The sequence below is a fragment of the Mobula birostris genome, chromosome 29 (genome assembly GCF_030028105.1).
Source record: "Mobula birostris isolate sMobBir1 chromosome 29, sMobBir1.hap1, whole genome shotgun sequence".
Classification (NCBI taxonomy): Eukaryota; Metazoa; Chordata; class Chondrichthyes; order Myliobatiformes; family Myliobatidae; genus Mobula; species Mobula birostris.
In genome coordinates this window covers 36,469,623-36,540,450 of record NC_092398.1, presented here as the reverse complement: position 1 = coordinate 36,540,450, position 70,828 = coordinate 36,469,623, and the positions used below count along the sequence as shown (strand labels likewise).

General features: G+C 52.3%; 3 protein-coding genes across 4 annotated transcripts in view; 1 reads left to right on the top strand and 2 right to left on the bottom strand.

Moving 5' to 3' along the window:
* Window positions 1–5,897, bottom strand: part of LOC140189944 (uncharacterized) — a 53,700-nt gene extending 47,803 nt beyond the window's left edge. The window contains exons 1-3 of the mRNA XM_072246316.1: window positions 5,779–5,897; window positions 3,192–3,252; window positions 2,715–2,765 (exon numbers count right to left, since the gene is read on the bottom strand). Of these exons, the coding sequence (XP_072102417.1) occupies window positions 2,715–2,765; window positions 3,192–3,252; window positions 5,779–5,814 (148 nt within the window). The 5' untranslated portion in view covers window positions 5,815–5,897. The remainder of the gene's footprint in view (window positions 1–2,714; window positions 2,766–3,191; window positions 3,253–5,778) is intronic.
* An 18,202-nt stretch (window positions 5,898–24,099) lies between these two features.
* sphk2 (sphingosine kinase 2) lies at window positions 24,100–43,155 on the top strand. The gene is made up of 5 exons (XM_072246312.1): window positions 24,100–24,861; window positions 25,149–25,298; window positions 38,108–38,202; window positions 39,026–39,141; window positions 41,080–43,155. The coding sequence occupies exons 1-5, from the start codon at window positions 24,315–24,317 to the stop codon at window positions 42,398–42,400; spliced, it is 2,229 nt and encodes a 742-aa protein (XP_072102413.1). The 5' UTR covers window positions 24,100–24,314; the 3' UTR covers window positions 42,401–43,155.
* A 6,556-nt stretch (window positions 43,156–49,711) lies between these two features.
* LOC140189950 (putative RNA-binding protein Luc7-like 1) lies at window positions 49,712–64,186 on the bottom strand. 2 transcript variants are annotated; one of them, XM_072246324.1, is made up of 8 exons: window positions 64,096–64,186; window positions 59,671–59,824; window positions 59,314–59,424; window positions 58,882–59,025; window positions 55,923–56,099; window positions 55,681–55,796; window positions 51,317–51,544; window positions 49,712–50,020 (listed from the first exon to the last, which is right to left on the bottom strand). In XM_072246324.1, exons 1-8 carry the CDS (start codon window positions 64,155–64,157, stop codon window positions 49,930–49,932), a joined length of 1,083 nt encoding a protein of 360 aa, XP_072102425.1. In that variant the 5' UTR covers window positions 64,158–64,186; the 3' UTR covers window positions 49,712–49,929. The 2 variants fall into 2 exon arrangements, with proteins under 2 accessions (XP_072102425.1, XP_072102426.1); XM_072246325.1 differs by lacking the exons at window positions 49,712–50,020; window positions 51,317–51,544 and adding an exon at window positions 51,551–52,652.
* Window positions 64,187–70,828: the final 6,642 nt, after the last annotated feature.

Below are 70,828 nucleotides of genomic sequence, written 5' to 3'. Positions count from 1 at the left end.
ATGTTCATGCCATCAGGTTGGAAGCTATCCAAATGGAATTTAAGGTGTTGTTCCTCCAACCTTAGGACATGGTTCCCCAGCCCCCAGCTACTTCTCAGCGTTTTTTCTCCAGTCCTGCTGAAGGGTCTCGGCCTGAAACGTCGACTGTGCTTTTTTTCCACAGATGCTGCCTGGCCTGCTGAGTTCCTCCAGCATTTTGTGTGTGTTTCCCAAGTCCAGGAGTAGCACGGCATGTGGATGGATGGTGCGTGGTCCAACGTGTTCTTCCAATGAGGTGAACACCAGAGGGCAGCACCTAGTGAACACTGTCACGCGCTGAGATCTGGTGAGATCTTGTCTTGCTCACAGATCAGGTCATAACACATCAAGGTAGAACAACACCAGAAAGCAGAATAAAGTGTGACAGTCACAGAGAAAGGGCAGTGCAAAATAAATTGGAAAGTTCAAAGTGAACTTATTATCAAAGTGCAACATATACAACCCGGAGATTTATTTTCTTGTGGGCATTCACAGTAGAAGAATGAAATACAACAGTACCGATGAAAAACGACACAGAAAAACTGAGAAACTATCAATATAGAAAATAAATTGTGCAGATACAAAAAAAATGCATGATCAAGAATGCTACAAGAGGTGCAGGTGTGATCTCTGGAGAGCCAACTCACGGGAAAAGTGGAGATTCCGGACGAGACTGGAATCAACGAGGGATGCTCGACGGCTGTGTCAGGATTTGAATGCCATAACCTCCTACAAAGATAAATCTTGCGACATAGGGGACAGCAGAGCTTCACTTCCAGATGAGTCCAATGCCTTTGATGCTCACTTTGATCACTAGAACAGGGAGGAACCAGCACACACCCCCCCTTGTCTCCCGATGATCCTTTGGTCTCAGAATCCAAAGATAATATGCGGAGTACCAGCAAGAGAGTGAATCCAAAGAAGGCATCCAGTCTGGACAGAGTACCTGGCCCCGTACTGAGGTCCTGTGCTGACCAACTGGTTGGTGTGTTCACGGGTATCTTCAGCCTCTCGCCCCAGTGGTGTGAGGTACCCATCTGCTTGAAGCAGGCTTCATCCATGCCGGTGCCCAGGAAGAACTTGGCAACCTGCCTGAGTGACTATCACCCTGTGACACTTGCATCCTCAGTGAGGAAATGTTTTGAGAGGTTGGTGATGAAACATAATCAGCTCCTGTCTGAATGTGACTTGGATCTGCACCAATTCACCTCCCGAAGCAACAGGTCCACAGCAGATGCTATCTCATTGGCCCTTCACACAACCCGGCAACATCAGGACAGCAAAGGTGCAAACATCAGGATGCTCCTTATCGATTCCAGCTCGGCATTTAACACCATCGTCCCCTCAAAGGTAATCAGTAAACTCTAAGACCTGGTCCTCACTACTCCCTTGAGCAATTGGATCCTGGATTTCCTCACTTGTAGACCCCAGTTAGTTTGGATTGACAAAAACAGCTCCACAATCTCCATCAGCACAGGAGCACCACAGGGATGTGTGCTTAGCCCCCTGATCTACTCACTGTGAGGTTAAGTACACTGCCTGTACTAACTTTAAATTCCTGGGCGTCACCATCTCAGAGGACCTGTCCTGGACCCAGCATGTAAGTATAATTTTGAAGAAAGCACGACCAGCACCTCAGCAGTCTGCAGAGATTTGACATTTAATCAAAAACCTTGGCAAACTCTATCAATGTGTGGTGGAAAGTGTGCTGACTGGCCTGATATGGGGACAGCAATGTCTTTGAGCGGAAAATCCTACAAAAGGTAGTACATCGGGGGTAAAGCCCTCCCAACCATTGAGCCACATCTACAGGGAACATTGCCGTAGGAAAGCAGCATCCATCGTCAGAGATCCCCACCGCCCAGGCCAGGCTCTCTTCTCACTGCTGCCATCAGGTAGAACGGTACAGGAGCCTCAGGACTCGCACCACCAGTTACCACCCCTCAACCATCAGACGCCTGAACAAACGGGGATAGTTACACTCACTTGCCTCATCATTGAAATGTTTCTACAACCAACGATCTCACTTTAGGAACTCTTTATCTCATTATTCCATTATTTATTGCTAATTATTTTTTATTTGCATTTGTTGTCTTCTACACTCTGGTTGATCCTTCATTGACTGTGTTATAGTTACTATTCTGTAGATTTGTTGAGTATGTCCGCAGGAAAACAAATCTCAGGGTTTTATACAGTGACATATATATACTTTGTACTGCTCCCAAAAAATTCTCCACTATTCAACCTTCCTGTCCTCCCCCCACCCCCACACTGCTCCACTGTGGAAGAGGGTTCTCTAACAGAGGGATATATCTCTTGTCCCCAAACAGGAGAAAATCTGCAGGTGCTGGAAATCCACAGCAACACACACAAAATGCTGGAGGAACTCAGCAGGCCAGGCAGCATCTGTGGAAAAGCGTACAGTTGACGTTTTGGGCCAAGACCCTTCAACAGGACTGAACATCTGTGCTGCTGAAACGTCGACCGTACTCTTTTCCATAGACATGCCTGGCCTGCTGAGTTCCTCCAGCATTTTGTGTGATGTACCTGTGGTATCTGTTGAGGATTCTCAGAGAGGGATCTCTTGATTTGAGACCTTGAGGGAGTGGAACCTCAAGGGGAGGGATGAGGACTCTCCAGGAGGACTGATGTCATCTGGTGAATTTACCCCCCCCCCCCCCACCCCCAGGACTTACCTGCTGCGGCTCCCATAAGGAGTGAGAACTCCAGCTCTGGGGATCCCCTACCTGCGGAGGAACACAGACCCTCTGTCAGTGAATGACTTCCTCACCGACCCCTTGCCAAGGGAGGGAGAGTGCCTCACAAACTCACACAGACCCCTCGCTTGATTGTAAGACCTCCAACTCACTCACTCCCTCCTACAAACCTCTGTCATTCCCTCTCATTTCCACCCCTCATCTCCTCTCTCTCTGTGTTGTGTGTGTCTATGGATAGATATCCGTTCTCCTTCTCCCCCCACTTCTCTCTATCTTTCACTCCCTCTATTCCCCTCTCTCCCTCTCCCCCATTCTTTCTCCCTCCCCTCTCTCTCTACCCATTCTCCCTCCCCTGTATTTCTCTCTCTCCACCCCCAGGACGGAGGGAAATGGTGATGGACCCCTGGTGCAGATTTCACCCCTTCACCGTGACGTTGTTTCCAAATCAACACTCACGTTTTCTCTGAACCATCTTGCGTCTGAAACCAATGGCTGTCATCTGGAACTTGGAATAAACCTGCAGAAAGAGGGGTCACAGGTCACAATTAGAGCGGAACCCTGGCTGAACAATCCCTCTCCCCTCTCTCCCCCCCACAGAGGGGACACTGGAGTGGGTAGAGGGGTAGAGGTGAGACTGGAGGATGGAGGGGAGACTGAGGGTGTGGGGGGAAAGGGGAGGGGAGAATGTGGGAGTGGGTGGAAGTGGGGAGGGGAGACTGGGGGTTGGGGGTAGACCGGTGTGGTTGGAGGGGTAGAGGGGAGACTGGGGGTGGGGAGAGGGGAGACTGTGGTGGGGGAGAGGGGAGACTGGGGGTGGGGAGAGGGGAGACTGGGGTGGGTAGAGGGGAGACTGTGGGTGGGGAGAGGGGAGACTGTGGGTGGGGAGAGGGGAGACTGGGGCTGGGGAGAGGGGAGGCTGGGGTGGGGGAGAGGGGAGACTGGGGGTGGGGAGAGGGGAGACTGGGGTGGTGGGTAGAGGGGAGACTGGGGGTGGGGAGAGGGGAGACTGTGGTGGGGGAGAGGGGAGACTGGGGTGGGGTAGAGGGGAGACTGGGGATGGGGAGAGGGGAGACTGGGGGTGGGGAGAGGGGAGACTGGGGTGGGTAGAGGGGAGACTGGGGGTGGGGAGAGGGGAGACTGGGGTGGAGAGAGGGGAGACTGGGGTGGGTAGAGGGGAGACTGGGGGTGGGGAGAGGGGAGACTGGGGTGGGTAGAGGGGAGACTGGGGGTGGGGGAGAGGGGAGACTGGGGTGGAGAGAGGGGAGACTGGGGGTGGAGAGAGGGGAGACTGGGGTGGGTAGAGGGGAGACTGGGGGTGGGGAGAGGGGAGACTGGGGTGGGGAGAGGGGAGACTGGGGGTGGGGAGAGGGGAGACTGGGGTGGAGAGAGGGGAGACTGGGGGTGGGGGAGAGGGGAGACTGGGGTGGGTAGAGGGGAGACTGGAGGTGGGAAAAGGTATGGGATTTGGTAATCTGAGGGGGGTGTTGGCTATTGAAGACTCTCACCATGAGAATGGTGTTGGTGATGATGATCACGAGGATAACAGTGCCAAAGGAACCCAGGAGGATCTGCCCAAGGTACTCGCAACATTCTCCTTCCCCTGACTCCCTCGAACAGGGGTTCCCTGCCTCGCCCAGCGCTACCTTTCTCCACAACAGCAATGTAGCCATTGGGAGGAGGGAGTTAGAGCCCTGTGGAGGCTTCTCCTCCTCCCTCCTCCTCCTCTGTCACACTCTTGAGGTGCTCTCTCTCTCCTTCTTCACTCCTGCTCTCTCACTCACTGTCTCAACGGCCTCTCACTCTTCCTGCCGTTGCTCCCTCTCTCAGTCGTGGGCTTCAGACTCTCTCCCTCTTTCTGTCGATCTCTCAGTCTTGATGTTCTCTCTCTCCGCCTCCCGTCTCTCTGTCCCTCACTTTTTCTCACTGGTCTCAATGCTCTCTCTTTGCCCACAGCGGACTCTCTCTTCCATTCCCTCTCTCTCTGTATCTCTTCTCTTCGTAGACTCAAGTGAGGTGTGGACTGACCCACACACACGACCCGTCAGGGTCCAGGCAATGTCTGCTGTTCCCCTGCCCCTCATCAAGGCCCTCACTGAAAGGAGGCATTGTGACCCGGGCCAGACTGGCGAGTGTTGTTTGTGATGTGGGTGAGTGATGGCAGGAGGGGTGTGAGAGGGAGGGAGGAGGGGGGAGAGGTGGGATGAGAGGAGGGGAGGGGGGAGTCAGGGAGGAGAGGGAGAGGGGATGGACTGGGGGAGGGGAATGGATGGGAGGAGAAGGCAGAGGAATGCAGGGTAGTGGAGGGAATAGGAGAGGGGAAAGGAAAGGGGGGGAGAGAGGGAGTGATTGAAAGAGAGAGGGGGCATGAAGTGTGAAGCTTGTGAAGACTCTGAAATAGACAGAAGGTAAGGATACTCCCGTAGCTGTCCCCTGACGGGACAGGATAACCCCGTAAACATATCCCTGACGGGACAGGATAACCCCGTAAACATATTCCTATGGGACAGGATAACCCATAAATGTATCCCTATGGGACAGAGTATCCCATAAACATATCCCTATGGGACAGGATAACCCGTAAATGTATCCCTATGGGACAGAATAACACATAAGCATATCCCTACAATACAGGATAGCCCCGTAACCGTCCCCCTGCAGGACAGGATAATCCGTAACTGTATCTCTATGGGACAGGATATCCTGTAAACATATCCCTACGGGACAGGATATCCCGTAAACATATCCCTACGGGACAGGATAACCTATAACTGTGTCCCTATGGTACAAGCTTCTCCAGTGCCCGTCTCCCAATGGCACAGATGATGGTCCATTGCCCAATCGTACAGTGAACCCCTGTGCCCATCCCACCAAAAGTACAGGGTACCTGAGCACCCATTTCACCTACGTTACATGGTATCACTGTGCCCGTCTCCCAACGACACAGTGCACAGCAGTGCCCATCCCCGAATGGTACAGTGTGCTGCCTGTAAGTGAGTGTAAATAATGTGGGCTGCCTTAATGACTATCACCCAGTAGCACTCACATCTACAGTGATGAAATGCCTTGAGAGGTTGATCATGACTAGAATGAACTCCTGCCTCAGCAAGGAGCTGGACCCATTGCAGTTTGCCTCTCACCACGATAGGTCAATGGCAGACGCAATCTCCATGGCTCTCCACACAGCTTTAGACCACCTGGACAACACAAACACCTACATCAGGATGCTGTTCGTCGATTATAGCTCAGCATTTAATACCATCATTCCCACAATCCTGATTCAGAAGTTGCAGAACCTGGGCCTCTGTACCTCCCTCTGCAACTGGATCCTCAACTTCCTAACCGGAAGACCACAGTCTGTGTGGATTGGTGATAACAGACCCTCCTTGCTGACAATCAACACTGGCACACGTCAGGGGTGTGTGCTTAGCCCACTGCTCTACTCGCTTTATACACATGACTGTGTGGCTCGGCATAGCTCAAATACCATCTATAAATTTGCTGACTATACAACCATTGTTGGTAGAATCTCAGGTGGCGACGAGAGGGCGTACAGGAGTGAGATATGCCAACTAGTGGAGAGGTGCCGCAGCAACAACCTGGCGCTCAACGTCAGTGAGATGAAAGAGCTGATTGTGGGGTTCAGGCAGGGTAAGACGAAGGAAAACATACCAATCCTCATAGAGGGATCAGAAGTGGAGAGAGTGAGCAGTTTCAAGTTCCTGGGTGTCAAGATCTCTGAGGATCGAACCTGATCCCTACATATCGATGTAGTTATAAAGAAGGCAAGACAGTGGCTATACTTCATTAGGAGTTTGAAGAGATTTGGTATGTCAACAAATACACTCAAAAACCTCTATGGATGTACCGTGGAGAGCATTCTGACAGGCTGCATCACTGTCTGGTATGGAGGGGCTGCTGCACAGGACCAAAAGAAGCTGCAGAGGGTTGTAAATCTAGTCAGCTCCATCTTAGCTCCATCACCCCCACAGTACAGTGTACCCCAGAGCCCATTCCCCAATGGTACAGTGTACCCCCAGTGCCATCCCCCACCGGTACAGTGTACCCCATTGACCACCCCCAACAGTACAGTGTACCCCCAGAGCCCATCCCCCCATGGCACAGTGTACCCCAGTGCCCATCCCCCACTGGTACAGTGCACCCCCAGAGCCCATCCCCCCATGGTACAGCATACCCCAGTGCCCACCCCCCACCGGTACAGTGTACCCCAGTGCTCATCCCCCCCACAGTACAGTGTACCCCCAGTGCCCATCCCCCTCCAGTACAGTGTCCCCCCCCCAGTGCCCATCCCCCCATGGTACAGCGTACCCCAGTGCCCATCCCCCACTGGTACAGTGCACCCCCAGAGCCCATCCCCCCATGGTACAGCATACCCCAGTGCCCATCCCCCACTGGTACAGTGTACCCCAGTGCCCATCCCCCTCCAGTACAGTGTACCCCCCCAGTGCCCACCCCCCCATGGTACAGCGTACCCCAGTGCCCATCCCCCACTGGTACAGTGTACCCCAGTGCCCATCCCCCAATGGTACAGTGTCCCCCCCCCGTACAGTGCACCCCCAGAGCCCACCCCCCATGGTACAGCATACCCCAGTGCCCATCCCCCACCGGTACAGTGTACCCCAGTGCTCATCCCCCCACAGTACAGTGTACCCCCCAGTGCCCATCCCCCTCCAGTACAGTGTACCCCCCCAGTGCCCACCCCCCCCCATGGTACAGCGTACCCAGTGCCCATCCCCCACTGGTACAGTGTACCCCAGTGCCCATCCCCCACTGGTACAGTGTACCCCAGCGCTCATCTCCTCACTGGTAGTGTACCCCAGTGCCCCCCCACAATACAATGTACCCCAGAGCCCATTCCCCAATGGTACAGTGTACCCCAGTCCCCACCCCCTCCACAGTACAGTGTACCCCAGTGCCCATCCCCCAATGGTACAGTGTACCCCCCCCCGTACAGTGTACCCCCAATGCCCATCCCCCCCACTGGTACAGTGTACCCCAGTGCCAATCCCCCAACAGTACAATGTGCCCCAGTGCCCATCCCCAATGGTACAGTGAATGCCAGTGCCCATTCCCCAACAGTATAGTGTGCCCCCGTGCCCATCCTCAATGGTACAGAGTCCGTCCCCCCCAGTGCCCATCCCCAACATCAGGTTGAGGACCCTGATGATCTGAGCCAGCCCTTGACCTTGATTACGACTATTCATAAGCCCTTCACCCCCAGGGAGAAACAGAGCATCTTGTCTGAGTTGCCCTCACTTAAAGTCGCCTGTGGGAATTCAGAATTCTGGCGCAAGCTCGAGGAAATGGTTGAAATTCACCAGATGCACCCTAAAGATATACACGCGTTGGTAAAAGTGAAGTGCCCAAGGATTATGTGGGACAGGATGGCCCAGGGGGTGCGGGATGGTACGTGGGCAAATACCGGAGCGCCAGTAATGAGGAAAGATATCGCTCTTTTAAAGGCAGCCGCTGGGGGGAGGCGAGAGTAACTGGGGAACGATAATGGCAGTGATTCAAAAAGCTGACGAGAGAGCCATGGATTATGCAGAACGTAAATACCAGTGAGATAGACCAAAGGCAAGAGAAATCGTAAAGTGGGAATAGTGGATGCAGCTGCTGTGATGTCCTGGAGAGTTTGTTTTGCTTGCCAGCAGCCAGGGTACCTTGCAAAGGACTGCCGGGCCAGGTATAAGACAGTGAAGGTGTTGATATGCTACAGCTGTGGCCTGTCGGGGCATGGCGGGAGACAGTGTCCAAAAGGGAGGGGAAAACCCAGGCGAAGGTCACGGCAGACACCCAGTCACTCACCCCACCAGCAACCGATCAGATCAAAGAGCTAGTAACGGCGCCTCTTAGGACAGAAAAAGATGTGACAACGGGCTGCCCTGCCAGCCCTGGTGACCCGCGGGTGTACACAACGGCATTGTTAGGGGGACGGCAATGCAATATGTTAGTGGACACAGGGGTATTGGTATTGATAACAGGCTTACCCTTACCAGCAACCGGACAGGCCAGTTATATCAGGGGTGTCGGAGGGAAAACAGTAAAAGCAGAAAGAAGCAAATCGCAAATACTAGAAATCGGGGGAGTGCAGCTTCCAGTGTATTTCTGGATATGTCCAAATAAAGAGGGCACGATCCTTGGAATAGACATCCTAAGGGAAGCAGGAGCTGTTTAGATTCAGGAAAAGGAGAAATAAAATGGATGAGTCAGGGGCAGTGAACGCGAACGACCAACAGAATACACGGTCTGGTTAGCATAGGCGCAGCTGCCCCGATCATCAGAGACTGGAGCCCAGATGGGGCCTATGGGTTACCTTGTCAGCAGTTCCCAGCAGTGTGGGCTACACACAAGCAAGATTGTGGTTGAGCAAAGATAAACCCAGTTAAAATAGAGGAGGGTCTGTATAAACCCCCTAAGGAGGACCCTATACAAACTGACACACTGACTGCTGTTCAGGGTAAAGCAAAGGAACAAAAACACCAGGGGATACTCAGAGAGACTGTGGCCACTCCAGAAAATAAAGTTTTCCCAGATCCTCCGAGGGCAGACATTACTGCGAATAAGACAGCAGGGGAACAAGAGGCAATTGAAATTGCAAGTGTGCAGGAGGAAACGACAGAAGCCAGCTTAGTAAAATTATATGAAGAAGTAAAGGCAGAAGAGAAGGAAAAATGGAGGAGAAAAGGAGGAAAGGAGGGACAGACGGGTGCTGGACACACGGGGAGGAAAGAGTCGCAGTGGCCCCACCCTGTATTAGGCAGATACTGCTAAAGTTTTATCATGAGGTGATGCATGAGGGAAGGCAGAGCATGATCAGAACCCTCCAGCAGGACTGGTGGGGGCCAGGGATGGACGGGGATGTTGAGAAATTCTGCCGTCGTTGTATCATTTGTGCCCGGCATAACCCTGGTAAGGGCAGAAAGCTACAGCTGGCAAATCAGCCTCGGCCGAGGGGACCCTGGGAAAACATCCAGATAGACTTCACAGGGCCCCTGCCAAAAAGCAGGGGAAAAGCTACTGTCTAGTAATCCTGGATCTCTTCACCCGGTGGGTAGAGGCTTTCCCAACAACGGACTGCACCACCCGCACCGCTGCATGGATCCTAGTTCAGGAAATCCTCCCAAGGTGGGGAACTCCAGTCCAGGTGGATTCAGATCAGGGAGCACAATTCACGGGGAAAGTGATGAAGGAAATGTGCCGACTGCCAGGGATTCGACAGCGGTTCCACGTACCCTACCACCCCCAGATTTCAGGGATGGTAGAAAGGATGAACCGAACAATCAAGAATGCGTTAGCCAAAGCTATAGCTGAGACAGGAAAGACGTGGTTTGATGTATTACCAGAAATCCTGATGCGATTGCGCACAACCCCGAACCGCAAGTTGGGTCTCAGCCCCTACGAATTATTGATGGGGCGAGCAATGCAACTCCCTTAAGGGGTAATTACGGGTTGCAGGGAGCCTGGAGCTTACAGGGATAGAATGACACAATATGTTAAAGACTGTTGTGACCAACTTAAAGTGTTGAAGGACTGAGTGAAACAACAGCAGTGAATCGCTGATCAGAGAGAGCCAGAGGGAAAGGGGATAGTCCTTCCACAGACCGGCGACTAAGTTATGGTGAGGGTGCTGCCGGAAAGGTCGGGGTTTGCCCCCAGGTGTATAGGACCACAGACGGTACTCTTAACCAATGATACGTGTGTCTGTGTGCAGAGTCGGCAAGGCAGCCAGTGGAAACACTGGACTCAGGTTAAAGCATACAACTCACCCTCCTGTTACTCCCACAGACAGAGCGGGGGACCAAGTGTACCCAGTGACCATGTAATTACAGAGAACCTAAGAGAGGAGCACCAGCCGGCCATGCCAGACCTGACCACAGCTGATGAAAACATACCCGGAGAAAACGCAAAGGCGGAAGACACAGACAGTGTGGCGGAAGACACAGACAGTGTGGCGGAAGACACTGAGAGTGTGTTGGAAAACCATGAATAACCTGCTAAAGTGTGATGATGATAGTACTCTGTAAAGAAGACTGGTTGCTGAGGGTAGATGATTAATTTTATAGCATAGTATAGAAAATTGTTGGGAAATAGATGGGGAGGGATTTTTGAGTTAAAGCAGAGATGGCAAGTTCCACCACTTCAATGGCATTTCAGGTTGCACACAGCATCTGAAAGCAGTCACCCCAAGTCTGAGGAGCTGGGCCCTTTCAGCAGCTGGGCCAGTGATCAACGGAACAGTTCGGAAGGGGGCGCCACCAGGGAGAGGTCCTTGCAGACATTTACGTAGAGACCACCCCAACCCCTTCCTGGACCTCGATGAGAGGGCCTGTGGGCGCTCCTGGAAGGAGAGTTTCAGTGACCAGAGGATGAAGGGCTGAAGACAAAGGAATGTGATTAAGCAGCAGTCAGCCTGCTGGGGAAACAGCCGACAGGCACCCGAAAGGAGCCGAATTTCCTAAAGACTTGGAACAGCTGATCTGCTTAACATTTGGTAGGTAGCGATTAGGGAATGCTAGGATAGATATCGAGGCATACAAAATTGGGGGAGAATTTCGAGGCAGGGCGTTTTTGCTGCCCTATTTGAGCAGATCCTCCTAGGTTGGCCTTTCCTGGTACAAATTTAACTTTTGTGCAGGAGGGCCAAGAGGAGGGACTGTTAGAGTGAGTTTGGGCAGATGATTCATTTACACTTAAATGACTTTGGCCTCCGGTCTTCTGTTTGTCGAAGTACTGTGGATTGAGTTCATAACAATGCACTTCCTTAGAGCTGTGAATTCCATGCGTAGTTTCACCAGATGCTGTAGTTTCAAAGTCAGTTTCATCTACAATTTATAAATATGAATTGTCATCTATGTGAGCACGTAAAGTACTGAATAAATGTATTGTGGATTTAACTTGCATTCCTAAAGGCTGCCAGCACTAACCCAGACATGTTGGCATCAGGAGGAAAGGATGAAGTCAGAAGGTGTGATGTTTTGTACGTAGCTTCAAAAGGAAGCATCGTCTGTAACTTTGTAAGTCGCGATTGCCTTTTGTGTTTAGCATATAAATATCGAGCCCACGTTGGGCTAGCAGACCTTTCTACCGAAAGCGTCTCCGTCTGTATGATGCCTGTTGTACATTGTTGTGTCAAATAAAGAAGCTGTTTTGTATCTACCAGTAACTCCGTCTCTCTGGTGATTTCATCCATGCCACAACAGTTACCAGGAAAGTGGATGAAGGGAAGGCAGTGGATGTTGTCTACATGGACTTCAGTAAGGCCTTTGACAAGGTCCCGCATGGGAGGTTAGTTAGGAAAATTCAGTCGCTAGGTATACATGGAGAGGTGGTAAATTGGATTAGACATTGGCTCAATGGAAGAAGCCAGAGAGTGGTAGTGGAAAATGGCAGATGGAGTTTAATACAGACAAGTGTGAGGTATTGCACTTTGGAAGGACAAACCAAGGTAAAGCATACAAGGTAAATGGTAAGGCACTGAAGTGTGCAGTGGAACAGAGGAATCTGGGAAGACAGATACAAAATTCCCTAAAAGTGGTGTCACAGGTAGATAGGGTCGTAAAGAGAGCTTTTGGTACGTTGGCCTTTATAAATCAAAGTATTGAGTATAAGAGTTGGAATGTTATGATGAGGTTGTATAAGGCATTGGTGAGGCCGAATTTTATATGTACTTACTGTAATTTATAGTTTTTAATACCAAGTATTGCAATGTAATTCAGCCACAAAACAACAATTTCGAACATATGCTGGTGATATTAAATCCGATTCTGACTTTTCAACCTAATCTAAGATCAATCTAATCCTTTCCTCTTACACAGCCCCCCGTTCTTCAATCTTCCATGTGTCTCTCTAAAACTTTCTTAATGATCCCTAAAGTGTCAGCCTCTGCTACCATCGCCAGCAGCACATTCCACACACCCACCATGGTTGTATATTTAAAAAATCTACCTATTCTTTCCTCCAAACACCATAAAATTTTGCCCCCTTGTATTAGCCATTCCACTCTGGGAAAAAGTCTCTGGCTGTCCACTCTGTCTCTGCCTCTTATCATCTTGAACACACCTCTGTCAAGTCACCTCTCATCCTCCTTCACCCCAGAGAGAAAAACCCCAGCTCACTCAAATATTCCTCATAATACACAGTCTCTAATCCGGGCAGTATCTTGGTAAATCTCCTCTGTACTCTCTCTAAATCTCCCACATCCTCCCTGTGAGGAAGTGACCAGAACTGAGCACAATACTCCAAGTGTTTTCTAGCCAGAGTTTTGTCGAGCTGCAACATCATCTCTTGGACTCAGCCCCTGACTAATGAAGGCCAACACACCAAATGCCTTCTTAGCCACTCCATCATCTCGCACTGCGATTTTCAGGGTTCTACTCATGAGGAGCCCAAGATCCCTCTGTTCCTTCACGCTGCTAAGAGTCCTGCCATGTATTCTGCCTTCAGATTTGACCTTCCAAGGTGAATCACTTCACACTTTTCTGGGTTGAAATCCATCTGCCATTTCTCAGCACAGCTCTGCATCCTGTCGATGTCCTGTTGTAATCCATGACAACCTTCTACACTAACCACAGCTCCACCAAATCTCTGTGAACCTCACAGCTGATCACACCACACAATCTCAGTAAGCTTGCGGATAACGTGAAATGAGGTGTCATTGGTGGTGAAGAAAAATATTGTGGATGACTGGGGAGCTGTATAATTCAGGGAGGGGCAAATGGATCTCAGCCCACTGACCCCTGAGGTCCTAGGTCTAGCACCTCTCCTGTACTGACCTCTGAGGTCCTAGGTCTCACACCTCTCCTGTACTGACCCCTGAGGTCTATGTCTAACATCTCTCCTGTACTGACCCCTGAGGTCTATGTCTAACACCTCTCCTGTACTGACCCCTGAGGTCTATGTCTAACACCTCTCCTGTACTGACCCCTGAGGTCTACGTCTAACACCTCTCCTGCACTGACCTCTGAGGTCCTAGGTCTAACACCTCTCCTGCACTGACCTCTGAGGTCCTAGGTCTAACACCTCTCCTGTACTGACCCCTGAGGTCTACGTCTAACACCTCTCCTGTACTGACCTCTGAGGTCTACGTCTCACACCTCTCCTGCACTGACCCCTGAGGTCTATGTCTAACACCTCTCCTGTACTGACCCCTGAGGTCTATGTCTAACACCTCTCCTGTACTGACCCCTGAGGTCTACGTCTAACACCTCTCCTGCACTGACCTCTGAGGTCCTAGGTCTAACACCTCTCCTGCACTGACCTCTGAGGTCCTAGGTCTAACACCTCTCCTGTACTGACCTCTGAGGTCCTAGGTCTAACACCTCTCCTGCACTGACCCCTGAGGTCTACGTCTAACACCTCTCCTGTACTGACCCCTGAGGTCTACGTCTAACACCTCTCCTGCACTGACCTCTGAGGTCCTAGGTCTAACACCTCTCCTGCACTGACCTCTGAGGTCCTAGGTCTAACACCTCTCCTGTACTGACCTCTGAGGTCCTAGGTCTAACACCTCTCCTGCACTGACCTCTGAGGTCTACGTCTCACACCTCTCCTGCACTGACCCCTGAGGTCCTAGGTCTAACACCTCTCCTGTACTGAGCGGTGAACACAGCAATCTGCACCCCCCCCCCCCAAACCTCTTGACGTACAAGTGGCATCAGTACAGCAGTGCCTCTATTTCCTGCAGAGACTCGGCACGGCATCTAAACTTTGACAACGTTTTACAGATGTGTGGTGGAAAGTGTGATGACTGGTTGCGTTGGGCCTGGTATGGAAACACCAATGTCTTTGAGTGGAAAATCCTACAAAAGGTAGTGGATTCAGCCCAGTACAACACGGGTAAAGCCCTCCCAACCATTGAGCACATCTACAGGGAACATTGCCGTAGGAAAGCAGCATCCATCGTCAGAGATCCCCAGCACCCAGGCCAGGCTCTCTTCTCACTGCTGCCATCAGGTAGACGGTACAGGAGCCTCAGGACTCGCACCACCAGGTTCAAGAACAGTTCCCACCCCTCAACCATCAGGCTCCTGAACAAACGGGGACAACTACACTCACGAAAGGTTTCTGTTATCGTGTAACTTCATGCTCGCTATTTATCTATACCTGTATTTGCACAGTTTGTTCACAGTTTCTGTTCTATTGATTGGCTAAGTAAGCCTACAGGAAAAGATTATTGGGGCTGTATGTGGTGACAGGTAGGTACGCTGAAAATAAATTTGACTTAAACCTTGAAAAAACAATTGAGAATAAATAATTAATAGAGATAAGACCTTCTGCATCTTCTGTTGGCAGACAAGATAACGTTCGGAGAGTGGGGATCAGGTGTAGTGCAGCTCCCTGTATCAGCGTCTGTATTCATTCACTCGGTTCTGACCCGAAGTCTCGAAAACTTCTGCTCTGTTTCATCGGTCAATTTTATCAGCTCTCCCACATACCCGTTTAGTCTTGTTTGTGGAAAATGATCTGATCATATTGTTCCTCAGATGTGCCTCTGGTATTTCCAGCTCTGCGTGAGAGTCTGCACTCCCTTGGCACCCGCGACCACCGTGACACACTCTGCCGTCCCTCCACACCCACCGTGACAGAGTCCGTGTCTCCCCACACCCACTGTGACCGAGTCCGTGTCTCCCCACACCCACCGTGACAGAGTCCGTGTCTCTCGTCACCCACCGTGACGGAGTCCGTGTCTCTCGTCACCCACCGTGACGCTGTGTCTCCCCACACCCACCGTGACGGAGTCCGTGTCTCTCGTCACCCACCGTGACGGAGTCCGTGTCTCTCGTCACCCACCGTGACAGAGTCCGTGTCTCCCCACACCCACCGTGACGCTGTGTCTCCCCACACCCACCGTGACGGAGTCCGTGTCTCCCCACACCCACCGTGACCGAGTCCGTGTCTCCCCACACCCACCGTGACGGAGTCCGTGTCTCCCCACACCCACCGTGACGGAGTCCGTGTCTCCCCACACCCACCGTGACGCTGTGTCTCCCCACACCCACCGTGACCGAGTCCGTGTCTCCCCACACCCACCGTGACAGAGTCCGTGTCTCTCGTCACCCACCGTGACGGAGTCCGTGTCTCTCGTCACCCACCGTGACGCTGTGTCTCCCCACACCCACCGTGACGGAGTCCGTGTCTCCCCACACCCACCGTGACGGAGTCCGTGTCTCTCGTCACCCACCGTGACGCTGTGTCTCCCCACACCCACCGTGACGCTGTGTCTCTCCACACCCACCGTGACAGAGTCCGTGTCTCCCCACACCCACCGTGACCGAGTCCGTGTCTCCCCACACCCACCGTGACCGAGTCCGTGTCTCCCCACACCCACCGTGACGGAGTCCGTGTCTCTCCACACCCACCGTGACGGAGTCCGTGTCTCTCCACACCCACCGTGACCGAGTCCGTGTCTCCCCACACCCACCGTGACCGAGTCCGTGTCTCTCGTCACCCACCGTGACGGAGTCCGTGTCTCCCCACACCCACCGTGACGCTGTGTCTCCCCACACCCACCGTGACGCTGTGTCTCCCCACACCCACCGTGACGCTGTGTCTCCCCACACCCACCGTGACGGAGTCCGTGTCTCTCGTCACCCACCGTGACAGAGTCCGTGTCTCCCCACACCCACCGTGACGGAGTCCGTGTCTCCCCACACCCACCGTGACCGAGTCCGTGTCTCTCCACACCCACCGTGACGCTGTGTCTCCCCACACCCACCGTGACGGAGTCCGTGTCTCCCCACACCCACCGTGACGGAGTCCGTGTCTCCCCACACCCACCGTGACCGAGTCCGTGTCTCCCCACACCCACCGTGACGGAGTCCGTGTCTCTCGTCACCCACCGTGACCGAGTCCGTGTCTCCCCACACCCACCGTGACGGAGTCCGTGTCTCCCCACACCCACCGTGACGCTGTGTCTCCCCACACCCACCGTGACGGAGTCCGTGTCTCCCCACACCCACTGTGACCGAGTCCGTGTCTCCCCACACCCACCGTGACGGAGTCCGTGTCTCCCCACACCCACCGTGACGCTGTGTCTCCCCACACCCACCGTGACCGAGTCCGTGTCTCCCCACACCCACCGTGACCGAGTCCGTGTCTCCCCACACCCACCGTGACCGAGTCCGTGTCTCCCCACACCCACTGTGACAGAGTCCGTGTCTCTCGTCACCCACCGTGACCGAGTCCGTGTCTCCCCACACCCACCGTGACGGAGTCCGTGTCTCCCCACACCCACCGTGACCGAGTCCGTGTCTCCCCACACCCACCGTGACGCTGTGTCTCCCCACACCCACCGTGACCGAGTCCGTGTCTCCCCACACCCACCGTGACCGAGTCCGTGTCTCCCCACACCCACCGTGACGGAGTCCGTGTCTCCCCACACCCACCGTGACGCTGTGTCTCCCCACACCCACCGTGACCGAGTCCGTGTCTCTCGTCACCCACCGTGACAGAGTCCGTGTCTCCCCACACCCACCGTGACGGAGTCCGTGTCTCTCGTCACCCACCGTGACGCTGTGTCTCCCCACACCCACCGTGACCGAGTCCGTGTCTCCCCACACCCACCGTGACGCTGTGTCTCTCCACACCCACCGTGACGGAGTCCGTGTCTCTCGTCACCCACCATGACGCTGTGTCTCCCCACACCCACCGTGACCGAGTCCGTGTCTCCCCACACCCACCGTGACGCTGTGTCTCTCCACACCCACCGTGACGGAGTCCGTGTCTCTCGTCACCCACCGTGACGCTGTGTCTCCCCACACCCACCGTGACCGAGTCCATGTCTCCCCACACCCACCGTGACGGAGTCCGTGTCTCCCCACACCCACCGTGACCGAGTCCGTGTCTCCCCACACCCACCGTGACCGAGTCCGTGTCTCCCCACACCCACCGTGACGGAGTCCGTGTCTCCCCACACCCACCGTGACGCTGTGTCTCCCCACACCCACCGTGACCGAGTCCGTGTCTCCCCACACCCACCGTGACGGAGTCCGTGTCTCTCGTCACCCACCGTGACGGAGTCTGTGTCTCCCCACACCCACCGTGACCGAGTCCGTGTCTCCCCACACCCACCGTGACGGAGTCCGTGTCTCCCCACACCCACCGTGACCGAGTCCGTGTCTCCCCACACCCACCGTGACGGAGTCCGTGTCTCTCGTCACCCACCGTGACCGAGTCCGTGTCTCCCCACACCCACCGTGACAGAGTCCGTGTCTCCCCACACCCACCGTGACGGAGTCCGTGTCTCCCCACACCCACCGTGACCGAGTCCGTGTCTCCCCACACCCACCGTGACCGAGTCCGTGTCTCCCCACACCCACCGTGACCGAGTCCGTGTCTCCCCACACCCACCGTGACCGAGTCCGTGTCTCCCCACACCCACCGTGACCGAGTCCGTGTCTCCCCACACCCACCGTGACCGAGTCCGTGTCTCCCCACACCCACCGTGACGGAGTCCGTGTCTCTCGTCACCCACCGTGACGCTGTGTCTCTCCACACCCACCGTGACGGAGTCCGTGTCTCCCCACACCCACCGTGACGGAGTCCGTGTCTCCCCACACCCACCGTGACGGAGTCCGTGTCTCCCCACACCCACTGTGACCGAGTCCGTGTCTCCCCACACCCACCGTGACGCTGTGTCTCCCCACACCCACCGTGACCGAGTCCGTGTCTCCCCACACCCACCGTGACCGAGTCCGTGTCTCCCCACACCCACCGTGACGGAGTCCGTGTCTCCCCACACCCACCGTGACGGAGTCCGTGTCTCTCGTCACCCACCGTGACGGAGTCCGTGTCTCCCCACACCCACCGTGACCGAGTCCGTGTCTCCCCACACCCACCGTGACCGAGTCCGTGTCTCCCCACACCCACCGTGACCGAGTCCGTGTCTCTCGTCACCCACCGTGACGCTGTGTCTCCCCACACCCACCGTGACCGAGTCCGTGTCTCTCCACACCCACCGTGACCGAGTCCGTGTCTCCCCACACCCACCGTGACCGAGTCCGTGTCTCTCGTCACCCACCGTGACGCTGTGTCTCCCCACACCCACCGTGACCGAGTCCGTGTCTCCCCACACCCACCGTGACCGAGTCCGTGTCTCCCCACACCCACCGTGACGGAGTCCGTGTCTCTCGTCACCCACCGTGACGCTGTGTCTCCCCACACCCACCGTGACCGAGTCCGTGTCTCCCCACACCCACCGTGACCGAGTCCGTGTCTCTCGTCACCCACCGTGACGCTGTGTCTCCCCACACCCACCGTGACCGAGTCCGTGTCTCCCCACACCCACCGTGACCGAGTCCGTGTCTCCCCACACCCACCGTGACGGAGTCCGTGTCTCCCCACACCCACCGTGACGGAGTCCGTGTCTCCCCACACCCACCGTGACGCTGTGTCTCCCCACACCCACCGTGACGGAGTCCGTGTCTCTCGTCACCCACCGTGACCGAGTCCGTGTCTCCCCACACCCACCGTGACCGAGTCCGTGTCTCCCCACACCCACCGTGACGGAGTCCGTGTCTCTCGTCACCCACCGTGACCGAGTCCGTGTCTCCCCACACCCACCGTGACGGAGTCCGTGTCTCCCCACACCCACCGTGACGGAGTCCGTGTCTCTCGTCACCCACCGTGACCGAGTCCGTGTCTCCCCACACCCACCGTGACGGAGTCCGTGTCTCTCGTCACCCACCGTGACCGAGTCCGTGTCTCCCCACACCCACCGTGACGGAGTCCGTGTCTCCCCACACCCACCGTGACGGAGTCCGTGTCTCCCCACACCCACCGTGACGGAGTCCGTGTCTCTCGTCACCCACCGTGACCGAGTCCGTGTCTCCCCACACCCACCGTGACGGAGTCCGTGTCTCCCCACACCCACCGTGACCGAGTCCGTGTCTCCCCACACCCACCGTGACGGAGTCCGTGTCTCCCCACACCCACCGTGACGCTGTGTCTCCCCACACCCACCGTGACCGAGTCCGTGTCTCCCCACACCCACCGTGACGGAGTCCGTGTCTCCCCACACCCACCGTGACGGAGTCCGTGTCTCCCCACACCCACCGTGACCGAGTCCGTGTCTCCCCACACCCACCGTGACGCTGTGTCTCCCCACACCCACCGTGACCGAGTCCGTGTCTCCCCACACCCACCGTGACGGAGTCCGTGTCTCCCCACACCCACCGTGACGGAGTCCGTGTCTCCCCACACCCACCGTGACGGAGTCCGTGTCTCCCCACACCCACCGTGACCGAGTCCGTGTCTCTCGTCACCCACCGTGACCGAGTCCGTGTCTCCCCACACCCACTGTGACCGAGTCCGTGTCTCTCGTCACCCACCGTGACAGAGTCTGTGTCTCTCCACACCCACCGTGACCGAGTCCGTGTCTCTCGTCACCCACCGTGACGCTGTGTCTCCCCACACCCACTGTGACAGAGTCCGTGTCTCTCGTCACCCACCGTGACAGAGTCCGTGTCTCTCGTCACCCACCGTGACGGAGTCCGTGTCTCTCGTCACCCACCGTGACCGAGTCCGTGTCTCCCCACACCCACCGTGACAGAGTCCGTGTCTCCCCACACCCACCGTGACGGAGTCCGTGTCTCCCCACACCCACCGTGACGGAGTCCGTGTCTCCCCACACCCACCGTGACAGAGTCCGTGTCTCTTGTCACCCACCGTGACCGAGTCCGTGTCTCCCCACACCCACCGTGACCGAGTCCGCGTCTCCCCACACCCACCGTGACGGAGTCCGCGTCTCCCCACACCCACCGTGACGGAGTCCGTGTCTCCCCACACCCACCGTGACCGAGTCCGTGTCTCCCCACACCCACCGTGACCGAGTCCGTGTCTCTCGTCACCCACCGTGACGGAGTCCGTGTCTCCCCACACCCACCGTGACGGAGTCCGTGTCTCCCCACACCCACCGTGACCGAGTCCGTGTCTCTCGTCACCCACCGTGACGCTGTGTCTCCCCACACACACCGTGACCGAGTCCGTGTCTCCCCACACCCACCGTGACCGAGTCCGTGTCTCCCCACACCCACCGTGACGGAGTCCGTGTCTCCCCACACCCACCGTGACGCTGTGTCTCCCCACACCCACTGTGACAGAGTCCGTGTCTCTCGTCACCCACCGTGACAGAGTCCGTGTCTCCCCACACCCACCGTGACGGAGTCCGTGTCTCCCCACACCCACCGTGACGGAGTCCGTGTCTCTCGTCACCCACCGTGACCGAGTCCGTGTCTCCCCACACCCACCGTGACCGAGTCCGTGTCTCCCCACACCCACCGTGACGGAGTCCGTGTCTCTCCACACCCACCGTGACGGAGTCCGTGTCTCCCCACACCCACCGTGACCGAGTCCGTGTCTCCCCACACCCACCGTGACCGAGTCCGTGTCTCTCGTCACCCACCGTGACGGAGTCCGTGTCTCCCCACACCCACCGTGACGGAGTCCGTGTCTCCCCACACCCACCGTGACCGAGTCCGTGTCTCTCGTCACCCACCGTGACGCTGTGTCTCCCCACACCCACCGTGACCGAGTCCGTGTCTCCCCACACCCACCGTGACCGAGTCCGTGTCTCCCCACACCCACCGTGACGGAGTCCGTGTCTCTCGTCACCCACCGTGACGCTGTGTCTCCCCACACCCACCGTGACGGAGTCCGTGTCTCCCCACACCCACCGTGACGGAGTCCGTGTCTCCCCACACCCACCGTGACGGAGTCCGTGTCTCCCCACACCCACCGTGACCGAGTCCGTGTCTCCCCACACCCACCGTGACGGAGTCCGTGTCTCCCCACACCCACCGTGACCGAGTCCGTGTCTCCCCACACCCACCGTGACGGAGTCCGTGTCTCTCGTCACCCACCGTGACGCTGTGTCTCCCCACACCCACCGTGACGGAGTCCGTGTCTCCCCACACCCACCGTGACGGAGTCCGTGTCTCCCCACACCCACCGTGACAGAGTCCGTGTCTCTCCACACCCACCGTGACGGAGTCCGTGTCTCTCGTCACCCACTGTGACAGAGTCCGTGTCTCCCCACACCCACCGTGACGGAGTCCGTGTCTCTCGTCACCCACTGTGACCGAGTCCATGTCTCCCCACACCCACCGTGACGGAGTCCGTGTCTCTCGTCACCCACCGTGACGCTGTGTCTCCCCACACCCACCGTGACGGAGTCCGTGTCTCCCCACACCCACCGTGACGGAGTCCGTGTCTCTCGTCACCCACCGTGACGCTGTGTCTCTCCACACCCACCGTGACCGAGTCCGTGTCTCCCCACACCCACCGTGACCGAGTCCGTGTCTCCCCACACCCACCGTGACAGAGTCCGTGTCTCTCGTCACCCACCGTGACGCTGTGTCTCTCCACACCCACCGTGACGCTGTGTTTCTCCACACCCACTGTGACAGACTCTGTGTCTCCCCACACCCACCGTGACCGAGTCCGTGTCTCCCCACACCCACCGTGACGGAGTCCGTGTCTCCCCACACCCACCGTGACCGAGTCCGTGTCTCTCGTCACCCACCGTGACGCTGTGTCTCTCCACACCCACCGTGACAGAGTCTGTGTCTCCCCACACCCACCGTGACAGAGTCTGTGTCTCCCCACACCCACCGTGACGGAGTCTCACTAATTTTTACCCAGGACCCAGGACTGCACCATCCCCTGCCTGCATCCAGCAACAGGAATAGAGAGAGAATCAGGTTTAATACTGCCAGCATATGTCATAGAATTTACTCTTTGATCCAGCAAGGCAATGCAACACATAACGTCAGAAAAAACATTAATTGCTGTAAGTAAATCTGTGCAATACATATTAAATTACGAAACTAAATCAGTGGAAAAATAAAGAAATGATGAGGTAGTGTTCGTGGGTTCAATGCCCATTTCGGTATCAGATGGCTTTTTCGGGAAGCTGAAGGTTGAGCCCAGTTGGGAATCAGCTGTTCTGGATTGTGTATTGTGCAATGCAGCGGAACTGACTGGACAGCTTCAGGTACCACTGCTACTACGTCGACTCAGGCCTAGGGGGCCGGCGTCGGGCACGATGACGGACTCTCCACTTCTCCCTCTCCCTCATCAGTGTGTTCAGTTCATCTATATTAGCCGCGTTGCTGTCTTCTAGGAGCATGTTGACCATAGTCTTGGGAGGGCGCCCAGGGTTCATCCTCCCGTGCTTGGGCTCCCATATGATGACTGGGCTGGCAGGTAGCTCGGGGTGGTGTAGACCGTGCCCCACTAGTTGCAGTCTTCTCGCCTCGATTTTAGTGGTGAGCATCGGTAGGTTGTTATAGAGCTCGACGTTCGTCATGTGTTCGCCAGCGCCTTCCGTATCTTTATGTCCTTCTCCGAACCCATCATTGTTACAGTTGTACAAGGTGTTGGTGAGGCCGCACTTGGAGTATTGTGTTCAGTTCTGGTTGCCCCGCTGTAGGAAAGAAGCCATTGAGCCGGAAAGGGTGCAGAGGAGATTTATGAGGATATTACTGGGCCTCAGTGACCGATGGAGAGAGGTTATGGAGATAGGGGCAACTTTTTCACCCAGCGTCTGGCCGGAGTTAGAACCAGCTGCCAGAGGAAGAGGTTGAGGTAGGTTCATTGAAGACTTTTACTGTTTTACAGATACTGTCCCTTGTGTAACTGAAATTAATAAATGTACAGAATTGATGCTGGAAGATTTTAAAATAATTTCTGTGTATTTAAACTAAATGCATTTTAGTTACAAACGTGGTGCCTGACCCTTTAAGTATGGCAGCCTGTTGCCCTTGACAAAGATGGCGGCCCCAAAGAGCTCAGAGCTGCCCGAATGAAAGATGGCGGCGCCACGTGTGTCCCCGCCCACCTGTGCGTGGCTTTTTCCCGTTCGGCCATATCCATGTTCAGTGTAAGGTTTACATCCAGTGGTGCTGCTCACTGTAGTGGGGCCAGCAGCCGGGGCGCTGTGGGAATGGAGGAGCAAACAGAAGGAAATTAACTCAGTATAAAGCAGGTGGAAGTGTTCAATCCCGTACCGGCTCCTCCCTTTTCCAGGACTGTGATTGGCCAGGGGCGGGACTTTGGGAGAGTGAGAGGGCGCTGATTGGTCGAAGCCGCAAGGACTGGAGGGGAAGAGCTGAGGGAAGGGTGGACGGGCGTTCACTGGCAGGAGTGGAAGCGCTGAGCGCTGATTGCGTAACTTGGCTGCCAGTCAGAAAATGGACAGCGAGCTCGAACCATACAGCAGTCATTGACTGGTCAATGGCGGCAGTCCATCAAAAAGAGAAGGCGGGACGAAGGGCCGGACCAATGCAATTGGTCCGTCGGAAATAGTTAAGGGCGGGGCGGGGCCGAGCCGCCGGCGCCGCACTTCCGCCTTTGCCGAGTTTGGGGTCAGAGTGACGGGGGATCGGAGACGGGGATGGGGTCGGGGACCGGGACTGAGATCGAGAGCCTGCAAGCCGGCTGTTCACCTTGGGATGGGCCCTTGAGGGGGGCAGCTGCCCCTTAATCCCCCTCCCAGCACTCGATTTCTCCCCAAGACCCAAACCAGCGACCCTTTGCCTCGCTACCGTGGCTGCTCGGCCCATGGAGACAGGACCCCGGGATCTCATCCACCGGGAGACCGGGACAAACGCCCGGGGCGGCGGCGTTGACAACCGGTACACGGGCTCCCTGACCTGGCCTCTGCCCCACGGGGAGTCTGGTACCGGGAGCCGGATCTGGGGCGAGGCCCGATACTCCCAGTCCCCGACCCGGGCCCTGCTCCATGGGGAAGTGGGCAGCGGAGCTAGCAGCAGCTCGGAGGCCCGGTACGTCCTGACCCTGACCCGGGAGGCGCTCCATGTCCAGCGGCTCGGTCCCCGGGCCGAGCAGGAGCGGCGGCTGGTGCTGCCGCTCCGCCACGTCCTGGGCTGCCGCCGGAGGGACGGGGACAGTGAGGCGGCCCACTTCACCCTCTCCTGCTACCTGCCCCGGAGAGGGCTGGTGGGCGCCGGCCGGGGTTGCCGCCGGGTGGTGAAGACGTTCCGGGTGGACGGCGGCGCCGGGGCAGCGGAGAATCGGGCCCGGGCCGAACGCTGGGTAGCTGCCATCAGGTGCCTGTTGCTGGGGATCGACGTGCCGGCCGAGGAGGGTGAGGAGGGTCGAGGGGGATCGCTGGAGGGGTGGGACCGCTGGAGCGGTAGGGAGGGGGACAGGACCGGCTGGAGGGGCGGGAAGGGGTAGGGGGACTACGGCTGGAGGTGTGAGGAGGAGAGGGAGGAGGCGACGGGATGGGTGGAGGAGGGAGATATGTGGGTGATGCTATGGGGGATGGGAGATAGAAGTGGTGGTGAGGGGAGAGTGCAGATGTCTGGGTTTGTAGGATGGAGGAGGTTACCTCTGCTATTCCTGACCTCTCACCTCATTTCCCCACCACAGAGATCACCCTGAGCCTCCTGCCTCGCCCTCGGCGCCTCCTCCTCCTGGTGAACCCTCGCAGTGGGCAGTCCCTCGGCATGCAGTACTGTCACCAGTACATTCTGCCCATGATCTCCGAGGCAGACGTCAGCTACAACCTCATCCGCACAGGTACAGCCCCTGGGTGCTGCTCTGGTATTCGGGGGCAAATGACAAGTTGACGGCTATGAGCAGTCGGTTCACTATTCACGCACTGATCTGTAATTCTTGAGAGTGGTATCATTGGTTGCAAGAAGAACTTTTTGGCATAATCAAAGTACTGAGTACAGGAGATGGGATGTTATGTTGAAGTTGTATGAGACATTGGAGAGGTCTAATTTGGAGTATTGTGTGCAGTGTTTGGTCACCTACCTACAGGAAAGGTGTAAATAAGATTGAAAGAGTGCAGAGAAAATTTACAAGGGTGTTGCCAGGTCTGGAAGAAAGATCAGTAAGGTTTGAATAGGTTCAGACCTCAGTCAATTCAATTCGAGATCAGGGTATATGGTACACGTATGTCAGCATATAGTGACTGCCCTGGGCTTCACTTTCTTATGGACTTTCACAGTAAATGTAAAGAAACTGAAAATAACTAACCAAATAATAATAAATAAATCGTCAATAATATTGAGGACATGAGATGAAAAGTCCATAGGTTGTGGGAATAGTTTGGAGTTGAGGTGAGTGAAGTTACCCCCATCTTGATTCGAGGGCCTGAAGGTTGAGGGGTAATAACTGTTCCTGAACCTGGTGGTGCGAGTCCTGAGGCTCCTGTACCTCCTTCCTGATGGCAGCAGTGAGAAGAGAGCGTGGTCTGGGTTGTGGGGATCCCTGACGATGGATGCTGCTTTCCTGTGATAACGCTCCGTGTAGATGTGCTCAGTGGTCAGGAGGGCTTGACTGGGCTGAATCCATTACTTTTGTAGGATTTTTCATTCAGGGCATTGAACATAATTAAACATATCCAGTTCCTACAAGAGGGCACGGTCAGAGCAAAAAAGTGTCCAGTCCAGAGCAAACTGGGCTGGTGTTCCTACATGAGGTAGTGATTAGGGTCGGGCCGGTTTGGTCCAATGACAGACTGGTTGAAGGAACCCACTGTCCCTGAACCCGGTGACGTGGGACCTCCTGCCCGACGGGAGCTGGGAGACGACACGGCTCGTCCTGGCTGCTGGATGTTGTCTTTCTGAGGCAGCGCCTCCTGTCGATACTCCCACTCTGCAGCCTGTGTCCCTGTGCATTTGAACTGCCGTGCCGGACCGTGATGCAACCAGTCAGCATACTCTCAGCAGGGCATCTGTAGAGGTTTGTGAGGTGAGAGGTTTAATAGGGATCTGAAGGGGCATCGTTCTCACTCAGAGGGGGTCTATCTACGGAACACGCTGCCAGGGGAAGTGGTTGAGGCAGGGACAGTAATAACATTTAAAAGGCACCCGGACAGAGGCCGAACCTGGGCAGGTAGGAACAGTTGGGCCGGAGGGCCTGTTCCTGTTCCATGGTTGACATTCCTGGAGTAATAGAGTCTGGGAGGCAGTCCTCCAGCCCGTCTGGTCACTGCTGACCACGGAGGTCCCGTCTGGTCACTGCTGACCACGGAGGTTCCATCTGCCCGTTTTTGCCCCATATCCCTCTCAACCAGGGGTTCCGGGCCTGTTTTTAATGCCATGGACCTAGACAATGAAGCAGGAGGTCTGTGGACCCCCAAGTTGGAATTACCTGTTATAAACTTTTCCTGTCCCTCAATCTGTCCATGTGCCTTTCAAATGTCATTAATGTACCTCCCTCAACCACTTCCCCAGACCACCCTCTGGGTGAAGACGTTTTACCTCCGATCTCTCTTAAACCTCCCCCCAGCTCTGGGGGAAAGATCAGGTTGGGAAGTGAGTACACCCACCCCAGACAATGAAGGGTCTTTGCCTGTAACGTAGGCATGGCCTGCTGAGTTCCTCCAGCCTCTCGCGTTTGTCACTGTCAGACGATTGTTCACTGGCTATGCTCCATCTTCAATACTGCAATTCATCACCAGAGTCCTGACCTTTGTGTCTGTCTGCTGCTGGATCCTCGACATCGGTACAGACGGGCAGAAACAGCGCCACACTGACTCCCTGCCAGGCTGTGTCCTCAGCTCCTACTCTCCCCACTGTAGACTCATGACTGGCCAGATCTGGCTCAAACTCTACAGGCTTGCAGATGACACAGCTGTGGTAGGCCGTATCTCAGTAATCATAAGGTATCGGAGCAGAATTAGGTCATTCGGCCCATCGAGTCTGTTCTGTTTCACCATGGCTGATCCACTTCTCCCCCCCCGCCCCAAGTGCCCATCTCCCGCCTTCTCCCTGTATCCTGACTAATCAAGAATCTATCAACCTCTGCTTCAAATTTACCCAATAACTTGGCCCCCACAGGCACATGGCAATGAATTCCACGGATTTGCCACTCTGGCTAAAGAACTTCCTCCTCAGGGTTGCCCCTTGATCCTGAGCTTGTTCTCTACTCTGACTCCCCCACCATTGGAAGCATCCACTCCATCGAAGCCTCTCTCAACATCCGTGCTCGGGATCTTTTCAACGACTTCAGGTTCTCTAGCCCCCAACTTATTTTCACTATGGATGTCCAGTCCCTCTACACCTCCATCTCCCACCAAGAAGGCCTCAAAGCCCTCTTTTTCTTTCCGGACACCAGACCCAACCAGTTTTCTGCCTAGTGGAACTTCTCCTCGTTCTTAATAATTTGTCCTTTGGCTTCAAACAAAGGGAGTAGCCATGGACACTCACGTGGGTCCCAGCTCTGCCTGCCTGTTTGTCAGCTACGTGGAACAGTCTATGTTCTCAGCCTACACTGGTGACCGTCCCGCACTTTTCCTACGCTACATCGACGACTGCATTGGCGCTGCTTCCTACACCCATGCCGGACTCGTCAACTTCATCCACTTTGCCTCCAACATCCGCCCTGCCCTCAAATTTACCTGGTCCATTTCCAACATCTCCCTCCCGTTCCTCAATCTCTCTGTCTCAGTCTCTGGAGACAGCTTATCTACTGATGTCTATTATCAACCCACAGACTCTCACAGCTACCTCCTCCCACCCTGTTACTTGTAAAACACCATCCCCTTCTCTCAATTCCTCCGTCTCCGCCGCATCTGCTCTCAGGATGTGGCTTTTCATTCAGCTGTCCTCCTCTTTCAAAGAAAGGGGCTTCCCTTCCTCCACCATCAACACTGCCCTCAATTTCATCTCTTCCTTTTCATGCATGTCTGCTCTCACCCCATCCTCCCACCACCCTTGCAGGGCTTGGGTTCCGCTTGTCCTCACCTATCGTCCCACCACCAAACACATCTTTCTCTTCCCTCACCCCCCACCAACTTTCTGCTTTCCACAGGATCGTTCTGTCTGCGACTCTCCTGTCCATTCGTCCCTCCTGCACTTACCCTTACAAGCAGAACAAGTGCTACACCAGCTCCCTGACTACCATTCAGGGCCCTGAACCGTCCTTCCTGGTGAGGTGACGTCTCACCTGTGAGTCTGTACTGTGTTCGGTGCTCCCGGTGTTGCCTCCTGTATTTCGGTGAGCTCCAACATCGATTGGGAGAGGGCTTCGCCGAGCACCTACACTCCGTCCGCCAGATAGAGTGAGATCTCCCAGTGGCCACCCATTTTAGTTCCACTTCCCTTTCCTATTCCTGTGTCGATCCATGGCCTCCTCTACTGATACATTTAGATTGGAGGAGCAGCACCTTGTATTCTGTCTGCTTCGCCTTCAACCTGATCGCATGAACATTGATTTCTCAAACTTCCAGTAATGACCCCCATTCCCCACCCCCTTTCCCTCTCACCTTATCTCCTTGCCTGCCCATCGCCTCCCTCTGGTGCTCTCTTCCCCCCCCCCCTTTCTTCCATGGCCTTCTGTCCTCTCCTATCAGACCCCCCCTTCTCCAGCCCTGTATCTCCTTCACCAACCAACTTCTCAGCTCTTCACTTCATCCTTCCCCTTCCTGATTTCACCTATCATCTGGTGTTTCTCCCTCTCCTTTCCCCACATTTCAAATCTACTCTTAATTTTTTTTCCTCCAGTCCTGCCAAAGGGTTTCAGCCCGAAATGTTGACTGTACCTTTTGTGCACAGATGCTGCCTGGCTTGCTGAGTTCCTCCAGCATTTTTTGTGTGTTGCTCAGATTTCCAGCATCTGAACACTTTCACCATTCAACATGTTTCAATGAGATCCCCACCCCACCCCTCCCATTCTTCTGAATTCCAGCAAATACAGACCCGGAGCCATCAAACGCTCTTCATATGACAAGCTGTTGAATCCTGGAATCATTTTCATGAACTTCCTTTGAACATTTTCCAGTTTCAGCACATCCTTTCTAAGATAAGGGGCCCAAAACTGCTCACAATACTCCAAGTGAGGCCTCACCATTTAATTCTTGCTTTTATGTTCTTGTCCTCTTCAAATAATGCTAACATTGCATTTGCCTTCCTCACCACCGACTCAACCTGCAAATTAATCTTTAGGGAATTGTACACAAGGACTCCCAAGTTCCTTGTGTCTGTTTTTGTATTTTCTCACCTTTTAGAAAATGGTCAACCCTTTCATTTCTTCTGCTAAAGTCTATGACCATTAACTTCCCAACACTGCATTCAATCTGCCATTTCTTTGCCTGATCTCCTAATGGGTCTAAGTCTGCCTGTAGTCTCTGCACTTCCTCAAAACTACCTGCCTCTCCACCTGTCTTCTTGTCTGTAAACTTTACAGCAGGTCCTTGTGCAGGATGCCCTAAAGGGTAACCTCCAGATTGAGTCGGTTGTGAAGAAGGCGAATGCAATGTTGGCATTCATTTCTTGAGGTATAGAATATAAGAGCAGGGATGTGATGTTGAGGCTCTATAAGGCACTCGTGAGACCACACTTGGAGTATTGTGTGAAGTTTTGGGCTCCTTATTTTAGAAAGGATATACTGACATTGGAGAGGGTTCAGAGAAGATTCACGAGAATGATTCCAGGAATTAAAGAGTTACCATATGAGGAATGTCTGGCTGCTCTTGGGCTGTTTTTCCTGGAGTTCAGGAGAATGAGGGGGGATCTCATAGATACATTCTGAATGTTAAAAGGCCTGAACAGATTAGTTATGGCAAAGTTATTTCCCATGGTAGGGGATTCGAAGACTTCAGGATTGAAAGACGTCCATTTAGAACAGAGATGCAGAGAAATTACTTTAGTCAGAGGGTGGTAAATCTATGGAATTTGTTGCCCTGAGCGGTTGTGGAGGCCAAGTCATTGAGTGCATTTAAAACAGAGGTAGGTGGGTTCTTGATGAGCCAGGGCATCAAAAGGTATTGGGTGAAAGCAGGGGAGTGGGGATGACTGGAAGAATTGGATCAGCCATGATTGAATGGCAGAGCAGACTCGATGGGCCGAATGGCCTACTTCTGATCCGATATCTTATGGTCTCATTTCACCAGCCAAATGATTGATTTGGTCAGAGTACAGAAAGGAGATGGAGAGCGTGGTGACCTGGTGTCGTAACAGCAAACTTTCCCCTAATGTCAACAAAATCAGAGGACATGACTTCAGCAAGGGGAGCAGTACACACACTCCTGTCTACACCACCAATACTGAAATCAACAGGGGTGTCAGACCTTCAGGTTGCTCAGTGTGGACATCTCCAACGGTCCGTCCAGTTCCAATCACATTGACTTCCCGCCCAGGAAAGCCCACCATCACCTCTACTCTCCTCAGCATGTCCCCGTCAACCCTCACCAATTTTCACCGATGCACCACAGAAAGCATCTGATCCGGATGCATCACGGCTCGGTACGGCAACTGCTCCGCCCGGGACCGCAGGAAACTGCAGAGAGTTGTGGACACAGCTCAGCACATCACGGAAACCAGCCTCCCCTCCATGGACTCTGTCTACACTTCCCACTGTCTCAGTAATACAGCCAGTGTGATCAAATACCCCACCTACACCGGACATTCTCTCTCCCCACCCCCCGCCCCCGTCGGGCAGAAGATACAAAAGCCTGAGAGCACGTCCCACCAGGCTCGAGGACAGCTTCTACCCCGCTGTTATCAGACTATTGAACGGTCCCCCAGTACGAGGACAGCTTCTACCCCGCTGTTATCAGACTATTGAACGGTCCCCCAGTACAATAAGATGGACTCTTGACCTCACAATCTACCTCGTCGTGACCCTTGCAGCTTATTGTCTGTCTGCACTGCCCTTTCTCTGTAACTGTAACACTTTATTCTGCACTCTGTTATTGTTTACCCTTGTTCTACCTTGATGCAATGATCTGAATGCAAGACAAGATTTCCGCTGTATCTCAGTACATGTGCCAATAATAAACCAATTCCATATGTCTTGTGATTTTACAAACTTGAATAAAAGGTGCGGCGAGATTCAGCTCAGACTCATCTTTCCTCCACCTTGGTGGGTCACGGTAATGATTCAGAGTCCAGGAAGGAGGTGGAAATTTGGGTGACAACAACCGTTTCCATGATGATCATAAAGATCACCCATCGCCCTCCTACACCAGGGGATGTAGATCCAGTGTGAGCAGCCTCTCCCTCGGCAACAAGCAAAGATCCTGGTCTGCGTGGTGAGGGTCTCTGATGATGGACAATGCCTTCCTGCAGCAGCGTTTCATATAGATCTGCACAAATGGGATGTGGGAGGGTTTTACCGCTGATGTACTGGGCTGAATCCACTACCTTTTGTCGTATTTTCCGCTCAAAGGCTTTGGTGTTCCCATACCAGGCCGTAACACACACTCTCCACCACACTTCGATAGTCTGCCAAGGTTTTCACTGACATGCTGAGCCCCCACAGACTCCTGAGGAATTGGAGGTGCTGTTGTGCTTCCTTCACAGTAATATTTATATGCTGGGTCCAGGACAAATCCCTGAGATGGTGACACCCAGGAACCTAAGGTTACTGACCTCTCCACCCCTGCTCCTGTAATGAATACTGGCTCATGGCCTCTGGTTTCCCTCTCCTGAGGTCTACAATCAGTTTCTAAAACTACATGATACTCCAAATCGGTCTCACCAACACCCTGGTCAACTGCAAAATAACAGTCGATGAACTCGATGCCCTAACTGACGAAGACCAACGTGCCAAACGTCAAATGGAGCGGTCGCTTTCAGTGAGCTGTGAGCTTGTACTCCCAGTCCCTCTGTTCCACAACGCTCGTCAGTGCCCTGCCATTCACTGTCCAAAATGCATCACCTCCCACGTATCTAAGTTGAAGTCCATTTGCTGGCCCTCAGTCCCCCTCCCAAACTGATGACAGCCTCTGTCTGCCCAAGTTTGCTGACGACACCACTGTGGGCTGTATCAAAGGGGGATTGAAAACTTGTCTGAGTGGTATCATAACTACAACTTCTCACTCAAAGCCAGCAAGACCAAGGAACTGATTGTAGACTCCAGGAGAGGGAAACCAGAGGTCCCTGAGCCAGTAATCATCAGAGGTGGAGGGGGTCAGTAACTTTAAATTCCTGGGTGTCACTATCTCCGAGGACCTGTCCTGGACCCAGCACATTACTGGAATTGTGAAGAAAGCATGGCTCGAACCATACTTCCTCAGGAGGTTGCCGAGATTTGGCGTGATGTCTGAAACTTTTACAGATGTGTCGTGGAACATATACTGACTGGCTGCATCATGGTATTTGAGTGGAAAATCCCATAAAAAAGCGAGTAGATTCACGGGCAAAACCCTCCCAACTATTGAGCACACCTGCATGAGACTGTCATGGGAAAGCAGTGTCCATCGTCAGAGATCCCCACCACCCAGGCATGCTGCTGCCATCAAGTAGAAGGTATTGGGGCCTCGACTCCCACCACCAGGTTCGGGAACAGTTACTACCCCTCGACCATCAGGCTCCTGAACAAAACGGGATGGCTAGACTCACTCACCCATCCATTGAGATGTTCCCACAACCAATGATCACACTTTAAGGTCTCATTATCTCATATTCTCACTATTTATTGCTAATTATTTATATTTGCATGTGTATATGTGTCTTCTGCTCTCTGGTTGACCTTTCACTGATCCTGTTATAGTTATTATTCTATAGATTTGCTGACTAAGAAAATGATTCTCAGGGTTGTAAATACTCTGATAATAAGGTTTACTTTGAGCTTTGAATTTATTGTACCCTGCTCCAGTGTCAATGAAAACTTGCTGACGGTGCAAGGATCTTTCACTACCTTCCCATGACTGGCCAAAGCCGAGCGTGTCAGGTTAATTGGTCAGTGTAAATTGTCTGTGATTAGGCTGGGGTTAAATGAGTGGGTTGCTGAGCAGTGGAGCTTGTTCTGTCCTCACTCTGTCTGTAGGTGAAACCGTGGTCACTGGGCCCTGCACTGAGCCGAGACTGCGGCCTGTTCTGGCTGCAGTGATATCTGGCTTTGTGTCTTCAAGGCTTCGGTTCTGAAGCTATTTGCCTGCTTTTATTTGAAACATGGAAATCTACAGCACACTACAGGCCATTCGGCCCACAATGTTGTGCCGACCATAACCTGCTCTAGAAACTGCTGAGAATTTCCCTACCGCCTAGTCCTATTTTTCTAAGCTCCATGTACCTATCTAGGACCCTATTGTATCTGCCCCTACCACCATCGCTGACAGTGCATTCCACACACCCACCACTCTCTCTGTGGAAAAACTTATCCCTCACTTCCCCTCGGTACCTATTTCCAAGCACCTTAAATCTGTGGCCCCATCGTGTGAGCCATTTTAGCCCTGGGAAAGGGCCTCTGACTATCCACAAGATCAATGCCTCTCACTATTTTATACACCTCTATCAGGTCACCTCTCACCCTCCGTCGCTCCAAGGAGAAAAGGCCAAGTTCACTCAGTGTCTCCCTGTTGTTGCAGGGTTTATTTTTGTGTCTGTCTCTGCACCTTGGGTGTTTGGTCTTTGGTTTGGAAGGGTTCTCCGCCTGTAAGGAGTTGTATAATGTACACTGCGTACTTGGATAACAAATACATTTTCAACTTTGAAGGCTGTCAGCCAAGGCCAGCAGTGGAAAGATGATCAGCTTCATGTTGCTGGGAGCCGTCAGCTGAGAGGAGGTTCACCAGGATGCTGCCTGGATTAGAGAGCATGTCTGATGAGGAACAGTTCAGCGAGCTTTTCTCTTTGGAGCGAAGGGGGATGAGCGCTGTACAGGATGACAGATTTAGATAGACTGTTCAGTCAGAGGGTTCTTCCCAGGTTGGAAATGGCACCATTTTAAAGTGATTGGAGGAAAAAAAGGGGGGTGTTGATGGAGGTGTTCTTACACAGTGGTGCGAGCCAGGGGTGGCGTGGTGCTGGAGGCAGGTACAACAGGGACTGTGGAGGGAGGAGTTGGAATCACCTCGGAGTAGATTATGCCTCGCCTTTCTGAGGAGGCTGAAGAGAGCTGGACTTTGCACGTCAATCCTCACTCCGCAGATGCCAAGCGGAGAGCTTCCTGACCAGCTGCATCAGTGCTCAGTGTGCAAACTGAACTGTGGCGGACAGAGCCGCTCCACAAATCTGCCCAGCTGACCCACCGTCAAAGGGCCAGTAACACTCACAACACACTGGAGGAACTCAGCAGGTCGGGCAGCATCCGTGGAAACGATGAGTCGACAGAACCCTTCGTCAGGACAGTAGAGGGAAGGGTTCCCACCCCTATAAAGAAGGTGGGGGAGGGTGGGAAGTAGAAAGCTGGTAGGTTCAGTTGAAAAACCAGTAATTTGAGAGACGAAGGGGTGGGGGAGGGGAATCAGGGAGGTGATAGGCTGGAAAACGAAGGGTAGTAGAAGGAGGCGGAACCTTGAGGGAGGTGATAGGCAACTGGGGGAGGGGGCAAAGAGACATAGGGATAGGGGAGGGAATTACCGGAAGTTGGAGAATTCTATGTTCGTACCAAGGGGCTGGAGACTACCTAGACGGTATATGAGGTGTTGCTCCTCCAACCCGAGTTTAGCCTCATCATGGCAGTAGAGGAGGCCATGTATGGACATATCCGAATGGGAGTGGGAAGCAGAGTTGAAGTGGGTGGCTACTGGGAGATCCTGTCTGTTTTGGCGGATGGAGTGGAGGTGCTCGACAAAGCGGTCCCCCAATCTGTGTCGAGTTTCACCGATGTAGAGGAGGCCGCACCAGGAGCACCGAATGCAATAGCTGGCCCCAACAAACTCACAAGTGAAGTGTTGTCTCACCTGCAAGGACTGTTTGGGCCCTGAATGGTTGCAAGAGATGAGGTGTAGGGACAGGTGTAGCACTTACGCTTACAGGGATAAGTGCCAGGTGGGAAATCCGTGAGGAGGGATGTGTGGATAACGGAGTCGCGGAGGGACTGATCCCTGCGGAAGGTGGAGAGGGAAAGATGTGCTTAGTGGTGGGGTCCTGTTGAAGGTGGCAGAAGTTGTGGAGGATAATGTACTGGATCCGGAAGCTGGTGGGGTGATAAGTGAGGACAAGGGGAACTCTGTCCCTGTTGTGGTTGCGGGAGGATGGGGTGAGAGCCGAAGTGCAGGAAATGGAGGAGATGCGGGTGAGGGCAACATTGCTGACGGTAGAAGGGAAACCACGATCCTTAAAGAAAGAGGACATTTGAGATGTCCTGGAACGGAAAGCCTCATCCCCGGAGCAGATGCGGCGGAGATGGAGGAACTGGGAATAGGGAATGGCATTTTTGCATGTGGCGGGGTGGGAAGAGGTAGAGTCGAGGTAGTTATGAGAGTCAGTGGGCTAAGTAATGTCAGGAAGGATCCCACCCACCCTGCTCATGGATTGCTTGTCCCACTCCCATCAGGGAGGAGGCTACGTTGCATCCACACCAGGACCTCCAGACTCAAAAACAGTTCCATTCCCCAAGTAGTGAGGCTGATCAACACCTCCACTCAGTAACCCACCCCTCAACACCCCCAACCACCACTACTTTATCATTTCCTGTCGGTCACCTTATGTACAGACACTCCAGTGCCTGGTCTCCCCTTAGGGTCAAACAATCAATCTGTGTGTATAAGCTAACCTGTGCACTGCCATTTATTGTGTCTTTTTTATTATTGTTTGTTTCTGTGGTGCAGCAGAGCCGCAGTAGCAATCTTTTCATTCTTCTTTACTCTGTGTACTGGAAATGACGTTTCAGATAAACCATCCTGAGCTGGAAGGGTTGTCACAGCCTTGTGGGCCGAAGGGCCTGTATGGTGCTATGTGTCGGGCTGAGAGTAGGTGTGTGTGTGCCACAGGGTGGAGTGGCCTTGGGGCTTATCTCTCAGCAGGCATCTGGGTGCAGGACCTTGCACATCTCCCTTATCTCTTTTCGGCCAGATGCTCACGTCTGTGTGCTGCAGGAATGCAGAAGCTCCTGACGAGGGTGGGAGGTCAGGGTGTTTCGAGCCCATTGGTTACGTGGGGAAGGTCACCCATTACAGGGAGGGAGGTCGACAAGGTGTATGGGGTGTTGGCCTTCATTAGTCAGAGGATTGAGTTCAAGAGTTGTGAGGTAGTGTTGTAGCTCTATAAAACTCCGGTTAGACCGCACTTGGAATACCGAGTTCAGTTCTGGTCGCATCATTATGGGAAGGATGTGGACGGTTTAGGGAGGGTGCAGAGGAGATTCACGAGGATGCTGCCTGGATTAGAGAGCGTGTCTTATGAGGAACGGTTGAGCGAGCTGGGGCTTTTCTCTCTGGAGTTGAGGATGAGGGGTGTTGGTAGAGCTGGTAAAAGAGTTGTGGGTAGATACAAGTCCAATACAAAATAACGCTGGAGATATTGTAATGAGAGATGCTGAGATGGCAGAGGAACTGAATACGTATTTTGCATCAGTCTTCACAGTGGAAGACGTCTGCAGTATACTGGACATTGAAGAGTGTCAGGGAAGTGAAGTTTGTGCAGTGAAAATTACGACTGAGAAGGTGTTCAGGAAGCGTGATGGTCTGAGAGGTGTACAACATGTATCCAACTTTGGGAACAGTTTTTAAATTTCTTTAAGATTCAGCCCTTCGAACTGCACTGCCTAGCAAAGCCCATCTTAATCCCAGCCTTATCACGGGACAGTTTACAATGACCAATGAACCCACCAACTAGACTGTGGGAGGAAACTAGAGCACCCGGAGGAAACCCACGCAGTCACAGGGAGAACGTACAAACTCCTGACAGACAGCGGCGGGAATCGAACCCGGGTCACTGGTACTGTAAAGCGTTGTGTTAACCACTACACTACCGTGCAAGGGGAATTTACTTTCAAGGACTCTTCATCTCCTTTATTGATGATTTATTTATAATAATTATTATTATTTTTCTTTTATCTTGGCACAGTTGTCTTTTGCACACTGGTTGACTGCCCAAGTTGATGTGGTCTTTAATGAATTCTGTTACAAATTTATTGAACATGTCCACGAGAAATTGAATTTCATGGTTGGAGATCATGACAGGGATGAAGGTTGATAATGAATTTACTCTGTGCAAGATGATAGGAGGCATAGATGGAGTGGACAGCCAGAGATTTTCTGGCAGAGCAGAGGTGGCGAGGATGAGGGGCTCTGGTTGTAAGGTAAATGGAGGAAGGCACGGGGAGGATGTCAGAGAGTAGTAGATGTGCGTGGAACACCCTGCCATGGGAGGTGGCAAAAGCAGATGCATTAGGGACATTCAAAAGACTATTGGGCAAGGGTGAGATTGATCTCGGAAGGGCCGAAGGGTCTGAACGTGCTGGAGCCTTCCATGTTCCAACCTGCACCGTCAGGCTGAAGAGTTGGAGGACAGGGTTTAGGGTGAAGACAGGTTGGGAGGTGTGAAGATTTGGGAGTCGGGGGTGGGTGTGTGTGAATACTGTTCCGTTCAAGGGCAAACTGAGCACTGTGGAACAATGTGCAGGGCAGGGCAAGGCCAGCTCCTCACACTGGAGGGCCGTGGTGGGGTAGGCCAGCTCCTCACACTGTTTAACTCTCACTCCAGAGTATCAGAACCACGCCAAGGAACTGGTGCAGGAGATCAGTCTGACGGAATGGGATGGAGTTGTCATCGTGTCCGGAGATGGACTGCTTCATGAGGTGAGCTCATAACCATCATGGCATACCCTCCCGGGGTCAAACATGAAGTTAGTCTCCCTCCACACCGTCCCATCACACTCCCAGGGTCAGACAGAGAGTGAAACTCCATCCTCACCGTCCCATCACACACTCCCGGGGTCAGACACAGAGTGAATCTCTCTCCACAGCGTCCCATCACACACTCCCAGGGTCAGACACAGAGTGAATCTCCCTCCACACCGTCCCATCACACACTCCCAGGGTCAGACACAGAGTGAATCTCCCTCCACGCCGTCCCATCACACACACTCCCGGGGTCAGACACAGAGTGAAACTCCCTCCACACCGTCCCATCACGCACTCCCGGGGTCAGACACAGAGTGAAACTCCCCGCACACCGTCCCATCACGCACTCCCGGGGTCAGACACAGAGTGAAGCTCCCTCCACACCGTCCCATCACGCACTCCCGGGGTCAGACACAGAGTGAATCTCCCTCCACACCGTCCCATCACACACTCCCGGGGTCAGACACAGAGTGAAGCTCCCTCCACACCGTCCCATCACACACTCCCGGGGTCAGACACAGAGTGAAGCTCCCTCCACACTATCCCATCACACACTCCTGGGGTCAGACACAGAGTGAAGCTCCCTCCACACCGTCCCATCACACACTCCCGGGGTCAGACACAGAGTGAAGCTCCCTCACACTGTCCCATCACACACTCCCGGGGTCAGACACAGAGTGAAACTCCCTCCAAACCATCCCATCACACACTCCCGGGGTCAGACACAGAGAGAAGCTTGCTCTGCACCTTACAATTCTATAATTTTTTCTTCCTTCAGGTGATCAATGGATTAATGGCTCGGCCAGACTGGGATCAGGCGATCAAAATGCCCCTCGGAGTCATCCCAGCTGGATCAGGGAATGCTTTGGCTGCATCTATCAACCACCACGCTGGGTAGGTGCCCTCAGAGCTGGACAGGGCGGTAAAGATGGCATCGGACACGCTTCCCTTCACCGGTCGGGTGTTGGGTACAAGAGTCAGGAAGCCATGGTGCAGCCACATAAAACTCTGGTCTGTCCACTCTCGGAGTTTTGTGGTCTCCCACAGGAGTGGGGGCTTTGGAGAGGGGCAGAAGAGGTTCACCAGGCTGCTGCCTGGGTTAGAGGGCGTGAGCTATGAGGAGAGGGTGGACAAACTTGGGTTATTTTCTCTGGAGTGATGGATGCTGAGGAGAGAGCTGGCAGAGATTTGTAAGATTGAGGGGCACAGCTGGAGTAGACAGACGGTATCTGTTCCCCCAGGATGGAGATGTCTAATACCAGAGGGCTTGTGTTTAAAGTGAGAGGGGCAAGTTCATAGGAGATGTGAGGAGCAAGTTATTTTCCAGACAGTAGTGGACATCGGGAATGTGCTGCTGGGGTGGTGGTAGAGGGAGACCATAGAGCTGTTTAATCAGCTCTTGGACTGTACGGGGTACTCCGGAGAAGGACGCTGCGCATGGGGAACTGGGGGGTGGGGGGGACGAACGCTGCGCGTGGGGAACTGGGTGGGGGAACGCTGCGTGCGGGGAACTGGGGGGGTGGGCGGACGTTACTCCTCAAGACCCTGCTTCATGGTTGAAGCCATTGCCCTCACTGAGTATCATCGTCAGTGAAGATCTAGCCTGGACCCAGGATGTTGAAAAGATTTAAATGTAACTGCAGAGAAAGCTCTACTTAGAAGTCTGCGGAGGTCTGACATGTCATAATAAACCTTGGCAAATGTGTATCGGTGTGTGCTGACAGCCTGGTGTGGGAACAAAAAGCCACAAGGTAGAATTCTAAAGGAACCATGAGATAGGAGGTACAAGCTGTGATCAATGAGCTGAGTCCATCAAAAACAGCAAATGTAAAGCAGAACGAGGCCATTCCATCATGGCTGATTTATTATCCCTTTCAACCCCATTCTCCTGCCTTTGAGTGGAAAATTCTACAAAAGGTAGTGGATTCAGCCCAGTACAACACGGGTAAAGCCCTCCCAACCATTGAGCACATCTACAGGGAACATTGCCGTAGGAAAGCAGCATCCATCGTCAGAGATCCCCACCGCCCAGGCCAGGCTCTCTTCTCACTGCTGCCATCAGGTAGACGGTACAGGAGCCTCAGGACTCGCACCACCAGTTACCACCCCTCAACCATCAGGCTCCTGAACAAACAGGGATTACTACACTCCTTTAAGGATTCTGTTAGCTTGTTCATTATTTATTGCTATTTATTTATATCTGTCTTTGCACTGTTTGCTGACAGATCCTGTTTACAGATTTGCTCAGTATACCCGCAGAAAAAGACTCTGTTGACATGTGACATGTATGTACTCTGATAATAAATTTTACTTTGAACTGTGAACTTTGAACATATTGATGCAATTCCAGAGGAATTTGAGGAGATTCGCTATGTTAACAAAGACTCGTGCCAATTTCTGCATTCTGACCGGCTGCATCACCGTTTGGGACGGAGGGGCCGCTGCACAGGGTCGGAAGAGCTGCAGAAAGTTGTAAACTCAGCCAGCTCCATCAGGCACCAGCCTCCCCAGTATCCAGGATGTCTTTGTCAAAAGCAGCGTCGGTCCCCATCAGCCGGGGCTGCGCAGACCCTCTCATTGCAACCATCGGTGGGGGGGGAGATACAGGAGTCTGAAGACCCACACTCAGCTTCTACCCCTCTGCCCTCCGATTTCTGAATGGACGATGAACTCACAAGACCTCATACTTTTTTCCCTGTCTTTGTACTGGTTAATTTAGTGTTTTGTGATTTTCTGTTTTTGTGTATGGTGCTGTGCTGCCGCAGAACTGCAGATTTCACAGTTTCTGCCGGTGATGTTCCGCCTGATTCTGACTGCGATTCTCTCTGACAGGAACCGGATGGCAACAGGCGAAGAGCTGCTGCAGAACTGCATTCTCCTGCTGTGCCGTGGCTGTCCCACGCCCATGGACCTGGTCTCGGTCACCACCTCCTCTGGCCGCCGCCTCTTCTCCTTCCTCAGTGTTGCCTGGGGCTTTGTGGCGGACGTCGACCTCGAGAGCGAGCGCTACCGGCGGCTGGGGCCAGCCCGTTTCACCCTGGGCACCCTGGTCCGCCTGGCATCCCTGCGCCGCTACCGGGCGCGCCTCTCCTACCTGCCCGCGCCTCCGGGCACGCCCCCTTCCACCACTTCCACACCGCCCCCTCACCGGGGCCGCCGGCCCCTCTGCCGCAGCGCCACCACCGACGGAGGGAACCCCACGTCCCACCCTGCTCTCTGCCGCACCCTGTCCGAGGCGGGGGGCTGGCTCCCCCCTTCCCCCTACCCCTCTGCTGAGGGCTTCTCCTTTGAGGGAGTCTCGTTCCAGGAAGAGGAGGAGGAACAGGGAAGGGAGGAGGAGGAGGGGTTTAATTCCAATCAGGTCAGCTCTGAAGGGGTTAATTCCATTCCCAGGGGCAAGAGTCTGGATGGCTCTGCAGAGATTAATTCCATTAACAAGAGCTTCAGTCTGGTCAATTTGGAAGGGGTTAATTCCAGTCCAGTCAGCTCTGAAGGGGTTAATTGTGTCAGTAAGGATGCCAGTCCAATCGGTTCCGAAAGGGTTAACTCTGGGCCTGTTGGTTCTGAAGGGGTTAACTCTGCCCACCGAGGCCCTGGGGGAGATGGCTCCCCCGATGAGGGAGCCACAGTACCGAGGCCTCGTGAGGGAACGGAGGCGGGCAGCCCTCGCAAGGGAACTCCCTCAGGAGGGACCCCCCATCGGGACCTGCCAGCCGACCACCTGCTGGCACCACTCGACTGCCCGGTTCCCGGGGGCTGGCGGACATTGGAGGGGGACTTTGTCCTGGTGCTGGCGGTATATCAAAGCCACCTGGGGTCAGAGCTGGTGGCTGCGCCGTTCGCCCGCTTTGCAGACCGCGCCCTCCACCTCCTCTACGTTCGGGCTGGCCTCTCCCGCGCTTCGCTCCTCCGCCTCTTCCTCGCCATGGGCACTGGCACCCACCTTTCCCTCGGCTGCCCCCACCTCACCTGTCTGCCTGTCTCGGCCTTCCGCCTGGAGCCCCTGGGGTCCCGGCCAGGCGCTCTGGCTGTGGATGGTGAGAGGGTGGAAGGGGGCCCTGTTCAGGCTCAGCTTCACCCTGGCCTGGCCCGGGTTATTGCTGGAGTCCCTCCACCTTGTCCTCCTCCCCACCGCCCCTCTGGCAAGCCCTGACTCCTGTCCGTCTCACTCTCACTGTCTCCTTGTTCCTGGCCATCTTCTCTCTCCCTCCCCGGCTGCTCTCCCCTCACCCTGGGGGAGACAGGAATTCTACGGTACGTTAACCCACAGTTTGCACGGCTGGGGGTGCATGTGCATGATGCACACCGATTCCCCTGCCCTGTGGTAACACTACTAACTCCCTCCACCTCGATGCTGGAGGGTCTGACTTGTGACTAACACTGAACCCCCTCCCACCATCTTCCCCGCGCTTCGGCGAAGACATATCCTCATGGGCGATCCGTGTGGGGATGGGCCGGGAGACACTTCCCACTCCTCCGTCCTCCCTCTTCGCCTGAACTTTTGTATAATTTATTAACTGGAATTAATTTTAACAGTGGTGCTTAACTGTGAGAGAAGCATTTCGATGTATGATGTTTGGGAGTTATTGATGTTGGGGCTGATTGATTTTTGTGTTCACTGATCCATGGGATGAGGATATTGATTTTAGCTGCTCCTTGAGTTGTGTCGAGTTTCACTTTCACCCGAGGGATGGAACTGGAATTTTCATTTGCCATTTGAGATGAACGTCACACCTTCTCTCTCTCGATATATAAAATCTTTCACACCACCTCTCTCCCCCCCCCCCCCCCCCCCCGCAACCGGGTGGGGGAACTGAGGGACTGAGGGGACGGGGGAGGGGTGATCTTGTTTGGCTGTTGTTTCTCTGAGGGAAGGCTGTAATTTCAATAAATCTGTATGGAACTGGACTCTGTGGGTGGTGTCTAGTTTGTCACTCCTCACTCATATGTCTCAGGCCGGGTTGGGGGGGGGGGGGTCTTCCGCCTTGTGAGAAAAGAGAATGGCCCCAGGGGGTGAGGATCTTTAGGCACTGCTTTTCTGTGCCAATGTTTCATGCACAATGGTTGGATGGGTTTTACCTAAGATGTACTGGGCAGGATCTTTTGTAAGATTTTCCACCCACAGGCATTGGTGTCCCCACACCAGGCTGTAATGCAGTCAGCCAGCACTTGATAGCAGGGCAGGGCTTTTGGTAACGTGCTGAATCTGCAGACTTTTGTGGAAGTAGAGGCAGTCGTGCTTTTTTCCTCAATAATACTTAAATGATGGGTGTAGGGCGGGTCCTCTAAAATAGTGACAACAAGGAATTTGATATGACTGACCCTCTCCACCTCTGATCCTCTGAGTACTGGCTCGTGGGCCTCTGGTTTCCCTACAATCGCTCCCTTCGTCTTATTGACATTGAGTTAGAGGTTGTTGTTGTGACACCACTCAGACAAGTTTTCAAGCTCCTTCCTGTATGCTGATTCATCTCCCCCTTTGATACGGCCCACAACAGTGGTGTCGTCAGCAAACTTGTATCTGGTGTTGGGGCTGTACCTAACCACACAGTCACAGGTGTAAAGCGAGTAGACCAGGGGCTAAGTACACATCCCCGTGGTGCTCCTGTGCTGATGGAGATTGTGGAGGAGATGCTTTTGAACTGAACTGATTGGGTTCTACAAGTGATCCCATTGCACCAGGTCTTGGAGTTTACTGATTAGTTTTGAAGGGATGATGGTGTCAAACGTCAAGCTGTAATCAAAAGATTCTGATTCCTGATGTATGCATCTTTGCTTGTGGGCAGAGTTCGATGCAAGAGCAAAAAGACCCTGATGGGAGTTGTATACGGGCTTCCGAACAGTAGCCAGGATGTGAAATTAGTGGGAGATAGAAAACACGTCAAAAGAGCAATATTGCAGTAGTCATGGGGGATTCAATATGTAGGTATATTGGGAAAATAAGACTGGTGCTTGATTCCAAGACAGGGGATTTGTAGAATGCCTACAAGATGGCTTTTTAGGGAAGCTCACGGTTGAGCCCACTTAGGGAAACTCAGGTTGGAGGAGCAGCACCTCATATACTGTCTAGGTAGTCTCCAGCCCCTTGGTATGAACATAGAATTCTCCAATTTCCGGTAGTTTTCTCCCCCAGCTGCCTATCACCTCCCTCATGGTTCCGCCTCCTTCTACTACCCATTGTGTTTTCCCCTATTCCTTCTTCACCTCCCTGCTTCCCCCCCCACCCCTTTATCTTTCCCCTTACTGGTTTTTCACCCGGCACCTACCAGCCTTCTCCTTCCCACCCTCCCCCACCTTCTTTATAGGGCCTCTGCCCCTTCCCTCTACAGTCCTGATGAAGGGTTCCGGCCCGAAACGTTGACTGATCGTTTCCACGGATGCTGCCTGACCTGCTGAGTTCCTCCAGCGTGTTGTGAGTGTTGCTTTGACCCCAGCATCTGCAGATTATTTTGTATTTAGGGAAGAAAAACAGTCTGGGGCACTGCTACCTACTGAGCGTATACAGCACTTGCAAAATGAATTGCAATTACAGAGTGATGTAAATAGAGATCTGCAGGCTGAACTAGATTGTTTAAAGCAGAGTACTCCAGGACATATTTGGTTGAAGACGGAAGCCTAGCAGGTGGCGGTAATGCACCTTAAAGCTGGTTTGCCAACCGCCATTAAACAAGGAGGAGGAGGAGATCTACTGCTACACGAGTCGCCCCGGAATAGTAATGGTTACAAGGAAATGGCGGCAAACTGAATGTCTTCACTGGAAGACACTAGCAGTATGCTGGAGGTTGAGAGTGTCGGGGGGTTGGGGCAGAGGGTCTCAGGTGGGTGAAGTTGCCATTACTAGGGAGAAGGGGCTTGGGAAACTGAAAGTTCTGAAGCTGGATACACAAAGATACACAATCTGGACCAAATGGAATACACATCAGAGCTCTGAAAGAGGTGGCTTAATAGACTGTGGAAGCATTAGTAATGATCTTTCAATAATCATTAGATTCCAGAGGACTGGAAAATTGTAAATGTCACTCCAATCTTCAACAAGGGAGGAGACAGAAGAAAGGAAATTATAGGCCAGTCTGACGTCAATGGTTGGGAAGACGTTGGAGTCGATTGTTAAGGATGTGGTTCTCGGGGTACAAGTTAGAGGTATGTGATAAAATAGGCCAACAGATTTGTCAGACAAGATGACACAAAGATAGGTGGAGGGGCAGGTAGTGTTGAGAAAGCAGGGAAGCTGTACTGTAGAAAGACACAGATGGATTAGGAGAATGAGCAAAGTAGAGTCAGATGGAATACAGTGTTGGGAAGTGTACAGTTATGCATTTTGGACGAAGAAACAAAAGTGGTAAACTATTTTCTAAATGGAAAGAAAAGTCTAAATTCTGACATGCAAAGGGACTCGAGATTCCCTGAAGGTTAATTTGCAGGTTGAGTCAGTGGTGAGGAAGACAATGTTAGCATTCATTTCAAGAGGTCTAGAATATAAAAGGGAGACTTTATGAGACCTCACTTGAAAGCAGTTTTGGGCCCCATATTTCCAGGAAGGGATGTGCTGATATTGAAGAGAGTTCAAAGGAGGTTCACGAAAATGATTCCAGGATTGAAAAGCTTATCATATAATGAGCATTTGATGGTTCTGGCCCTGTACTCACTGGAATTCAGAATAATGTGGTGGGGGGGGGGGGGAGAGAATCTCATTAAAACTGAATGAGTTGAAGGGCCTTGATCGAGTGGGTGTGGGGAGGATGTTTCCCATGATGGGAGAGTCTAGGACCAGAGGGCACAGCCTCAGAAGGGTGTCCATTTAAAACAGAGGAGGAATTTATTTAGCCAGAGGGTGAATCTGTGGAATTCGTTGCCACATGGGGCTATGGAGGCCAAGTCTTTCTGTATATTTGAGACAGAGGCTGATAGATTCTTGGTTGGTCAGGGTTTGAAGGGTCCTAGGGAGAAAGCAGGAGATTGGGGCAGAGAGGGAAATAGATCAGCGTTGATGAAATGGTAGAGCAGACTCGATGGGCCAAATGGCCTCATTCCACTCCGATATCTTATGGTCCCTGCACTGAGGTTCTAAATTGGAGAAAGGCCAATGTTGATGGTATCAGAACAGATCTGACAGGTGTGGATTGGGACAGGTTGTTTTTTTTGGCAAAAATGAGCTTGGCAAGTGGGAAGCTTTCAGAAGTACTGAGGTACTGATCGTGAGAGAGGGCTTTTTCCCAGGGCTGAAATGGCTGGCACAAGAGGGCATAGTTTTAAGGTGCTTGGAAGTAGGTACAGAGGAGATTTCAGAGGTAAGTTTTTTACGCAGAGTGGTGAGTGTGTGGAATGGGCTGCCGGTGATAGTAGTGGAGGTGGATACAATAGTCTTTTAAGAGACTCCTGGATAGGTACACGGAGCTTCAAAAAATAGAGGGCTATGGGTAACCCTAGGTAATTTCTAAGGTAAGGACATGTTCGGCACGGCTTTGTGGGCTGAAGGGCTTGTATTGTGCTGTAGGTTTTCTATGTTTCTATCTGAATCAGATTTAGTGAAACTTAGTTTTTGACAGAGATTGAGGCCCTCGATATGAAGGAAGTGCATGGCAGGTGTAGACAGCAAGGAATAAACTTGAGTACAAGAAATGCAAAGGAACACGAGTGTAGCCTTTCATTGTTTCGATTATGGTTATGTATGCCTGAAAGAAAATGAATCTCTGGGTTGTATTTGGTGACATGTATGTACCTGTACTTGTAAGAAATGCAAGAGAACAGCTCAGAAGAAATCTCTGGAGGGCGAAAAGGCACGAGGTTGCTGTAGCAGACATGGTGAAGGAGAATCCAAACAGCTTCTCAGCCCAAGCGCTGAGGGTGGTGACAGTGCAACGAGCTGCCAGCACAGGTGGTGGATGTATCTTTGAGAAATTTGGATAGTGAGGGACAAAATTGGACCTCTTGCAGATCAGCATGGAACCAAAAGAGATGGGCGAGATCTTAAATGGATTTCTTTTTGCATCTGCATTTACTCAAGAGATGGACAGAGTCTATAGAACTGAGGCAAAGCAGTGGTGAGATCATGGACCCAACGCAGATTACAGGTGAGGAGGTGTTCGCTGTCTTGAGGCAAATCAGGGTGGATAAAACCCCGGGGCTGGACAAGGTGTTCCCTCAGGCCCTACAGGAGACAAGAGCAGAAACTGCAGGGGCCCTAACAGGTATTTAAACCATCCTCTAACAATAAGCCTTGAAATTATAGCTGATGAGGTTGACATCAGTAGTGGCTAAATCATCGGAAGGTATTCCAAGGGATCAGATATATTAAATATTTGGGCAGTCAGGGCCAGATTAAGTTGAGCCTACATGACTTTGTGTGTGGTAGGCATGGTTAACCAATCTTAAAGATTTTCAAGTTACTGGGAAAGTTGATGAAGGAAAGGCATTTGACAAGGTCCCGCATGGGAGTTAGGTCAAGAAGGTTCAGTTGCTTGGCGTTCAGGATGAAGTAGTAAATTAGATTAGACATTGGCTTCATGGGAGAAGCCAGAGAATGGTAGTAGACCACTGCCTCTCTGACTGAGGACCTGTGACTACTGGAGTGCCGCAGGGATCAGTGCTGGATGATAATGTGGTAAACTGGAGCAATACAACTAGAGGCCATGGGTTAAGGGTGAAATGTGAAATGTTTAAGGGGAACTTTGCTCAGGGTGGTGAGAGTGCCAGCACAGGTGGTGGATGCGTCTTTGAGAAATTTGGATAAATTTGGCAGGGATGTGGTGCAGATGCAGGTCGTTGGGAGTAGGCAGGCTAATGATTCAGCACGGACGAGATGGGCCAAAGGGCCTGTACAGTGTCATAATGTTCTTTGGTTTGTTTAGTACCAGCTTTTTCCAGTAAGTTGTCTGCACACTCACTGACCCTGTTGCATATGTTCTGAGCCACATCGATATGGATGACGAACAGCAATGGTCCCAGAACTGAGCCCTGAGGAAAACCATTTGTCACAGCACAGGCCTCCAGTCTGATAAATACCTTCCAGCCCAACCCTTCTGCTTTCTACTGTCAAGTCAGAGTGCTCAGCCTGCTCTCCTCATTTCCAAATGCCATCCAATCTTTCAGAGACACGGTGGGGGCGGTTCACCAGACAGCAGTGAGTTCTTTCCATGGTGAATTGGGATGCGGGGACACTGATAACTGTTCAGTTCTTCTGTCAACCAGGCAGAATCTGATGACATTCAGGTACACAGGAGGCAGTGACCGCCCAGAGAGGGTAGCCAGTGGCCTCCTACCCCAATGAGATAGGAACATGCTTGTCCTAACGTGCAAAGTCACCCGGGGCGGATGAGCTAGGGAGGCGTTCTGCAACGCTTTGTGCAAAGGGAAGGTCATGACGAGAAGTAGTCAAGGTTATCCACTGCACCCAGACACCAGTTTGTGACAATTCATAGCACTAGGTCTGGACCTCGGCGGTCGAGGGAATGCAATGGCTTTTCCTCTTTCAGAAACCCTCCTGCACAGGTGTGACACACAAAAAGTTCCATTCAAAAGGTTCAAAGGAACATCTAAACAAGCCTGATGCATTTCGGAAACAAGTCCTGTGGACTGATGAAGTTAAAATAAAACTTTTTGGCTGCAATGAGCAAAGGTATGTTTGGAGAAAAAAGGGTGCAGAATTTCATGAAGAACCCCTCTCCATCTGTTAAGCACGGGGGTGGATCGATCATGCTTTGGGCTTGTGTTGCGGTCAGTGGCACGGGGAACATTTACTGGTAGAGAGAAGAATGAATTCAATTAAATACCAGCAAATTCTGGAAGCAAACATCACACCATCTGTAAAAAAAGTCAAAGATAAAGAGGATGGCTTCTACAACAGGATAATGATCCTAAACACACCTCAAAATTCACAATGGACTACCTTGAGACGCAAGCTGAAGGTTTTGCCATGGCCCTCACAGTCCCCCGACCTAAACGTCATCGAAAATGTGTGGATAGACCTCAAAAGAGCAGTGCATGCAAGACGGCCCAAGAATCTCACAGAACTAGAAGCCTTTTACAAGCAAGAATGGGTGAAAATCCCCCAAACAAGAATTGAAATACTCTTGGCTGGCTACAGAAAGCATTTACAAGCTGTGATACTTGCCAAAGGGGGTGTTACTAAGTACTGACCATGCAGGGTGCCCAAACTTTTCCTTCGGGCCCTTTTCCTTCTTTGTTATTTTGAAACTGTAAAAGATGGAAATAAAAAAAAAAATTGCTTAAAATATTAAGGAAATGTGTCATCTTTAACTTTATGCCTTTTGGAAATCAGGTCATCTTTTACTCACTTGGCTATTCACAGTAACAAATTTTGACCAGGGGTGCCCAAACCGTTGCATGTCTGTCTCATTTAGCTATTTAATGTACCTACACTCAGAGGCCACTTTATGAGTTATTGGGAAAAGCTTGCATGATGCTCTCAGGCTCGTTGAGACACACAGCAGGGGGAAGACCCAAGTTTTCTTAAAAAAAAAGAAAAAACAAACAATATTTTATTACAAAAAAAATCCAACCATTTTGTACAAAGAACAGTTTGGTGGGTGGGGGGGTGGGGAGCTAGATCTGTGCGAGTACCAGCAGCAGATAGATGGAGGCTGGAGGGATGGAGAGCGAGGGGGACAGGAAATAGAGGTCGAGGAAGGACGAGTGGAAAGAAGTGTTCCTAGGAGGCCAGTTCTAGAAGGCCGGATGGATTCCAAAGGGATGGACCCCCTCTCTCGAGAAGCGGTCTCGACGTTCCTCAAGAAGGTGTTGCTGGCGGAGGTTTCTGTGGAGAGATGGAGGGATAGTGTTTAGATGGCGTGTGGAAACAGCATCCTCCCTGCTAGACTCAGTTGCCAGTTTTCAGCCCCGTAACCTTCCTCGTCCCTCCCCTCCATGTACCTATCCAAAGTCTCCTTAGCGTCGCAATTGGTACCCATCAATGCCGTACTTCCTGAGCTCCTTACAGGTACTCACTACCCTTTGTGCAGAGAAGTTACCTCTCAGATCCCTCTTAAACCTCTGTCCCTTTCTCAGGAGGAGATCTGTTACCTGATCAGTTTCTCTGTCCCTCTCTCTCAGGGATATCTCTACACTGACCGGTGTCTCTCAGTCCCTCTCTCTCAGGGAGATCTATACACTGACCGGTGTCTCTCAGTCCCTCTCTCTCTGTGATATCTCTACACTGACCAGTGACTCTCAGTCCCTCTCTCTCAGGGAGATCTCTACACTGACCGGTGTCTCTCAGTCCCTCTCTCTGTGATATCTCTGCACTAACCGGTGTCTCTCAGTCCCCCTCTCTCAGGGAGATCTATACACTGACCGGTGTCTCTCAGTCCCTCTCTCTGTGATATCTCTGCACTAACCGGTGTCTCTCAGTCCCCCTCTCTCAGGGATATCTCTACACTGACCGGTGTCTCTCAGTCCCTCTCTCTCAGGGATATCTCTACACTGACCGGTGTCTCTCAGTCCCTCTCTCTGTGATATCTCTGCACTAACTGGTGTCTCTCAGTCCCCCTCTCTCAGGGATATCTCTACACTGACCGGTGTCTCTCAGTCCCTCTCTCTCAGGGAGATCTCTACACTGACTGGTGACTCTCCGACCCTCTCTCTCAGGGAGATCTATACACTGACCGGTGTCTCTCAGTCCCCCTCTCTCAGGGGGAGATCTGTACACTGACCGGTGTCTCTCAGTCCCTCTCTCTCAGGGAGATCTCTACACTGACCAGTGTCTCTCAGTGCCTCTCTCTCTGTGATATCTCTACACTGACCAGTGACTCTCAGTCCCTCTCTCTCAGGGAGATCTCTACACTGACTGGTGTCTCTCAGTCCCTCGCTCTCAGGGAGATCTCTACACTGACCGGTGTCTCTCAGTCCCTCGCTCTCAGGGAGATCTCTACACTGACCGGTGTCTCTCAGTCCCTCGCTCTCAGGGAGATCTCTACACTGACCGGTGTCTCTCAGTCCCTCTCTCTCAGGGAGATCTCTACACTGACCGGTGTCTCTCAGTCCCTCTCTCTGTGATACCTCCGCACTAACCGGTGACTCTGTCCCTCTCTCAGAGGGAGATCTGTACACTCACCTTTCGTACATGTCGTAGGGGTCGTAGAGCGTCTGTGGGTCTCGTCCTCGGAAGAAGGGGGGCTGCGGTTCCAGGTAGCGGGACCAGGGTCGGTCGTACTGGGGTGGTGGAGGGAGGGGCATCGATCCTGGAGGCCGCTGGTAGAAGGGGCGGTCTCTGTATTCCCGGAAACGAGATGGTGCCGGCCACTTCCCCTCGTGGGAGAGGCTAGACGTTCTCTTCATGTCCCTGGGTGGGGTGAGAGAGAGTGAGAAGGGGGTGGGGTGGGAGATGCCCAATGGCTGTATCATGGCCTGGTATGTAACCACCAATGCCTCTGAATGGAAAATCCTACAAAAGGCAGTGGATTCAGCCCAGTATCAGAGGTAAAATGCTCCCAACTATTGAGGACATATACCTGAAGTGCTGTCGTAGAGAAAAGCATCCATCATCAGGAATTCCCGTCCTCCCAGAAGAGGCCAGGCTTTCTTTTGCCTGCCCCACCATCATCTGCTCTCCCATTCAATCAGGACTGATTTTTCACCACCCCCCCCCCACGCCACAAACCAATCAGGAGCATATCACTCTCTGCCTTAAATTTACCCAATGTCTTGTCTGTGGCAGCGAATTCCACAGGCCTGTCACCCTCTGAAGCCAGTCCTGCCGAAGGGTCTCAGCCCGAAACGGCGACTGTACTCTTTCCAGCATCTGCAGACTTTCTCTTGTGAGAAAAATTCCTCATCTCTGTTCTTGCACTCAATGTCAGCAAGTCCAAGGAACTGATGGAGCACTTCAGAAAGGGGAAGTCGAGGGAACAGCCACGAGTCCTCATCGAGGTATCAGCAGTGATGTACTGTGGAGAGAACTCTGACTGGTTGCATCACCGTCTGGTATGGGGGGGCACTGCACTGGGTCGCAAGAGGCTGCAGAGGGGTGTCCACACAGCAGGTTCCCCCTCTGCACGCAGGTGATGAGCCCAAAGGAGTGGCAGAGACTGGCAGCTTGGTACCAGCAGCATTGCAGGAGTTGCCGGTCAGTATTGAACTCAGCCCAGGACTGCTGTAGGGACTCCAGCTCCACATTTTCCCTCAAGGTTTACTCACAAAGCCTTCCCCATGAGTGGGTACAGCCACAAGGCAGCAGAGGTCTGAGATCAGAGTTTTCCTTCTGGATGAGCAGGAGCAGGACTTGGTCGTTAGAGGCTACTTAAGATGCACGCCATTGTGAGTGTTTAATAGTTAGTGGGCTCTTATCCCCATTACCTTCTCCAGCTATGACCACCTTTAAGGAACCACTCTCTGTATCACTGCCAACTTGGTCACAAAGCCATCAGTTGCATGATGGAGATCGTTAATGCCTGCAGGAGAAAAGTTGTGGTCCTGACTCCAATAGCTCACACACAACACACATTGTAAATCATTCATGACAGCTTGATACATTCAGTCAAGTAACACTGCACATTAACACCGACACTACCCACAGAGATGTGACTCTGCACTGTTGAATCATCTATTACTGTCAGAGGTGCTGAGCTACAGTGGATGGCATTCTTCTGCATGCCATTCCTAACAGATCTGTTCACCATGTCCAACAGCATCGAGGCAGAACAAGGGAACACCAACAGAGTGCAGAATGAAGTGTTAGTTACAGAGAAAGGGCAGTGCAGACAGACAATAAGCTGCAAGGGTCACGACGAGGTAGATTGTGAGGTCAAGAGTCCATCTTATCGTACTAGGGGATCGTTCAATAGTCTGATAACAGCGGGGTAAAGCTGTCCTCGTACTGGGGGACCGTTCAATAGTCTGATAACAGCGGGGTAGAAGCTGTCCTCGTACTGGGGGACTGTTCAATAGTCTGATAACAGCGGGGTAGAAGCTGTCCTCGTACTGGGGGACCGTTCAATAGTCTGATAACAGCGGGGTAGAAGCTGCCCTCGTACTGGGGGACCGTTCAATAGTCTGACAACAGCTGGGTAGAAGCTGTCCTCGTACTGGGGGACCGTTCAATAGTCTGATAACAGCGGGGTAGAAGCTGTCCTCGTACTGGGGGAGCGTTCAATAGTCTGATAACAGCGGGGTAGAAGCTGCCCTCGTACTGGGGGACCGTTCAATAGTCTGACAACAGCTGGGTAGAAGCTGTCCTCGTACTGGGGGACCGTTCAATAGTCTGATAACAGCGGGGTAGAAGCTGTCCTCGTACTGGGGGAGCGTTCAATAGTCTGATAACAGCGGGGTAGAAGCTGTCCTCGTACTGGGGGACCGTTCAATAGTCTGATAACAGCGGGGTAGAAGCTGTCCTCGTACTGGGGGACCGTTCAATAGTCTGATAACAGCGGGGTAGAAGCTGTCCTCGTACTGGGGGACCGTTCAATAGTCTGATAACAGCGGGGTAGAAGCTGTCCTCGTACTGGGGGACCGTTCAATAGTCTGATAACAGTGGGGTAGAAGCTGTCCTCGTACTGGGGGACCGTTCAATAGTCTGATAACAGCGGGGTAGAAGCTGTCCTCGTACTGGGGGACCGTTCAATAGTCTGATAACAGCGGGGTAGAAGCTGTCCTCGAGCCTGGTGGGACGTGCTCTCAGGCTTTTGTATCTTCTGCCCGATGGGGAGGGGGGGGAGGGAAGAGAGAATGAATGGTGTGGGTGGGGGTCTTCGATTATGCTGTCTGCCCAATGGGAGAAGAGAGAATGGAAGTTGGCTTTGGTTCTAACATATTATGCCCTCACTATAAACAGCTCAACAGCACAGAAACAGGCACTTTGGCCCATCAAGTCCATTCCAACTGCTTTTCTGCTTCATCCCATCGACCCACACCTGGACCATAGTCCTCTCTATCTCTCCCATCCATGTACTTATCCAAACTTCGTAAATACTGAACTCAAACTTGCACCAACCACTTCCACTGGAAGCTCATTCCACACTCTCACCACCCTCGGGGTGAAGCTCTCCCTCAGGTTCCCCTTAAACATTTGACCTCTCACCCATAACCCATGACCTCTAGCCTCATCGAACCCTAGTCGGTAAAGCCTGCTTGCATTTACACTATCTAAACTCCTCCTAATTTAGTATACCTCTATCAAATCTCCCCTCATTCTCCGATGCTGAAGGGAATAAAACCCTAGCCTATTCAACCTCTCCCTCTACTGAGGTCCTCGTGTCCAAGCAACGTCCTTCTTCACTTTCTCTGTCCTTTTTCAGTCTTCTTTACATCCTTTCTGTCGGTAATCGACCAACACAATTTGTGGTGTTTTGTCTCCACCTACTGGCGGGAAGTTTACCAGCTTTTTATTTTTCGTTGGCTAAGTATGTGACACACGAGCCGTGACTGTACAAACATAGAAATGTAGAAACCCTACATCCCAATACAGGCCCTTCGGCCCTCAAAGCTGTGCCAAACATGTCCTTACCTTAGAACTACCTAGGCTTACCCATAGCCCTCTATTTTCCTAAGCTCCATGTCCCCATCCAGGAGTCTCTTAAAAGACCCCATCGTTTCTGCCTCCACCACCATCGCCAGCAGCCCATTCCACGCACAACAGCGACTTTTCTCGTCTATCCACATAACCACAAATGCTCAACCTGAAACCACTTCTCAGTAGTCTCTCCAAAGTGTCTTGTTTTTCTTAAAGTGTGTTGCTCAGAAATAGACACTTTTTATTGGTTCCAGTGTAAAGGTGCCAGGTTTTGCAAAGGCTCAATCTTTGTTTAAACTTTAAAATAAGTTATCGTAAAGCAGCAAATTTTCACTCATTCTCGAACTCTTAAAAGAAGTTGGGGAATCAGAAAAATCACCAGATCCCACACAGGGCTCTAACTCAACCCCCCCGCCCCCAGTCTAATGGTCAACATAAAACACTCCAGTGTAGTACAGGCCCACAATGTTGTGCCAACCTTTTAACCTACTCCAAGATCATCTAAAATTAGCCTCATCAATTTGCACAGTAACTCTGAGGGTTCTGAGGATGTGAACCCCAAGATCCCCCCCTCCCTCCACACTGCTAAGAATCCTGCCATTTACCCTGTGCTCTGCCTTCAAGTTCAGTCTTCCAAAGGGAATCACTTCACAATTTCTCGCCTTGAACTCCACCTGCCACTTTTCAGCCCAGCTCTGCATCCTGTCAATGTCCCGCTGTAACACACGACAACCTTCTACACCATCCACAACTCCAGTGACCTTCATGTCATCTGCAAACCGTTCCTCATCCAAACCATAGGTAAGATTCCTCCCCAGTTGCAACACCTCACTGCAGTCTGCCATGTTTCCCCTCTTCTCGGAATTACACTCTGTTTGCCGTTCCTCTGCCCGGTCAATCTGCTGAGAAGCAGCGGTAAGTCATGTTGGGAATCAGCTGGCCACGTGAACCCCGGAAGTTGACGGACACACCTGGGTCTGGGGGAGTGCTTCAGCCTCCGGTCAGACAAACGCCGTTCCGGCCTGCGCTCCTCCCGCTGTCGAGATGTCTCTGTCTCCGGTGTTCCCAGCTTCTGGCTGAGTGTCTTCTGCAGAAAAAGGGGGGCAGAAAGGAGAATGTGAGAGGAGGGGAGAGGGGTGGGGGCAGGGATGCAGTGGGTAGAGGTGGATGGGGGGGAGGGTTCGGGGAGAGAGGAGATGCACTGACCGCTGACCTTGATCTGCTGTAGTTTGCTTCGGATCTCCATGAAGCCCATGTGTAGGCGGCCACGGAAGTGATCGGCCAGCCGCTTGTCCTTCTCCTGCAGCCCCAGATAGGCACCGCACACATCGCACACTCGCAGCTTCTGCTGCTGCAGGCTGCACGTCGGGATGTTGTTACGATATTCCTCCTGCAGTGGGGCGGAGAGCGGAAGAGGGAGAGGGTGAGAACGGGCAGAGGAAGAGGGAGAGGGTGAGAACGGGCAGAGGAAGAGGGAGAGGGTGAGAACAGGCAGAGGAAGAGGGAGAGGTGAGAACGGGCAGAGGAAGAGGGAGAGGTGAGAATGGGCAGAGGAAGAGGGAGAGGTGAGAATGGGCAGAGGTTCCAGCCCTGGGACAGTGGAACCTCCCACGGTGTGGCTGTGGATTCAGAAACTGACACAGGGCTGTGGGAAGAGAGTGGGGCTGTGGGACCAGTTTGGGGTCTGACACACGGCTGTGGGGGAGAGAGTGGGACAGTGGGATTAGTTTGGGGGCTGACAGGCTTTGGGGAGAGAGTGGGACAGTGGGATTAGTTTGGGGACTGACACAGGGCTGTGGGAGAGAGAGTGGGGCTGTGGGACTAGTTTGGGGTCTGACACAGGGCTGTGGGGAGAGAGTGGGGCTGTGGGATTAGTTTGGAAACTGACACAGGCTGTGGGGAGAGAGAGGGACAGTGGGATTAGTTTGGAGACGGACACAGGGCTGTGGGAGAGAGTGGGACAGTGGGATTAGTTTGGGAACTGACACAGGGCTGTGGGGAGAGAGAGGGACAGTGGGATTAGTTTGTAGACAAACACAGGGCTGTGGGGAGAGAGTGGGACAGTGGGATTAGTTTGGGGACTGACACAGGGCTGTGGGGAGAGAGTGGGATTAGTTTGGGGACTGACACAGGCTGTGGGGAGAGAGTGGGACAGTGGGATTAGTTTGGGGACTGACAGGCTGTGGGGAGAGAGTGGGGCAGTGGGATTAGTTTGGGGACTGACACAGGCTGTGGGGAGAGAGTGGGACAGTGGGATTAGTTTGGGAACTGACACAGGCTGTGGAGAGAGTGGGATTAGTTTGCGGTCTGACACGGCTGTGGAGAGAGTGGGATTAGTTTGGGGTCTGACACAGGGCTGTGGAGAGAGTGGGATTAGTTTGGGGTCTGACACAGAGCTGTGGAGAGAGTGGGATTAGTTTGGGGACTGACACAGGGCTGTGGAGAGAGTGGGATTAGTTTGGGGTCTGACACGGGGCTGTGGGGAGAGAGTGGGACAGTGGGATTAGTTTGGGAACTGACACAGGCTGTGGAGAGAGAGGGATTAGTTTGGGGTCTGACACAGGGCTTTGGGGAGAGAGTGGGACAGTGGGATTAGTTTGGGGACTGACACAGGGCTGTGGGAAGAGAGTGGCATTAGTTTGGGGACTGACACAGGCTGTGGGGAGAGAGTGGGACAGTGGGATTAGTTTGGGGACTGACACAGGCTTTGGGGAGAGAGTGGGACAGTGGGATTAGTTTGGAGATGGACACAGGGCTGTGGGGAGAGAGTGGGACAGTGAGATTATTTTGGGGTCTGACACAGGGCTGTGTGGAGAGAGTGGGACAGTGGGATTAGTTTGGGGACTGACACAGGGCTGTGAGAGAGAAAGTAGGGCTGTGGGACTAGTTTGGGGTCTGACACAGGGCTGTGTGGAGAGAGTGGGACAGTGGGATTAGTTTGGGGACTGACACGGCTGTGGGAGAGAGAGTGGGGCTGTGGGACTAGTTTGGAGTCTGACTCAGGGCTGTGGGGAGAGAGTGGGGCTATGGGATTAGTTTGGGAACTGACACAGGCTGTGCAGAGAGAGGGATTAGTTTGGGGACTGACACGGCTGTGGGGAGAGAGTGGGGCTGTGGGATTAGTTTGGGAACTGACACAGGCTGTGCGGAGAGAGGGATTTGTTTGGGGACTGACAGGGCTGTGGGAGAGAGAGTGGGGCTGTGGGACTAGTTTGGGGTCTGACACAGGGCTGTGGGGAGAGAGTGGGGCTGTGGGATTAGTTTAGAAACTGACACAGGCTGTGGGGAGAGAGAGGGACAGTGGGATTAGTTTGTAGACAGACACAGGGCTGTGGGGAGAGAGTGGGACAGTGGGATTAGTTTGGGGACTGACACAGGGCTGTGGGGAGAGAGTGGGATTAGTTTGGGGACTGACACAGGCTGTGGGGAGAGAGTGGGACAGTGGGATTAGTTTGGGGTCTGACACGGCTCTGGGGGGAGAGAGTGGGACAGTGGGATTAGTTTGGGGGCTGACAGGCTTTGGGGAGAGAGTGGGACAGTGGGATTAGTTTGGGGTCTGACACAGGGCTGTGGGGAGAGAGTGGGATTGGTTTGGGGTCTGACACAGGGCTGTTGGACACTAGCACACCTCACATTAGGGTTAGGGTCCAGGTTCTACAGTGGACAGTTTAGGGCCCTTTATCCAAGAAAAGATGTGCAGGGATTGGAGAAAATCCAGAGGAGGTTCATGAGGACGATTGTGGGAATATGAGGAGTTTTTGATTACTCTAGGCCTGTAGTTTCTGTAATTCAGAAGAATAAGGGAGATCTCATTGAAACCTATCACAGAGTGGATGTGGAGGTGATGTTTCCTCTTGTGGGAAGCCCAGGACTTGAGGCCACGACCTCAGAATAGAGGGACATCCACTTAGAACAGAGACGAGGATGAATTTCCTTAGCCAGAGAGTGGTGAATCTGAGGAATTCATCGCCTCAGATGGCTGAAGAGGTCAAGTTATTGAGTATATTTATAGTGAGGTTGATGTGTTCTTGATTAGTCAGGAGTCAAAGGTTATAGGGAGAAGGCCGGAGAATAGGGTTGTGAGGGATCATAAAATAGTAAATCAGCCATGGAGGAGCAGACTCAAATGGGGGAGGGGGGAATGGGAACAGTGGACAGGGGCCCTCACTCACCTCAGACTCCTTCTTGAGTTGCGTTAGCCTCTCCACCTCCTCCAGCACCCGCTGTGACTGGTCGAGGATGCCACTGGAACCCAGGAGCTCGGCGCGGGCCAGCAACTTGCCAATGTCCTCATTCAACATCTGAACCTTCTCCACCTGCCAGCCGAGGGAGAGAGGGGTTAAGGAGGAAAGAGGGAGATAGTGAGGGCGGCGAAGACTGAGGAGGTGAGGGGACAGAGTGTGGCTGGCAAGGAGGAGAGGGAGAAAGGAGGGGTGGGGGAAAGGAGGGAGGTGGAGAGAGGAGAGAGAGAAAGGGAGAGTGCAGGAGGGGAGGTGAGGCGCAGCAAGGTGGAGGGAGAGTAGGGAGGGTAGGAGGAAGGACTGAGGAGAGGCAAGGTAGGTGGAGGGAGCTGAGATTAGGTGATGGAGGGCACTTCTGTTTACCTTGGCAATGATCTCAGTACTGAAAGATTTCTGGACCAGCACCAATTTCTCTTTGTCCTGCTCAGCCTTGCGGTCGCATTCGCTAAGAAACTCCTCCAGCGCTGACATGGCCTGTGGGGTGGAGGAAGAGTTGGAGATAGGGAAGTTGGGGGCAGCTCAATGAAACATCCCCCCCACATCCCTCTGCCTATTCTGTCGCCCCCCCCCCACCCCCCTGCTCTGTCCATTCCCCACCTCCTCTCCCGCTCTGTCATGTCCTCAACTTCCCCTCCCTCTGCCCATCCATCCCCCCCTTCCTGTGAACCTCTCCCCTCGAACAATTTCCTTCGACCCTATCAGACACCAGTGCCCCCTCACCTCCTTTTCAAAGAGGTAGTCCTTGGTCTTGGACGCGATGAGATAGTCGGCACGCAAAGCCACATCATGGAGCTTCTTACACCCCCCCACGTCCATTTTCTGTGGGCACAGAAAGGGGGAGGTGTTCAGGAGACAACTGTATACAGAAGGGGGACTGCAGGCAGCCCAGAGAAAGAGGAATTGTACTCTCTGTACACCACTGAGACCCTGCCTCCCGCTCCCTTTAATCCCAACGGGACCCCGTCTCCCTCTCCCTTTAAACCCAACGGGACCCCGTCTCCCTCTCCCTTTAAACCCAACGGGACCCCATCTCCCTCTCCCTTTAAATCCAACGGGACCCCGTCTCCCTCTCCCTTTAAACCCAACGGGACCCCGTCTCCCTCTCCCTTTAAACCCAACGGGACCCCGTCTCCCTCTCCCTTTAAACCCAACGGGACCCCGTCTCCCTCTCCCTTTAATCCCAACGGGACCCCGTCTCCCTCTCCCTTTAAACCCAACGGGACCCCCGTCTCCCTCTCCCTTTAAACCCAACGGGACCCCGTCTCCCTCTCCCTTTAATCCCAACGGGACCCCGTCTCCCTCTCCCTTTAAACCCAACGGGACCCCGTCTCCCTCTCCCTTTAAACCCAACGGGACCCCGTCTCCCTCTCCCTTTAAACCCAACGGGACCCCGTCTCCCTCTCCCTTTAAACCCAACGGGACCCCGTCTCCTGCTCCCTTTAAACCCAACGGGACCCCGTCTCCCTCTCCCTTTAATCCCAACGGGACCCCGTCTCCTGCTCCCTTTAAACCCAACGGGACCCCGTCTCCCTCTCCCTTAAACCCAACGGGACCCCCGTCTCCCTCTCCCTTTAAACCTAACGGGACCCCGTCTCCCTCTCCCTTAAACCCAACGGGACCCCGTCTCCCTCTCCCTTTAAACCCAACGGGACCCCGTCTCCCTCTCCCTTAAACCCAACGGGACCCCGTCTCCCTCTCCCTTTAATCCCAACGGGACCCCGTCTCCTGCTCCCTTTAAACCCAACGGGACCCCGTCTCCTGCTCCCTTTAAACCCAACGGGACCCCGTCTCCCTCTCCCTTTAAACCTAACGGGACCCCGTCTCCCTCTCCCCTTAAACCCAACGGGACCCCATCTCCCTCTCCCTTAAACCCAACGGGACCCCGTCTCCCTCTCCCTTTAATCCCAACGGGACCCCGTCTCCCTCTCCCTTTAATCCCAACGGGACCCCGACTCCCACTCCATATAACCATATAACAATTACAGCACGGAAACAGGCCATCTCGGCCCTTCCAGTTCGTGCCAAACTCTTACTCTCACCTAGTCCCACCGACCTGCACTCAGCCCATAACCCTCCATTCCTTTCCTGTCCATATATCTATCCAATTTAACTTTAAACGACAACATCGAACCTGCCTCAACCACTTCTGCTGGAAGCTCGTTCCACACAGCTACCACTCTCTGAGTAAAGAAGTTCCCCCTCATGTTACCCCTAAACTTTTGCCCTTTAACTCTCTACTCATGTCCTCTTGTTTGAATCTCCCCCACTCTCAATGGAAAAAGCCCATCCACGTCAACTCTATCTATCCCCCTCATAATTTTAAATACCTATCAAGTCCCCCCTCAACCCTCTACGTTCCAAGTAATAAAGATCCAACTTGTTCAACCTTTCTCTGTAACTTAGGTGATGAAACCCAGGTAACGTTCTAGTAAATCTTCTCTGTACCCTCTCTATTTTGTTGACATCTTTCCTATAATTCGGTGACCAAAACTGTACACAATACTCCAAATTTGTCCTCACCAATGCCTTGTATAATTTTAACATTACATCCCAACTCCTATACTCAATGCTCTGATTAATAAAGGCCAGCATACCAAAAGCTTTCTTCACCACCCTATCCACATGAGACTCCACCTTCAGGGAACTATGCACCATTATTCCTAGATCCCTCAATGCCCTACCATTTACCATGTATGTCCTATTTTGATTAGTCCTACTAAAATGTAGCACCTCACATTTTTCAGCATTAAACTCCATCTGCCATCTTTCAGCCCACTCTTCTAACTGGCCTAAATCTCTCTGCAAGCTTTGAAAACCTACTTCATTATCCACAACTCCACCTATCTTAGTATCATCTGCATACTTACTCATCCAATTTACCATCCCATCATCCAGATCATTAATGTATATGACAAATAACATTGGACCCAGTACAGATCCCTGAGGCACACCCACTAGTCACCGGCCTCCAATCTGACAAACAGTTATCCACCACTACTCTCTGGTGTCTCCCATCCAGCCACTGCTGAATCCATTTTACTACTTCAATATTAACACCAAATGATTGAACCTTCCTAACTAACCTTCCATGTGGAACCATGTCAAAAGCCTTACTGAAGTCCATATAGACATCCACCGCTTTACTCTAGTCAATTTTCCTAGTAACCTCATCAAAAAATTCAATAAGATTTGTCAAACATGACCTTCCACGCACAAATCCATGTTGACTGTTCCTAATCAGACTCTGTCTATCCAGATAATTATATATACCATCTCTAAGAATACTTTCCATCAATTTACCCACCACTGACGTCAAACTCACAGGCCGATAATTGTTAGGTTTACTCTTAGAACCCTTTTTAAACAATGGAACCACATGAACAATACGCCAATCCTCCGGCACCATCCCCGTTTCTAATAACATTTGAAATATTTCTGTCAGAGCCCCTGCTATTAAAACACTAACTTCCCCCAAGGTCCTAGGGAATATCCTGTCAGGACCCAGAGACTTATCCACTTTTATATTCCTTACAAGTGCCATTACTTCCTCTTCTTTAATCATCATAGTTTCCATAACTTCCCTACCTGTTTCCCTTATCTTACACAATTCAATATCCTTCTCTTTAGTGAATACCGAAGAAAAAAAACCCAACGGGACCCCATCTCCCCCTCCCTTTAAACCCAACTGGACCCTGTCTCCCATTCCTTTTCAAAACACTGGGTCCCTATCTTCCACTCACATAAAACCCACGGGTGGTAGTAGGTGGAGCATATTCGGAGATCGGTGACCAGTGATGTTCCACAGGGATTTGTTCTGGGACCTCTACTCTTTGTGAATTTTATCAACGACTTGAATGAGGACGTGGAAGGGTGGGTTAGTATGTTTGCTGATGACATGAAGGTCACTGGAGTTGTGGATAATGTAGAAGGTTGTCGTGGGTTACAACGGGACATTGACAGGTTGCAGAGCTGGGCTGACAAGTGGCAGATGCAGTTCAACCCGGAAAAGTGTGAAGTGATTCACTTTGGAATGTCGTACTTAAAGGCAGAGTACAAGGTTAATGATAGTGTGCAGGAACAGAGGGATGGTCGGTGGTCATAGACCCCACAAAGTTGCCACACAATTTGATAGGGTGGTTGAAAAGGCAAAACCTTCCGATCAATTTTCCTCATAAGACATGCTGTCTAATCCAGGCAACATCCTGGTGAATCTCCTCTGCACACTCTCTAAAGCTTCCATTTCCTTTCTATAATGGGGAGACCAGAAATGAACACAATATTCCAATTGTGGTCTAACCAGGGTTTTATAGAGCTGCAACATTGCCTCACGGCTGTTGACTACATGAAGGTCACAGGGCCTGTACTGTTCTATGAAGGCCAATTTGGGTGCACAATCTCAGAAAGGTTTATCACCCCGAGTGGGAGCAGCTAAAAATGGTGCCAGAGGTTTCTGCAGACTTTAGCGACTTCTTCCAGTTCATCCGAGACACAGTTTATTTCTCCCCTTCTCGTTTCTTTTTTTCCCTTTTCAAGGTAGCTGGGGTTCTGTCCGAGTCCATGATCTACAGTTGTAGCTTGAACTATGGTTCTTCACGGATGACGGGTTCTCGCTCTCGGAACTCGCCTTCGGGATGCGGCCCTGTGGACTCCTCGCCAACTGAAGTGTCGTGGGAGATTGAAACATGAGCCAACGAGCTGTTGGTCTCCGCTCTCACTGTGGAGGCAGCGATATCTCTCTCCCCCTCACTAGTGAGAGACGTCGAAGTGTTGGGATGGACTCTATATAATGGTCTCTGGGGGCTTTGCTAATGCTTGTGTGGTGGGAGGTGGGGGTTGATGTTTTGACTGGAGCAAGTGGGGGGGGGGGGTTGATCTGCTTCTGCCTGTAAGTTGGGGTGGGGGGGGAGACATTGGGGTCCTAACACTTTCTGTCATTCATTCTTTGGGGCTTTTTTTCTGTTTTCCTGGGTGTCTGCAAAGAGTAAGAATTTCAGGTTGTATACTGTGTACGTTCTCTGATATTAAACTGAACCAATCTTCACAGCCCCCCACTGTTAGACTGGGTCTCCTCTGGAGGCCCAGGTTCTCATGATACACCGTCCTGTCTTCATGTCCAAGCGGCAGGACGGACTGGAATGTACTCACCGACCCCGCGAGAATATCGTGTGGACAGCATCCCAGGAGATGCGCCTTGCAAACTCGGTCATCTGTGAACTTCACCTTCTGCCGGTTGACGTCACCTGGGGGGTGGGGGGGAGGGGTGAGAGATCCAACAAGAGTCAGAATCAGGTTTATTTTCACTCACATACAGAACATTATAGGCACTCTTAATCCAATCTAACCCTTCCTTCCCACATAGCCGTTCATGTTCTATCATCCATGTGCCTATCCCCTCCAAGAGAACTACAACCTTGTCATAGGGTTTGGAGGCTTGGAGAACTATGTGGTAAAGAGTAGAGGAAAGACTAAGAATGGCCCATCAGTCTTCAGGTTCGGGGGTGCAGGCCAGGGCTAACAACCCTGACTGGTAAAAACTAAATCCTTACAGAAACAGCAATGAAGAATCCTTCTACATCTCAGTGCAATGGTATTCTTGAGTCTCCACCCAGAATATGCGTGACCGACAATAGTAAAAACCGAGAGAATGTTACTGACACGATGAAGGAAGCCCTGAACACCGCCAGAGGTGGAGAACCTTCATTGCTGCCCTAAACGCTGGCGATGTAACAGGCCGTAAGTAACTAAGGGCCTGAATGAAACTTACCGATGTTGAAAGGCCTCGATATAGTAGATGTGAAGAGAATGTTTCCTATAGTGGGAGAGTCTAAGACCAGAGAGGCACAGACTCAGAACAGAGGGAGATGAGGAAGACTTTTAGCCAGAGAGTGGTGAATCTGTGGAATTTGTTGCCACAGGCGGCCGTGGAGGCCAAGCCATTGGGTATTTTTAAGCCAAAGGTTTATAGATTCTTGATTAGTCAGGGCAGGAAGTGATACAGAGAGAAAACAGGAGATTGGGGGAGATGGAAAATGGATTAGCCATGATGAAATAGTGGAGCAGACTTGATGGGCCAAATGGTTTAATTCTGCTCCCATATCTTACAGTCTTTCTAAGAGTCTCTTCAATGTCCCTAATGTATCTGCTTCTACCACTACCCCGGCAGCATATGGCCGTGCAGCCGGGCAATCCCCCGGTTTAGCCCCAGTCTAATCACGGGACAAATTATAATGAACCATTACCCTACCAACCGGTACATCTTTGGTCTGTGGGAGGAAATTGGAGCATCCGGAGGAAACCCACACCGTGACGGGGAGAACGTATAAATTCCTTACAAGCAGTTCTGGTCAGCTCATTACAGGGAGGACGTAGGAACTTCAGAAAGAAACTGGAAAACCTACAGCACAATACAGGCCCTTCAGCCCACAAAGCTGTGCCGAACATGTCCTTACCTGAGAAATTACCTAGGGCTACCCATAGCCCTCTATTTTTCTGAGCTCCGTGTACCTGTACAGGTGTCTCTTAAAAGACCCTATCGTATTCACCAGTCGCCGGCAGCCCATTCCATGCACTATCCACTCTCTGGGGAAAAAACTTACCCCTGACATCTCCTCTGTACCCACTTCCAAGCACCTTAAAACTGTGACCTCTCGTGCTAGCCATTTCTGCCCTGGGAAAAAGCCTCTGACTATCTACACGATCAATGCCTCTCATCATCTTATACACCTCTATCAAGTTACCTCTCATACTCTGTCGCTCCAAGGAAAAAAGGCTGAGTTCACTCAACCTATTCTCATAAGGCATGCTCCCCAATCCAGGCAACGTTTTTGTAAATCTCCTCTGCACCCTTTCTATGGTTTCCACGTCCTTCCTGTAGTGAGGTGACCAGAACTGAACACAGTACTCCAAGTGGGTTCTGACCAGGGTCCTATATAGCTGTACTACTAACTCTCAGTTCCTAAACTCAGTCCCACGACTGATGAAGGCCAATGCACCATATGCTTTCTTAATCACAGAGTCAACCTGCGCGGCAGCCTTGAGTGTCCTATTCACTCGGACCCCAAGATCCCTCTGATCCTCCACACCGCCAAGAGTCTTACCATTAATACTATATTCTGTCATCATATTTGACCTACCAAAATGAACCACCTCACGCTTATCTGGGTTGAACTCCATCTGCCAATTCTCAGCCCATTTATGCATCCTATCAATGTCCCGCTGTAACCTCTGACAGCCCTCCACACTATTCACAACACCCCCAACCTTTGTGTCATCAGCAAATTTACTAACCCATCCCTCCACTTCCTCATCCAGGTCATTTATAAAAATCATGAAAGGTAAGGGTCGCAGAACAAATTCCTGAGGCACACGACTGGTCACCGACCTCCATGCAGAATATGACCCGTCTACAACCACTCTTTGCCTCTGTGGGCAAGCCAGTTCTGGATCCACAAAGCAATGTCCCCTTGGATCCCATGCCTCCTTACTTTCTCAATAAGCCTTGCATGGGGTACCTTGTCAAATGCCTTGCTGAAATCCATATTCACTACATCTACTGCTCTACCTTCATCAATGTGTTTAGTCACATCCTCAAAAAATTGAATCAGGCTCGTAAGGCATGACCTTCCTTTCACAAAGCCATGCTGACTATTCTTAATTATATTATGCCTCTCCAAATGTTCATAAATCCTGCCTCTCAGGATGTTCTCCATCAACTTACCAACCACTGAAGTAAGACTCACTGGTCTATAATTTCCTGGGCTATCTCTACACCCTTTCTTGAATAATGTCATCTGCAACCCTCCAATCTTCCGGAACGTCTCCCGTCCCCATTGATGATGCAATGATCATTGCCAGAGGCTCAGCAATCTCCTCCCTCGCCTCCCACAGTAGCCTGGGGTACATCTCGTCCGGTCCCGGTGACTTATCCAACTTGATGCTTTCCAAAAGCTTCAGAACATCCTCTTTCTTAATATCTACATGCTCAAGCTTTTCAGTCAGCTGTAAGTCATTCCTACAATCGTTGATCCCTTTCCATAGTGAATACTGAAGCAAAGTACTCATTACCCTCTGCTATCTCCTCCGGTTCCATATATTTTTCCACTATTACACTTGATTGGTCCTATTCTCTCACATCTTATTCTCTTGCTCTTCACATACTTACAGAATGCCTTGGGGTTTTCCTTAATCCTGCCCGCCAAGGCCTTCTCATAGCCCCTTCTGGCTCTCTTAATTTCTTTCTTAAGCTCCTTCCTGCTAGCCTTATAATTTTCTAGCTCTCTGTCATTACCCGGCTTTTGAACCGTTTGTGAGCTCTTTTCTTTTTGTCTAGATTTACAACAGCCTTTGTAAACCACGGTTCCTGTACCCTACCATCCTTTCCCTGTCTCATTGGAACGTACCAATGCAGAACTCTACACAAATATCCCCTGAACATTTGCCACATTTCTTCTGTACATTTCGCTGAGACATCTGTTTCCAATTTATGCTTCCTGTCTGAAAGCCTCATTTTTCCCCTTACTCCAATTTAATGCTTTCCTAACTTGTCTGTTCCTATCCCTCTCCAATGCTACGGTAGAGGAGACAGAGATGTGATCACTATCTCCAAAATGCTCTCCCATTAAGAGATCTGACACCCGACCAGGTTCATTTCCCAATACCAAATCAAGTACAGCCTCTCCTCTTGTAGGCTTATCTACATATTGTGTCAAAAAACCTTCTTGAACACACCAAACAAACTCCACTCCATCTAAACCCCTCGGTCTAGGGACATGCCAATTGATATTTGGGAAATTAAAATCTCCCACAACAACCTTGTTATTATCACACCTTTCCAGAATCTGACTCCTTATCTGCTCCTCGATGTTCCTGTTACTATTGGGTGGTCTATAAAAAACACCCAGTAGAGTTATTGACCCCTTCCTTTTCCTAACTTCCACCCACAGAGACTCCATAGACAGTCCTTCCATGTCTTCATCCTTTTCTGCAGCCATGACACTATCTCTGATCAACAGTGCCATGCCCCCACCTCTTCTGCCTCCCTCCCTGTCCTTTCTGAAACATCTAAAGCCTGACACTCGAAGTAACCATTCCTGCCCTGAACCATCCAAGTCTCTGTAATGGCCACAACATCACAGCTCCAAGTACTGATCCACGATCTAAGCTCATCCGCTTTGTTCATAATACTCCTTGCATTAAAATAGACACATCTCAAACCATCGGTCTGAGCGCGTCCCTTCTCTATCACCTGCCTATCCTCCTTCTTGCACTGTCTCCAAGCTTTTTCTATTTGTGAGCCAACCACCTCTTCCTCTGTCTCATCAGTTTGGTTCCTAACCCCCAGCAATCCTAGTTTAAACTCTCCCCAATAGCTTTAGCAAACCTAACTGCCAGGATATTGGTCCCCCGGCATTCAAGTGCAACCCGTCACTCCTGCCCGAAAGGAGGTCCCAATGATCCAGAAATCTGAATCCCTGCCTCCTACTCCAATCCCTCAGCCATGCTTTTATCCTCCACCTCACTCTATTCCTATACTCACTGTCACGTGGCACAGGCCGTAATCCCGAAATGACTACCTTTGAGATCCTGCTTCTCAACTTCCTTACTAACTCCCTGTAGTCCGCTTTCAGGACCTCCTCCCTTTTCCCATCTATGTCTTTGGTACCAATATGTACTACAATCTCTGGCTGTTCTCCTTCCCACTTCAGGATACCTTGGACGTGATCAGAAACATCCCAGACCCTGGCAGCAAGGTGGCAAGCTACCATCTGCATTTCTTTCTTGCGTCCACAGAATCGCCTGTCTGACTCCCTAACTATACAGTCCCCTATCACTACTGCCATCCTCTTCCTTTCCCGACCCTTCTGAGCCACAGGGCCATACTCTGCCAGAGTTGCAGGCCCTGTTGCTTCCCTGGGTAGGCCGTTCCCCCCAACAGTACTCAAACAGGAGTACTTATTGTCAAGAGGTACAGTCACAGGGGTACTCTCTAGCCTCTGACTTCTGCCCTTCCCTCTCCTGACAGTTACCCACTTATCTGTTTCACCAGGCCCCGGTGTGACTACCTGCCTATAGCTCCTCACTCTCCCTGACTGGTCATCGAGCTGCATCTCCCGTTCCCTAACACGGTCCCTAAGGAGCTGCAGTTCGACGCACCTGGTGCAGATGTGGCCGTCTGGGAGGCTGGGAGTCTCCCGGACCTCCCACATCTGACACCGAGCACAGAAAACCGGCCTCACACACATACTTCTTGTCTGTATTCTAGTCAGGCAACCTACCTGGCCTCGACCCATTATCGCTGAAGCCCTGTTGAGCCAAAGCCTTCCTACTCTGTCTGCCTCTACTCCAACGCCCGTTCTATGATGCAGTCTCTTTTTAAACTCTTCTGGCTGTTCTCAGGCTGACATCCACGCACTTGAGCAGTTGTAGCCTGATCAAACCGCTTACAGGATGCAGAGGAGATGTACCAGGATGCTGCCTGGATTAGATGCATAGATCGAGTGCACAGCCAGGGAATCTTTCCCAGGACGGGAATGGCTAATACGAGGGGGCATAATATTATGGTGATTAGAGGAAAGTATGGTGGGGGGGATGTCAGAGGTAGGACTTTTTAAAATTAAAAACACACAGAGTGGTGGCTGCATGGAACTTGCGGCCAGGGGTGGGGGTAGAGACATTTGAGACTCTTAGATAGGCACACGGATGATAGAAAAATGTTGGGCTATTTGGGAGGGAAGAGTTCAATTGACCTTGGAAGTCGGCACCACATTGTGGGCCAGACAGCCTACACTGTTCTAAGCCTGATGGCTAATGTAAAAAAAATGTAACTTGTGCAACGCACAGAAAATGCTGGAGGAACTCAGCAGGTCAGGCAGCATCTGTGGAGATGCTTTTACTCTTTTCCACAGATGCTGCCTGACCTGCTGAGTTCTTCCAGCATTTTGTGGGCATTGCTTAGACTTTCAAGCGACTGCAAACGTTCAAGCAACACACAGAATGCTGGAGGAACTCAGCAGAACAGGCAGCATCTGTGGAAAAGAGTACACTCGATATTCCAGGTAGAGACCCTTCAGCAAGACTCATATTTTCTCTTGTTTGTTCTACATGGAACTTGTTTTTATTTAAGATTCCGTTAGGTTACGTTTGCCTGCTCTGCAAAAGCTTATTTTTCTTGACGTTTATACCTTGGGGTGAAAGCCTGTCACAATAACCCCAGACCAGGATATGACTGGTTGAAATTCCTCTCCTCACCCCTTCCAAGTCCTCTCTCCTCTTTCCCAGAGAAGGTGCAATCTACAAACATCAGCTCTAAAGCCTTGGACTCTCATCTCCCCACCCAGCCAGCTGAGGCACCACACCACCCTCCATTTGCTCTCCAAACCATCCCTTCCTTCTTCAACCCCAGGACCAGGGATCTCTATCTCTTCTCCACCACCTCCAGGATGCCAACTGTCCTCTCCTGCTTCTACCGCAAGATCAGAGACATCTCCTCCCCACCACCACATGTCCCTAACAACCCTCCCAGAGAGCTCTCTCCCCACAGGTGAACACCAAGGTTTAGAAACACAGCACGGAACTGGCCCTTTCGGCTCAACAAGCCGTGCTAACCCAGCCGGCCTCCTATTTAATCCTAACGTTATCACTTGACAATTTATACTAACCGGAACTTCCTTGCAATGTGGAGGAAACCAGAGCACCCAGAGGAAACCCACAAGCTCATGGGGAAGAGGGTATAGACTTTTTTTTACAGAGGCACTGGAACTGAATTGCAAAACCCTGAGCTTCAGTAACAACCCCGACATTGCTCCCCTGAACTGTCCCAGCAGAACCCCCATACTGTAGCAGAACTCCAACACTGCTCCCGCGGACTGTCCCAGCAGAA

Excerpts from the sequence above, each read along its gene's own strand:
- LOC140189950 (XM_072246324.1), bottom strand. The coding sequence starts at position 64,157 with ATGACCGAGTTTGCAAGGCGCATCTCCTGGGATGCTGTCCACACGATA. Across the intron at positions 55,797-55,922 it reads GCAAACTACAGCAGATCAAG|AAGACACTCAGCCAGAAGCT; the intron begins GTCAGCGGTCAG and ends CTTTTTCTGCAG. Across the intron at positions 51,545-55,680 it reads AAGCACTCCCCCAGACCCAG|GGACATGAAGAGAACGTCTA; the intron begins GTGTGTCCGTCA and ends CACCCCACCCAG.
- sphk2 (XM_072246312.1), top strand. The coding sequence starts at position 24,315 with ATGGAGACAGGACCCCGGGATCTCATCCACCGGGAGACCGGGACAAAC. Across the intron at positions 24,862-25,148 it reads CGACGTGCCGGCCGAGGAGG|AGATCACCCTGAGCCTCCTG; the intron begins GTGAGGAGGGTC and ends TCCCCACCACAG. Across the intron at positions 38,203-39,025 it reads GAGATGGACTGCTTCATGAG|GTGATCAATGGATTAATGGC; the intron begins GTGAGCTCATAA and ends TTCTTCCTTCAG.